The 72,089-nt window shown below is 42.8% G+C and overlaps 1 protein-coding gene and 1 long non-coding RNA gene across 2 annotated transcripts in view; both read right to left on the minus strand.

Moving 5' to 3' along the window:
* Positions 1-4,937, minus strand: part of LOC144464650 (uncharacterized) — a 7,513-nt gene extending 2,576 nt beyond the window's left edge. The window contains exons 1-2 of the long non-coding RNA XR_013492315.1: positions 4,185-4,937; positions 4,022-4,087 (exon numbers count right to left, since the gene is read on the minus strand). This is a non-coding gene — a long non-coding RNA (uncharacterized LOC144464650). The remainder of the gene's footprint in view (positions 1-4,021; positions 4,088-4,184) is intronic.
* Positions 4,938-47,694: 42,757 nt separating this feature from the next.
* On the minus strand, positions 47,695-49,191 carry LOC117260939 (uncharacterized). Its single transcript, XM_078173929.1, has one exon. The coding sequence runs from the start codon at positions 49,189-49,191 to the stop codon at positions 47,695-47,697; it is 1,497 nt and encodes a 498-aa protein (XP_078030055.1).
* Positions 49,192-72,089: the final 22,898 nt, after the last annotated feature.

Raw genomic sequence — 72,089 nt, forward strand, 5'->3', positions numbered from 1 at the left:
ACCTCCCAAGGGAGGCGTCCGGGAGGCATCCTTACCAGATGCCCGAATCACCTAAACTGGCTTCTCTCGATGTGGAGGAGCAGCGGCTCTACTCCGAGTCCCTCCTGGATGTCCGAGCTCCTCACCCTATCTCTAAGGCTGAGCCCAGCCACCCTGCGGAGGAAACTCATTTCGGCCGCTTATACTCGCGATCTCGTTCTTTCGGTCACTACCCAGAGTTCATGACCATAGGTGAGGGTTGGAACATTATGTTATGAACAGAACCGGTGACAAAGGGCAGCCCTGGCGGAGTCCAACCCTCACCGGGAACAGGTCCGACTTACTGCCAGCCACGCGAACCAGACTCGTGCTCCTTCGGTACAGGGACTGGATGGCCCTTAGCAAAGGGCCACCAACCCCATACTCCTGGAGCGCCCCCCACAGGATGCCCCTGGGGACACGGTCGTAAGCCTTCTCCAAATCCACAAAACACATGTGGACTGGTTGGGCGAACTCCCATGCCCCCTCCAGCACCCTGGCGAGAGTAAAGAGCTGGTCCACGGTTCCGCGTCCAGGATGAAAACCACATTGCTCCTCCTCAATCCGAGGTTCAACTATCGACCGGACCCTCTTCTCCAGCACCCTGGCGTAGACCTTACCGGGTAGGCTGAGGAGTGTGATCCCCCTATAGTTGGAACACACCCTCTGGTCCCCTTTCTTGAAGATGGGGACCACCACCCCGGTCTGCCACTCCAGAGGCACTGCCCCCGATGTCCACGCAATGTTGCAGAGGCGTGTCAGCCAGGACAGCCCTACAACATCCAGAGCCTTGAGATATCCAGGGTGAATCTCGTCCACCCCCGGGGCCCCGCCGCGGCGCAGTTCCTTCACTACCTCGGCGACTTCTGCCCCCGAAATTGGACGACCCGCCCCCAAGACCCCCGGCTCTGTTTCCTCACTGGAATACGTGCTGGTGGGATTGAGGAGCTCCTCAAAGTATTCCTTCCACCGCCCGACAATGTCCCCAGTTGACGTCAGCAGCTCCCCGCCCCCACTGTAAACAGTGTGAGCAAGTTGCCGCCTTCCCCCCCTGAGGCGCCGGACGGTTTGCCAGAACCTCTTTGGAGCCGATCGATAGTCTTTCTCCATGGCCTCACCGAACTCCTCCCACGCCCGAATTTTTGCCTCCACAACTGCCGCTGCTGCGCTCCGCTTGGCCCGCCGGTACCCGTCAGCTGCTTCTGGAGACCCACAGACCAACCATGCCCTGTAGGCCTCCTTCTTCAGCCTGACGGCTCCCCTCACCTCTGGTGTCCACCAGCGGGTTCGGGGGTTACCGCCGCGACTGGCCCCCGCGGCCTTGCAGCCACAGCTCACAACAGCCGCCTCAACAATGGCAGAGTGGAACAAGGCCCATTCGGACTCAGTGTCCCCCTCCGCCCTCGGGACGTGGTCGAAGCTCTCCCGGAGGTGGGAGTTGAAGATCATCTTGACAGGTTCTTCCGCCAGGCGTTCCCAGCAGACCCTCACTGCTCGTTTGGGCCTGCCAGGTCTGTGCGGCGTCCTCCCCTTCCACCTGATCCAACTCACCACCAGGTGGTGATCAGTTGACAGCTCTGCTCCTCTCTTCACCCGAGTGTCCAGAACATATGGTCGCAGGTCAAATGACACGACTACAAAGTCAATCATTGACCTGCGACCTAGGCTGTCCTGGTGCCACGTGCACCGATGGACATCCTTATGCTCGAACATGGTGTTAGTTATGGCCAAACTGCGACTCGCACAGAAGTCCAATAACTGCACACCACTCGGGTTCAGATCGGGCAGGCCGTTCCTCCCAATCACGCCCCTCCAGGTCCTGCTGTCATTGCCCACGTGAGCGTTGAAGTCCCCCAGCAGAACAATGGAGTCCCCGGTCGGGGCACTGTCCAGCACCCGTCCCAGGGACTCCAAAAAGGGCGGGTACTCTGAACTGCTGTTCGGCGCATAAGCGCAGACAACAGTCAGGACCCGTTCCCCGACCCGAAGGCGCAGGGACACAACCCTTTCGTCCACTGGAGTAAACTCCAACGTACAGGCAGAGAGTCTGGGGGCTATCAGAAAGCCCACCCCGGCCCTCCGCCTCTCACCCGGAGCAACTCCAGCAAAGGAGAGAGTCCAACCCCTCTCAAGGACTTGGGTTCCAGAGCCGGAACTATGTGTCGAGGTGAGGCCGACTATATCTAGCCAGTAGCGCTCAACCTCTTCCACAAGCTCCAGCTCCTTCCCCGCCAGAGAGGTGACATTCCATGTCCCAAGAGCTGACTCCTGTAGCCGAGGATTGGACCGCCAAGGCCCCCGCCTTGGTCTGCTGCCCAATCCACACTGCACCGAACCCTTCTGGATCCCTCTGCGGGTGGTGGGCCTGCAGGGGGACGAGCCCATGTAGCCGGTTCGGGCTGGGCCTGGCCGGACCCCATGGGCGAAGGCCCGGCCACCAGGTGCTCGCCCACGGGCCCCAACCCCAGGCCTGGCTCCAGGGCGGGGTCCCGGTAACCCTCCGGGCTGGGTACACCAACTCTTGTTATCTTCCATCATGAAGGGTCTTCTGAACTGTTCTTTGTCTGACCCTTCACCCAGAACCAATCTGCCATGGGAAACCCTACCAGGGGCGAAATGCCCCCGACGGCACAGCTCCTAGGGTCATTAGGGCACTCAAACTCCTCCACCACGATAAGGTGATGGTTCTCGGAGGAGTCCTTGGTACACGTTGGAAATAATGTTCACAAATGGTTGAGGCAGCTGTATTTCCTCCAATGCATTCAGCATCACCTTGTGGGACAGTGTACTGAATGCATCTCTGAAGTCCAGGCGATGCATTGTCCACACACACACACACACACACACACACACAGCTGGCGCGGTCACTGTTGAGATTACATTTGTTTTTTATTATTAACAAAATGTTTTTTTATTGACCATATTAATGGTTTCGTTTTCAAATAAATATTTGGAAACGAAAATGTATGCTTTGGTGTACTTTAACAGAGTTTTGCAATATGTATACCTGTATGTATCAAAATGTATAATTTTCAGCCGCTGCCGCGGTCGGAGGTATAAGTGTTCAGATGTATCGTCTCTGTGTGTTTTTACATCTATTGTTGCTTTTAATTTGCAGCTATACTTTTAATGAAGCTGACATGTTAGGACAGTCAATGACGTCATCAAAGCGAAAAAGCAAGTCTGTTGATTTCTGCCACATTGACGAGCGATTGCAACTGAGCGATGAAGCAATATCAAAGGGGCGAACCAAGCGACAGCGAAAAAAATAAAAAGTCCGGTGTGAACACACCTTAAGGGCTAAAGGAATACAAGGCTCAATAGAGCTTTGACTCTCAGTCAGCCTGGCTACAGTGCTGAAAAGAAACCTGGGGTTGTTCTTGTTTTCTTCTATTAATGCTGAGTGATAGTTTGCTCTGGCATTGCGGAGGCCCCTCTTATACGTTTTGAGACTGTCTGCCCAGATTAAACGAGATTCTTCCAGTTTGGTTAATCGCCAATTCCTTTCAAATTGTCGCAATATTTGTTTTAACTTACGGGTTTGAGAGTTACACCAAGGAGCGAACTTTCTTTGCTTTGTTAACTTCTTTTTAAGAGGAGCTACAGAGTCGAGTGTTTTTCGCAGCGAGCCTACAGGGCTATAGATATAGCCTCTTAATTTGGTTCTCATAGTTTAACCAGATTAATGCATTTAACTTTGAAATGTACACTTTTTTCCCCAGGGATCCATGACCCTGGACCCACCTAGAGGGTCCATGGTCCACCCCCCATAGTTTCACAAAATCCTGTGGGAAACACTGTGGTCAGAAAACATCAGATGATTTCTCTGAAGGTTTAGTGACTGATGTAATATCTGCAATAAGAAGCTGAGCATGCAACACAATACAATGATGACTATCATTAGTTACTCTCAGTAACCGGTGGAATTTAATCAACGGCATGCCAAATATGTATCCATATGGCTATCATTAAGTAATAGCACATTTGTCCTTAAAGTGTTTACCTGGTCATTTCCATTTGGAGTGAGGGCTGGGCTGCGCTGCCACTGGGACCTCCATGTCTCTGTTCTCTGCAGGATTGTTTTCAAAAAAATGTATTAATCATCAATAAATCTAGAATTGATAAGTTAATAAAATATGTACATGAATGCAAGTTTAATTCTGAACTTTGTGTTTTGATTTGTGCCATCACTGGATGTGCCTAGTTGTGTCCCAGATGATGTAATCAAGCTTAGCAGGTGCTGGGCAGACTGCACAATATCAGCAGGACTACCCTGTCATCATGAATACTGCATAAACAATAAGAATATTACAGATCAGTAGCACAAACATTACATTTCAAACAGCTACATGTTACTAAACTTAAATTAGCATAAACAGTTTCATTACAGTTACATTATTGGCTGCTCATTCGTTCGTTTTTAAAAGTGAGACCGCTCTCACTACCATCACACCTGTTAGATCAAGGAGCTCCTCAAAAAGCAATGCGTTTTTAAAGCCGTGTTGCCACCAGACATGACCAAAACAGATACTTTTCTGCTGCTCTCCCCCTCATTGAAATGACTGGAGGCGAGTTACTGTGCGGTTTCAACAGGTCAAAATCACTGCCCCAGAACTGTAACCTTTGGGCAATAATGTCTGTGATGAAACAATTAAAACTGTCATCTCATATGAGACATTGCTGACCCCGGAGATTTTTAACAGATGACGTCCTGATGCTAATGGTTAGCTAGCATTACTAACACAGTTTTACCAAACGCCACCTCGTTCAGCACATGTATTGTCCGATAAATTCTGTTAGTTATTATTATTATAATTGTTATTGTCTAATACTGAATCTTATACAACTACAGAAATGACAAGTGAGAGTTAATAAACTCACTGAAGCATTCTGGTTTGCGTTAGAACTTTAACCTTTTCTTCTTTGGTGTCACATGACAAATGGAGCGTAACATGATTGGCTGGATGTAGGTTGGACTCGATTGCTCTTCCTTGGATAGCAGATTTGTAGAGAAATTATTTACAACGGATTTTGCATCTGAATTTGAGTACATTGAATTTGAGCAGTTTGAAAATATATTATTTGAATTTTTTCAGACTTGAATTTTTTTATTCTGAATTTGTGAACATTGAAAAACAAAAGTAAAAAAAAAATCAGGTACAAAATTTTAGTGCAAAAGAAATCTGATACATTAATTCAATGTAAACAAAAATCAGTGTTATAAATTCAATGCAACAAAAAATTCAGTGTTATAAATTCAATGCAAAAAAAATTCAGTGTTATAAATTCAATACAAAAAAAATTCAGTGTTATAAATTCAATTTCAACTGATGATGAAACTGTTATGCTTCCATACAGTTCAGTGAGGCTGAGCTGCAGCTCTGCAAAGGTCAGCTGTTAACTCCCTAACCCTCCAGCCTTTTCCTCTGGTCATGGTCAAGAAGCCACCTGAAGTATCTACCCAGTCCCAGTTCAGCCCTTGATTACTCCCCAGTCCTTTCTGCAATAAGGTATGAATCTCCTGGTGCAGTAATGTTATGCTACAATGTGGCAGTTAGCTGGATGAACTCTCCATCAACCCTGTGTGTGTGTGTGTGTGTGTGTGTGTGTGTGTGTGTGTGTGTGCGCACGCCTACGTGCCTACCTTCCTGGGGTGCTTTTAAGGGTGTCTACCTGTCTTTGCCTCATCTCTGTCTCTTGCTCTGAGGAGACTTTGAATTAGTCTAATTATCATTGCTTGTGTCACAGAAACATGAGGATGAAGGTGTTGTCCCCAAGAGGCCTTCTTAGATTTAACGCTGTGTGTGTGTGTGTGTGTGTGTGTGTGTGTGTGTGTACTAAGAATTGCCACAGCTGTGTTAGACAGCTGCTAGAGGGGCTGTATTCAGCGAGGTTGCCTCCCCTTTTGTTACTGCTGAAAACATACCCCCTCTTCCCATACACAATTATGGGCACAGTCTATCGCACACACTCTGGGCTTCACATAATTACAGAGTTCAGCGCTTACATTTAAAAATATATGCAAATTCATTCTGATCACCCTTGAGAACAGTCTGAGAGGATGATGGCAACCTGCATTTGAGCACATTGAAGTTTGTGTGTGTGTTTGTTTTCTCATTATTGGTTGATGTTATGAAGACCATTTCATCTTTAGCCTTGGGACATGGTTCTGACAGACACCATAGAGTGCACAGTGGTGAAAAATCCTTCTTCCCTTGTAGCAGTTGTGTGACATTAGCTGTGGGCAATGGTGGCTGCTGTGCATGAACACCAAAGAAATTTTTCTCTCCCTGCTGTGATGTGCGTGTTGCAGACTCAGCAGATTTTTCTGTATTCTTGTGGCCAGTGAAAAGTTCATAATGTTCACAGTGCACAATACCCCAGCTGCTCAAACTGGACCCCAAGGATAAAGGAGATAAATTCTCTACCTGTGGTGGAGTTTTGTAGCACTGTGTTGGTGTTGAAGGGCTTGGCTGGCAGCTACATTAAAGCTCCATTTGTGGCCCCGGGATTTGGAAGAGACTAATGAAAAGGGCTTTTCATGTTAATGTGTGATTCAGCACTTTTGCTGTTCACTTTTGCTAAGTTTATAGTTTATCTCAAAGTTTATCTTATCGTAGGAGATAAACTTTTAGGCTGCATTTAGCTGTTTTAAATGTGAGAAAGCTGTGCAGAATGAAATGCTAAATACAAAGTACAAAGACCATTGAAGGTTCAGTGAGATGCAGCATAAACAAAAAGCTTTTACTAATTAGTTAACTAACTACAAATGTCTGCTGTTAGACATAATGGAACTGTGCAGTGGTGCCGGCAGGATTCTATTTCATATGCACAACAACTGTCTGCCACATTATCTACTGTAGGTTCCTGTACTGGCACATACCCATTTCCACATTGTTCCATAATATGATGATACTCTGATGAAATTGTTCTGCGTAATAGGTCAGGGTACCTTCAGGCAGTTCGTTCTTTCGTTTTAAACCAAAAACGAAAAAACGGAAATACCATGGTTTTCCCGTTTTTTCCTTTTTTGTTTAAAACAAAAAAACGAAAAAATGGAGCCATTTTTCCGTTTTTGTTGTCAGAATCAAAAAACGAAAAACGACAAAACCAAATTCAAATAACAGCCCGATTTTGTTTTTTTGCAGATTCATTTTTTCATTTATTGTTTTGGACAAAAAGTAGAACTGCGGTGACATCAGAGGCAGAAATAACTTCAAAATAAAAGACAGGAAGATAAGCTTGCCTAAAACTTATAAATATCCTATAAAACTTTCCCATGTATCTTTTATTTCCACTTACACCTGATGTTTTGCGCATTTTGAAAAGCTGCCTGCCATTGCTGTGAGGAACTTTTTATTCATAAAAATAGAAATAAAATGTTATGATAGCAAATTTTATGGCTACAGTAAAACTTGTTGTTCAGCCATAACGTTGCTGTTCAGAGACTAATAAGGGAAATCGTCATGCTTATTGTTCCCATGAAGGACGTATAGGGATTCCCTCAAAGGTTGTGTTTTAATATTCATTCGCCGAATTGTTTGCAATAAAGTAATCGAGGATATAATAAATTATTGTCAATCAATCAATCAATCAATTTTATTTATAAAGCCCAATATCACAAATCACAATTTGCCTCACAGGGCTTTACAGCATACAACATCCCCCTGTCCTTATGACCCTCGCAGCGGATAAGGAAAAACTCCCCAAAAAAAACCCTTTAACGGGGAAAAAAAACGGTAGAAACCTCAGGAAGAGCAACTGAGGAGGGATCCCTCTTCCAGGACGGACAGACGAGCAATAGATGTCGTACAGAACAGATCAACATAATAAATTAACAGTAAACCGTATGACACAATGAGACAGAGAGAGAGAGAGAGAGAGAGAGAGAGAGAGAGAGATGCAGGACAGACGGTAATGACAGTAGCTTACAACAACATTAATGAAAGTAATAATATTATAATTAATAATAATATATTAATATCTGATAGTATACATGTGTGATAATAATCATATGTGTATAATAACAGTAGAAGTATGACTAATGACAACAGCAGCACCAGGGGGCATCTGGCAGGACCACGGCAGCAGCACAACCACACACATCACACTATCCAGGCACCACTGCAATATGAGTTAACCTGAGAGACAGTGGAGCACAAAGACTCCGGAGAAGAAGCTGAGTTAGTGACATCCAGAATGGCCGAGTTAGCAAGATGCAGTAATAGGACACGAGAGAGAGAGAGAGAGAGAGAGACAAGGAGAGAAGGTGCCCGGTGTATTATAGGGGGGTCCTCCGGCAGACTAGGCCTAAGTCAGCCTAACTAAGGGCTGGTACAAGGCAAGCCTGAGCCAGCCCTGACTATAAGCTTTATCAAAGAGGAAAGTCTTAAGTCTAGTCTTAAATGTGGAGACGGTGTCTGCCTCCCGGACCGCAACAGGAAGATGATTCCACAGGAGAGGAGCCTGATAGCTGAAGGCTCTGGCTCCTGATCTACTTTTGGAGACTTTAGGGACCACGAGTAACCCTGCATTCTCAGAGCGCAGAGTTCTGGTGGGACTATATGGCACTGTGAGCTCTCTAAGATATGATGGAGCTTGACCATTTAGAGCTTTATAAGTTAACAGTAGGATTTTAAATTCAATTCTGGATTTTACAGGGAGCCAGTGCAGAGAAGCTAAAACAGGAGAAATATGGTCTTGTTTCTTAGTTCCTGTTAGTACACGTGCTGCTGCATTCTGAATTAGCTGGAGAGTTTTTAAGGACTTACTAGAGCTACCAGATGATAGAGAGTTACAGTAATCCAGCCTTGAGGTAACAAAAGCGTGGACCAATTTTTCTGCATCTTATCGGGTCACGATAGTTCAAATAAACACAAGAAATTCGTGCTCTTGAGAAAGGATCAACACTCAGTGAATTACCTAAGCCCTACGATAAGCTAATATGGCAAGGCTTAACTATACAAACCAGTGAGCAGTGATAACTATCATGTCTCTGGGGTCATTGGGTGGGAACCTCCTTTCATCAGTGTTTCGTCTAGTTGGTCCCACAACACCTCCAGGAGGCTAGACAGTGATCTCTGGCATCCCAGAGACGCTCCCCTAATGCCAGGTATCACTGCTCCCCTCCCCGCACCAACCCAATAACCTCCTTTACCTTACCTACACATGGCTTTCTCAGCCACTCTACCGTTTTTTTGGTTTCTACCGTTTTTTTCCCCGTGAAAGGGTTTTTTTGGGGAGTTTTTCCTTATCCGCTGCGAGGGTCATAAGGACAGAGGGATGTCGTATGCTGTAAAGCCCTGTGAGACAGATTGTGATTTGTGATATTGGGCTTTATAAATAAAACTGATTGATTGATTGATTGATTGATTGATTGATTGACTAATTGATTGACTCACCTTGCTGCATGGCCTCAAACAAAATGGATTCAAATAGGCCACTCCCACACTTAAATAACCTTCCTCTTCCTGGACTTCCTCCTTACTTACACATGGCTTTTTCAGCCCAAACAGCACTGCCATCTTTAACCAAATCCAGGCTCCGTTCATGCGAGCTCCAGGTAGAAACAGGGCTGATACTACTTTTCTTAGCATATTCACCATACTCTCTTTCACACACTACATAACATAACTACAATATAAGCTAAAGTTAAAGGAGCTAAATGAACTTACAGGATCAGCAAGCACACTCACCTTGCAGCATGGCCTCAAACAGAAATGGATTCAAATAGGCCACTCCCACACTTAAATACTTCCTCTTCCTGGATTTCCTCCTGAGAGGAAGTGGATCTCTCCACCTGATCTCAAGGAGTTATGTGCCCTGTTTAGTAGTTCCCCCCTGCTGGCCCCCAACTGACATTATTTCTTCTCTTATAGATCCACTGGCTACATTTACTTGCTTCATCTGACATTTCCTTCACTGTCTCCTCAAACTCTATCCCTGCACTCCGAGTTCCCCCAGGAGCGAGACAGCTGATCTTGCTATGAATCCCCTACACCCCACTTCCACTGGACAAATCCTAGTCTTCCATCCTCGCTGCTCAGCTTCTGCTCCTAAGTCTGCATATCTAAGCTTTTGTCTTTCATAGGCTTCTTCCACTGAGTCTTCCCAAGGAACTATCAGCTCAATGAAATAAACTATCTGTTGACTCACTGACCACAACACTAAGTCAGGCCTCTGCTTGGTACAAACTATTTCCTGGGGAACAACAAGCTTTCCCCCTAAATCTACTTGCATTTCCCAATCACAAGCACCTTCTAGACGGCCACACCCTTGCCTCCTCACTTATCCCTTCTGTATTTCTCTCCCTCACGGACAAACTGAATTACTAAACTCCTATCCTTAACACCTTCTGAATTCACCTGTCTTCATTTCCCTTCGATGCCTGCAGCTAACCATTTCAACACTTGGTTATGTCACCATGTATATCGGCCTTGTGACAAGCTAACTTTACAGCCTGACAAAATATGCTTTAAGGTTGCAGTACGTGAACACAATGGGCATGATGGGTCCTCATTTACCCACAGTTTTAGGTTCTGGGGGGTTGGTAACACATCGTATGTAGCCCCTACCAGGAATCTAATACGATTCTCCTCCATACTCCACAGGTCCCTCCAACTAAGCTTCCTCTTCTCTACACTTTCCCAATTCAACCACTGTCCCTGTTTAGCCTGGGCCACTACCTTTGCACCCCTTAACATCTCCTCCTGTCTACGTATCTGTTCTACAACCAGCTTTCTTTTATCTTTGAGACCTGCTTTATTCCATACCAGTTTGTCTGAGCCAAGCCCCAGGCCTCCCCGGCCAAACTGAACATTACCTACAATCTCTGCATGCCTAAGAGCTGCCTCTGCCTCCTGAACTGCCGATCTTGGGTTCCACTTCCTCCCCTTGGTTGGATTTGGAACCACACTCCTAACTACCACGTCCTTACTCCCAGATAACAAGAGCTCTGTCCTGACCTTGGTACATTTAAATTCCTCTGTTAAACTAGATACTGGCAGCTGAAGTATCCCTTTTCCATACAATGCAACACTACTTAGGCACCTAGGAGCACCCAACCACTTCCTAATATAGGAGCTAACCGACCTTTCAATTCTCTCCACTACGGATATTTCATAAATTGACAATGGCCACATTAACCTAGGATATAGCCCAAATTGCAAACACCACAACTTCAACTTTCCTGGAAGTTCGGATTTATCTATTCTATCTAATCCTTCAGCCACATCTTTCCTAAATTTCACCACCTGTTCCTCATCATTCAACTCCACATTATACCACCTACCTAAGCTCTTTACTGACTTTTCCCTAATTGTTGGGATTTCCTCATCATCTATGACAAACTTCCTATCACTTAACTTCCCTGTACGTATCGAAATGCTTCTAGATTTATTAGGCTTGATCTTCATGCTGGCCCACTTAAGGTTCTTATTTACCTTCTCTAGTAGCCCCATTTTACATGGCATTGTTGTGGTCACCAGTGTCATGTCATCCATGTAAGCCCTAACTGGTGGAAAATGCAACCCGTTCTGTCATCTCTCCCCACCTACCACCCACTTAGAAGCCCTGATGATTACTTCCATTGCCATAGTAAATGCTAATGGAGAAATTGTACACCCTGCCATGATGCCTATTTCTAGCCTCTGCCAACCTGCTGTGAAACCAGCTGTACTTAGACACAACCTAATATCCTGAAAATATGCTTTCACTAAGTTTACAACTACCTGTGGCACTCTGAAGTAATCAAACGCACTCCTAATGAGGCTATGCGGTACTGAACCATACACATTTGCAAGATCTAAAAATACTACATGCAGGTCCCTTTTCTTAATCTTCGCTGCCTATATAGGTAAGCCAAATTTTCGCAATATTACGCAGATGAAAAAATGCAGTCCATGAGGTTTGTTTTAAATGAGAATTAAAAGACAAATCTTGATCAAATGTTATTCCAAGGTTTCTTACAGTAGTGCTAGAGGCCAGAGCAATGCCATCTAGAGAAACTATGTCATCAGATAAAGAGTCTCTGAGTTGTTTGGGGCCAAGAACAATAACTTCAGTTTTGTCTGAATTTAACATCAGGAAATTGGTGCTCATCCAGGTTTTTATGTCTTTAAGGCAATTATGATACGGACAATTCAGATTATATGCAGCATATATTTACTTGTATTCTTTTATATTGTTGTATCACACAGGCCTATGCATTGTTGGCAGTAGAGGGTGACACGGGAGTGGATTTTCAGTCCCGTCCCATCTCACTCCCACAGAAATAATCCCATCCCGTCCCAACCCCATGAAAAAGGAAAAAAAAAATCCTGTCCTGTCCCAATCCCACAAGAATGACTCCCGTCCCATCCCGCTCCCATGTTGTGTTTCAGTTACAGTAAAAAAAAAAAATATATATATATCTATAGTACATGGATCACACAATGCCTACCTTAGTTGAATATAAACCCAAATATGACATCTAATGTTGTGTTTTGATGTTTATTGCCTAATTATTTTTACATTCACTCTACCTTGATGCTGTTCAGAATGACAAACACATTTGATTTCTGATGTGGTCAGACAACATGTTATAAGAACCAGTTCTGAGAGAGAAAAATGTAGTTAAAGTATTGCAGTTAAAGTAGTGTTTAGTTCCTCTGACTGATAATATTATTTATGGCATCATTAGATTATTAATACTAAAGCATCAGTGTTAGAGCAGCATGTTACTGTTGTAGCAGGTGTGCAGTTAAGTTGGTCGTATTCGCTTTTTGTTGAGATGGTTTTTCAGGGCTCGACAGTGCGAGCGTTTCACTCGCATTTGCGACTAAAAATAGGTGTGTGAAATATTTAGGGGCACATGCGTGCATAAAAAATCAGCCGAAGCAGCCTATATTTCTGTTAATAAAAAAATGTGATAATCTAACCGCAAATGTTGAACTCCAGCCGCCTTCCCTCTTCCCCCGTGTGACACACACTTAAGACAAAAGGTAACATTTATTCATGCTTAACTTGCACAAATGAAAACTGAATTCTCAGTGACTTCAAGAATAATAGATTCAAGTTATCAAAAAATAAATTAAAAGTGCTGCTTAGGGTTGGGCATTGAGAATCGAATTGAACCTGTTCTAATATTTCAATTTCATCAGAATCATTAAGAAGTTTTAATTTCGATTCCCCTAAACAGTTTGTAAACAATTTTCATCTGTGCTTTGTCTTTGGTTTGCAGTCCGTCGACCACCAGTAAAACAAGGAAGAAGCAGCCACTGAAAAACAACGAAGAAGCCGCCAAAAAACAACGAAGAAGCCGTCGAAAAACAACGAAGAAGCCACTAAGTAGCTAAAGTGTTTGTATTCATGTATTTATTAGTTTATTTGTGAGGGACATTGCAAGAAACACTAACAGGTTAAAATAATATGAATCAGATGTGTTGCATACAGTTAGGGCTGCCACTAACTTATATATTTTTAAAAAATAATCAAATAATCATTGATTATTTTATTCGATTAATCAGATTTTGAAAAAAGGCACCGGATGTATTTTTGTATGACATTTCTATTGTCACAGTAGGTGATAAAACATTTTAAGAATTAGCAGCACTCAGGGCAAGGTGACCGCATCTGTAGAGGGCAAAAGTAGCATAGTTGAGAACAAGATGCTTCAGGTTTGTCCTTGCGGCTGGCAGAAAGTAACATCAGTGAAAGGCCTCAGAACTCATCAGGGAAAGAAGAAGTGTGTGGCAAAGAAAGGGCAGAGTAGCCGCATTGATCAGTACTTCCTAAGAAGTCAGTCGAGTCAGTCGGATGAAGTCCAGCGGCAGGTAGAAAACCACAGTTCGCAGGATATCAGTAACGCTGCCACTGAGGAGGAGGGGGTAGTAAGAGAGGATGCAGGTGACACTGAGGCCAGTATGCTAGCCAGAGAAAGAACCATGGAGCAAAAGGTTAGAGTTAGATGGCCTAGAGCAAATGACAGTAAAGAATGGGAGATAGTTAATAGAGATTTGTCAGTAATCTTGAGTAGGCTTAGAGGAAATGCAATAGAAAGGTTAGAAAAGATGGGAGATATAATGTATTCATATGGTGTAGAGAGGTTTGGGGTGCATGAGAGAAAGAGGAGTGAGAGGGTACAGTCAGGTAAGTCTAGGCGGCAGAGAGAAATAGAGAAGTTAGTCAAGGAAAGGAGACAGTTAAGAAAGCAGTGGAAAAAGGCTACAGAAGAAGAAAGGGAGGGAATTAAGGTGTTGCAAGAGGAGTTGAGAAACAGGCTAGCAGTTCTTAGAAGGGCAGAGCATCTCAGGAAAAAGAGGAGGAAGAAGGAATATGCTAGGACAGGTTTTTTCAGGGACCCTTTTAAGTTTGTTAAAGGATTGTTCAGCCAGGAAAAGGGAGGGCAGCTTAAAGCAGAAAGGTTAGAGGTTGAAGAATATTTGAGAAACACGTATTCAGATTTGGAGAAGAATAGGATAGTAGGTTTCCCACCTGATATTCCTCCATTAGGAGGGATAGAGCATGAGATGGATGTCAGGCCACCTAGGTGGAAGGAAGTTCAGGAGGTGGTCAGGCGTGCAAAGGCTTCTTCGGCCCCAGGGCCTAATGGAGTCCCCTACCGGGTTTATAAAAGTGCGCCTGATACCCTTAAATTTTTGTGGAAACAGCTAAGAATAGTTTGGGAAAAACAAATTATACCAAGAGCATGGCGTAGGGCAGGGGGTGTCCTCATTCATTCTTGTTATCTGGGAGTAAGGATGTGGTAGTTAGGAGTGTGGTTCCAAATCCAACCAAGGGGAGGAAGTGGAACCCAAGATCGGCAGTTCAGGAGGCAGAGGCAGCTCTTAGACATGCAGAGATTGTAGGTAATGTTCAGTTTGGCCGGGGAGGCCTGGGGCTTGGCTCAGGTAAACCGGTATGGAATACAGCAGGCCTCAAAGATAAAAGAAAGCTGGTTGTAGAACAGATACGCAGACAGGAAGAGATAGTAAGGGGTGCAAAGGTAGTGGCCCAGGCTAAACAGGGACAGTGGTTGAATTGGGAAAGTGTAGAGAAGAGGAAGCTTAGTTGGAGGGACCTGTGGAGTATGGAGGAGAATCGTATTAGATTCCTGGTAGGGGCTACATACGATGTGTTACCAACCCCCCAGAACCTAAAACTGTGGGTAAATGAGGACCCATCATGCCCACTGTGTTCACGTACCGCAACTTTAAAGCATATTTTGTCAGGCTGTAAAGTTAGCTTGTCACAAGGCCGATATACATGGCGACATAATCAGGTGTTGAAATGTTTAGCTGCAGGCATCGAAGGGAAACGAAGACAGGTGAATTCAGAAGGTGTTAAGGATAGGGGCTTAGTAATTCAGTTTGTCCGTGAGGGAGAGAAATACAGAAGGGATAAGTTAGTGAGGAGGCAAGGGTGTGGCCGCCTAGAAGGTGCTTGTGATTGGGAAATGCAAGTAGATTTAGGGGGAAAGCTTGTGGTTCCTCAGGAAATAGTCTGTACCAGGCAGAGGCCTGACTTAGTGTTGTGGTCAGTGAGTCAACAGATAGTTTATTTCATTGAGCTGATAGTTCCTTGGGAAGACTCAGTGGAAGAAGCCTATGAAAGACAAAAGCTTAGATATGCAGACTTAGGAGCAGAAGCTGAGCAGCGAGGATGGAAGACTAGGATTTGTCCAGTGGAAGTGGGGTGTAGGGGATTCATAGCAAGATCAACTGTCTCACTCCTGGGGGAACTCGGAGTGCGGGGACAGAATTTGAGGAAGACAGTGAGGGAAATGTCAGATGAAGCAATTAAATGCAGCCAGTTTATCTATTACAGAAGAAATAATGTCAGCTGGGGGCCAGCAGGGGGAACTACTAAGCAGGGCACATAACTCCTTGAGATCAGGTGGAGAGATCCACTTCCTGTCAGGAGAAATCCAGGAAGAGGAAGTATTTAAGTGTGGGAGTGGCCTACTGGAATCCATTTTGTTTGAGGCCATGCGGCAAGGTGAGTGTGCTTGCTGATCCTGTAAGTCCAGTTAGCTCCTTTAACTGTAGCTTATATTGTAGTTATGCTATGTAGTGTGTGAAATAGAGTATGGTGAATGTGACAGGAAAGCTAGTATCAGCATTGCTTCTGCCTGGAGCTCGCATGTATGGAGCCTGGGTTTGGTTGAAGATGGCAGTGCTGTTTGGGCTGAAAAAGCCATGTATAAGTAAGAAGGAAATCCAGGAAGAGGAAGGTTATTTAAGTGTGGGAGTGGCCTATTTGAATCCATTTTGTTTGAGACCATGCTGCAAAGTGAGTGTGTTTGCTGATCCTGTGAGTTCATTTATCTCCTTTAACTTTAGCTCACATTGTAGTTATGCTATGTAGCGTGTGAAATAGAGTATGGTGAATGTGCTAGTAAAGGTAGTATCAGCATTGCTTCTGCCTGGAGCTCGCATAAACGGAGCCTGGGCTTGGTTGAAGGTGGCAGTGCTGTTTGGGCTGAGATCACTGTCCAGCCTCCTGGAGGTGTCATTGTTGTGAGGGCTCGTCCTGGGGAGGTAGACTGTACAGCCTAACCCGGCGGGGGAGTGTGATAGCCTAACAAGGCTTCCTTCCCTGGGTCTACCTCCTCTGTGGTAGTATAGGTAAGGTAAAGGAGGTTGTTCGGTTAGTATGGGGAGCAGTGAGACCTGGCATTAGGGGAGTGTCTCTGGGACGCCAGAGATCACTGTCTAGCCTCCTGGAGGTGTCGTGGGACTAACTAGACGAAACACCGGTGAAAGGAGGTTCCCACCCGATGACCCCAAAGACATGTTAGTTATCACTGCTCACGGATCTGTATAGTTAAGCCTTGCCATAATAGCTTATCGTAGGGCTTAGGAGGATTATTCACTGAGTGCTGATCCCTTTTTTTTTTTTTTTTATTAGAGCACAAACTTCTTGTGTTTATTTGAAAAGAAAAATGTAATTAAAATGCTGCCCATCTCAGCCAACAATGCATAGGCCTATGTGATACAACAATATAAAAGAATACAAGTAAATATATGCTGCATATAATTTGAATTGTCCATATCAATAACCTGAAGAATTGCAGGTCTGTATAATCCAACAGAAACTAAGAGAAAACCAGGCATTCTATGACAGCAAATAAATCCATAGGCCTACTGCCATCTGCTGGTAAAAAGGACAAACATCAGCTTGACACTTCACTGACACAACGATGCGTTATGGAGAAAACCCGTGTTAACAGTAACAACGCAGCACACACAATAATTTATTATATCCTCGATTACTTTATTGCAAACAATTCGGCGAATGAATATTAAAACACAACCTTTGAGGGAATCCCTATACGTCCTTCATGGGAACAATAAGCATGACGATTTCCCTTATTAGTCTCTGAACAGCAACGTTATGGCTGAACAACAAGTTTTACTGTAGCCATAAAATTTGCTATCATAACATTTTATTTCTATTTTTATGAATAAAAAGTTCCTCACAGCAATGGCAGGCAGCTTTTCAAAATGCGCAAAACATCAGGTGTAAGTGGAAATAAAAGATACATGGGAAAGTTTTATAGGATATTTATAAGCTTTAGGCAAGCTTATCTTCCTGTCTTTTATTTTGAAGTTATTTCTGCCTCTGATGTCACCGCAGTTCTACTTTTTGTCCAAAACAATAAATGAAAAAATGAATCTGCAAAAAAACAAAATCGGGCTGTTATTTGAATTTGGTTTTGGCGTTTTTCGTTTTTTGATTCTGATAACAAAAAACGGAAAAACGGCTCCATTGTTTCGTTTTAAACAAAAAAGGAAAAAACGGGAAAACCATGGTATTTCCGTTTTTTCCTTTTTGGTATAAAACGAAAAAACGAACTGCCTGAAGGTACCCTGACCATAATAATTAGCCATGTGCTTCTGTTTAGGATTGTGTGTAGTGGAAAATGTTTAGTTTCAGGCTAATATTAAAGTGTTAAGAAGTAAAAACATAAATCGCACACAAAACTCTTTACAATTTATTTTTAAAAAGTAAAAGAAAAAATATTGATAAAGAAAGTTATGTTGAGTATAAAACCTCTTTTTCATGCATTTTCAGTCATACTATTTAAATCTGCATGCAAGTGTTGTGTTTATTGATTCACTGGAGTTTATTTGCTCAAGTTTCTAAGAACATTTCTGTAGTTCTCTTACTCAATTCTGCAGCTGTTCTGTAAATATTAAAAAAAAAACAAAAAAAACACAGTAACTTCTGATAAACCAACCCAGTCTCACTCACAACTTGTCAAATACCAGTCATTGGACTGTCAGCTAAAGGCACCCTTTAGCGGTGGTATGACACGACCTGAGTGGAGACAATTGTTGACGCTTAGGGAAACTAACAAAGAGTGAGAAAGTCCAAATAGGTGCGTGGTAGTGGAGGTGGATGGGTCAAATAAACTCTGGACTTTCACCCAAGATCCCGCTATATGTGTCTAGTGTGAATCCAAAAGTCAATCGAATTGTTTTAATAATGACAACGTTATATTACAGTACACTATTAACAAACATACTTATTTTAAGCCTAACCGTGATATTTTTTTCTACACCTTACCATGTTCTTTGTTGCCTAAACCAAAGGAAATAAACCTAAAAAGATGTTGTTGTTTTTTTACCTACATTCTAAGTTTATTTTGAAAAAGACTGTATGCATATAACAAATAGAAACTGTGCATTCCTTGTGAAAACAAAAGTTCAGTCAGAGAGATGGTAAATACAGTAAAGATAATTGTTTAATACAGATTGCAGAAGTACAGACTAACAGATAATGTGATGATTCAGATTTGACACAAAGTCTCTGGCATTTGGACTCCAGAAGGAGATTTATAGCTGCAGCAAGATGAGTCTCCCATGGAGTCCAGACAATGGTGGTGGTGGTGGCGGTGGTGGCTGATGAACCTGCGATGACCAGGTGGTAATGGTGAGGTGGAGGTTGTACTCAAATGCTGCATGAAAGAACTACAAATAGAAAGAGAACCACATTTAAACCAAGAAGTACTAAGATGACAGAACAGCTGTCACGTGTGCGCACTTGCGCGCGAGACCAGCGAAAGCACGTGAACACACATGTACGCGGTGCCCATGTTTCACAGTCTCGTGCAAGCGCACACACATGAACACAGTGTACAGAGAGGCAGTTAGAGCTACAGGCTACAATGAGGCTAAAATCAGAGTCCAAATGACATTTTTCCAAACAGCTTTTTATGTCGGGGCTTCAGGACACTTGGATCACTACGGACGAGCAGTATGGAGATATTTTGTGGTTTCAATTCTGTGTTTTTGGATGTTTGAATCTGGGGCGCCATAAGCCTCCATTAGATAGAGTTGTGTTGCTACCCCCTCTCCCCTGGGATCTCTGTGTTGTGAGGACTCTAAAACTTCACCTGAGCCTCCATCGGCATATGAGTGAGTAGATAATGGATGAATTTTCATTTTTGGGTGCACTATCCCTTTAACTGACAGCCCCTGACAATGACAACAAGATTATGAGTGACCATTCAGATTCAGATTCAGATTCAGAACACTTTATTAATCCCCGGGGGGAAATTGTTTTTGTTCCAATGCTCCGTGCAAAGTAGAAATAGAAATACAGCATGAATGGAAACAAGAGATAAAGATGAAGATATAAATAAAATACTAAAATAGACAATGAAATAAATAAAATATTAAAGTAGACATTAAAATAAAATAAAATAAAATATTAAAGTAGACAATAAAATAAATAATAAAATAGTAAAGTAGACAATCTGAAATATATACAATATACAATGAAATGGTTGTAGCGTTATAAATGAAATAAGAATGAGTAATTATATTGTGTGTTTTGTTTTATAAATAGCCAAATGAGTCCGATCATCAGAGGGAGGAGTTGTACAGTTTAATGGCCACAGGTAAGAATGACCTCCTGTGGTGCTCAGTGGTGCATTTAGGAGCAATCAGTCTCTGGCTGAAGGTGCTCCTCTGTTCGACCAGAACGTTGTGGAGAGGGTGAGAGCCATGCTGAAATATCGCCCGCACCTTCGACAGCATCCTCCTGTCTGACACCTGTCAAAGGGTCCAGCTCCACCCCCACAACGTCACTGGCCTTTCTGATCAGCTTGTTGAGTCTGTTGGCATCGGCTACTCTCAGTCTGCTGCCCCAGCACACCACAGCAAACAGAATAGCACTGGCCACCACAGACTCATAAAACATCCTCAGCATAGTCCGGCAGATGTTAAAGGAGCGGAGCCTCCTCAGAAAATAGAGGCGGCTCTGTCCCTTCTTGTAAAGGACTTCAGTGTTGTTAGTCCAGTCCAGTCAATGAACACACCCAGATACTTGTAGTGCTCTATGATGTCCACGTTATGCCCCAGGATGGAAACTGGGGTCACTGGTGTCCTCGTTCTCCTCAGATCCACCACCAGCTCTTTTGTCTTTGTTGTGTTGAGCTGCAGGTGGTTCAGCTCACACCATGAGACAAAGTTATTCACCACAGCCCTGTATTCAGCCTCCTCATCCTTGCTGATACATCCAACTATAGCAGAGTCATCAGAAAACTTCTGAAGATGACAAGACTCTGTCTGGTAGCTGAAGTCCGTGGTGTAAAGGGTGAAGAGGAAAGGAGAGAGGACAGTACCTTGTGGGGCCCCGGTATTGCTGACCACTGTGTCTGACACACAGTGCCGCAAGTGATTCACCAGCATCGCCGTCAGCTTGTCACCCAGTAGAGCAGGCTTGATGGTATTGAAAGCACTGGAGAAGTCAAAGAACGTGACCCTCACAGTGCTCCCCGGCTTGTCCAGGTGGGCGTAGACGCGGTTCAGCAGGTAAATGAGGGCATCCTCAACTCCAGTCCGGGGCTGGTAGGCGAACTGGAGGGGATCCAGGTGCGGCCTGACCATAGGCCTGAGCTGCTCCAGGACAAGTCTCTCCAGGGTCTTCATGATATGTGACGTCAGTGCCACCGGTCGGTAGTCCGAGAGACTGCAGGGCTGCGGGTGTCTTTGGCACTGGAACGAGGCAGGACGTCTTCCATATCGCAGGGACCCTCTGGAAGCACAGGCTCATGTTGAAGACACGATGAAGCACTCCACAGAGCTGTTCGGCGCAGGCTCTGAGAACCCGTGGGCTGACACCATCAGGGCCTGCAGCCTTACCAGCGGGGAGTTTGCTCAGCTGTCTCCTAACATATAGAGGTGTAAAGAGTGCAGGTTGAGGAGGGGGAGAGTTGGAGTCCAAAGTGAGAGAAGGGCAGGTAGCATGGGAGCCAGAGGAGGTGTGAGGAGTGGGGGATGGGTATGAGGGGCTCACCAAGTTGGATGAGGTGTTATCAGGAGGAGGGGGGGGGGGGGTCAGAAGTGGTGGTGGCTGGAGACAGTCAGCAGGAGAGCCAACAGGGGCCGGGGCAGCAGTGTCAAACCTATTGAAGAACAGATTTAACTCATTGGCCCTTGCCACACTACCATCAGCTCCACTGCTAGTTGGTCTGTAACCGGTGATGGTCACTGGTCTGTATAGTTAATCCTTGCCATAATAGCTTATCATAGGGCTTAGGAGGTTTTTGTGCTAATCCTTTCTCAAGAGCACAAACTTCTTGTGTTTATTTGAATTAGGAGGAGGAGCTTGTCAACGGCTTAGGAGAAAGAAAAAGCAGCAAGAGTTTTAGGAGGAAGAGCAGGGGCCTCATGTACAAAGACTTGCGTGGATTTCCTACTGAAACATGGCGTACGCTGAAATCCAGAAAACGCTGTACACACAAAAACATCCAGATGTATGAATCTGTGCCTATGCCTGAATCCAAGTACATTTCTTTTGTACATCCCAGTCAACGTGAAATTGAGCGCACATGTTGGTGTACCTGACCCCTCCCTGTCCACGCCCCCATTTAAATATGCAAATCATATTGAAATGAATCCTGCACCTGAGATTCCACTCTCTGCATGATCAGAAACTAAAACAAAAGAATGAGTAAGACGGGAAAAAAAGAAAAACTTCACAGAATGCAAATTTTAGAAGCTACTCACTGAAGTGGAGGCGCGCAAAAATGTACTTTTTGGCACACTGTGCTCCAGCATCAATACAAAATGCAAGAGGAATGAGTGGGAGAGTGTGTGTGAGGCTGTCAATGCTGTTGGGTCAGAAAAGCGGACACACGCAAAATGAAAAAAGAAGTGGTCCGACATTAAGGTGACATGAAGCGGAGGACGGCGACGAAGACTTCTTGGACCTGGAGCCGGGCTTGTCGGTCGCCGGTAAGCCGTTATCATGCGCCGCCGTATTTGACAGGAATACGTATTTCTGTCTGTGTCTGTGACCCCGCGTTCAACCCACAACCGGCAGGATTCGCCTTTAGTTTCTGCTGCGGCTTGGCTGCTCCCTGGTTTATCCAACCAGCATTAGCTTCTGTTCCTCAGCTCCACCAGTCAAGCTGGCACTGATGTTTACATCCATTATCGTTGTCAGTAATGCCTGCTACGAGCATGCCGCCGTCTCTCACGTTGTTTTCGAGATGCAAACTGTTAAAGTCAGTCAACCGACTGCTAGTCTCGCAATACCCGAATCCATGACTCTACAATCGATTCATCTAAGGATTCATGGCTCGATTCGTATCGATTGAGGAGGCTGCTACCGACGTAGCTGTATCTCTCGCTTGTCAAACCGGATATCTGGTCGTATCGGTTAATCGTTCCCAACCCTAATGTATATATATAAATATATATATATACACATACATACATACTGAAGCTGCAATAAATATTAGAATTGTGAGTTTTCTGACATTGTATGGTTTTTGATAAAACGCTGTGATTGTTTTTTGTTTCTTCATTACTGCTACCTGCACAAAATCAGCTAGCTCCTGGCGTGCAGGCCAAGAGGACAATGTTAACATTTTAAATCTTATAATTTCAGTTAACAGTTGCTGCTAACCATAATAACATTATACATAAAAATAACATTAAAGATATTCACCTACAGCCTAGAATGCTGTTATTTTACATTTAGCCTACTTCAGGTAAGTCCAAATGCCTTCTTATTATTGTCAGACTAGCTACTCAACATTACAAAACAAATATTTGCCACATCTGGGAGAGTCAACAGGCATAGGATATTTACATCTTTTGGTTCTTGAAAAAAACGCTGTGATTATTTTTCTTTCTTCTCTGGCTTCATGTGGCAGAAAAATCACTAGCTCAGTCATTAGTGATTGTATATGATCACTATGGTTACCTCTACAGGCACAGGCACAGCTACCAGCTCCTCTTAGGACCCCGGGGTCGAGAATCGTGCCTTATGGTGCGTTAAATTTACATTGGAAGTCGGAACTCGGAGCCCCAAACAACGTCACCTCCGAACTGAGCGTTTCCCAGTTTAAAAACTGGGACATGGAACATGGAATTCGAAAAGAAATGGACGGTTAATGAAATGAAATGAAAACCCCAACATTTATGCTTGTAGATGCTAGATTTCAGTGCTTTTGCGATGGATCAGCTGTGCAGTGTTATTAACCAAGAATTACATGGAAAATTGAACTCCTTGCTTTCCCAACTCAGCAAGGATCTGCTCCAGCCTTTCCCCTTCTTGAATCAGTGTAATGTGGATTTATCACTGACAAAGCTACTGCCACTGCCATTTCAACTTTGTGCTGCAATGTAAGTTAGCCTAACTAACGGAACATTGATCCTCTTTTTTACCTATGTGTAGGGGGGACAGTGGGCCATAAATAACTATAAACCCGTCCCCAGTGCCATCTGCGCGCATGCTTACATGGATCACACACTATTGTTGTAAATCAATTCATCAATCAATTTTATTTATAAAGCCTAATATCACAAATCACAATTTGCCTCACAGGGCTTTACAGCATATGACATCCCTCTGTCCTTAGGACCCTCGCAGCGGATAAGGAAAAACTAAAAAAACCCTTTAAAGAAGCAACAGACAGCATTTTTGCCTATATATATCATTATGAAAATAATGTGGGTTGCACAGGGTAGTATACACGGTAAAATCAGACTATCAGCGTTTACATAGGTTACATAATGGCTTTGCAATCTTTGCAATAAGCTTCTGCCACCGAGGACAAATTTTCGTGGAAAAAATCTGCTTTACGGCAGGAAATGCATCATGTATTGCCAAACTGGTCGGTCAGCCAATCAGGGACTGGAGCTGGTCCTTATGAGGAGCTGGCCCGGGGCATGAGATAGTTCAGTCAGGAGCATAATGGCAGATGGACAAAGTTTGGGGATAAGTGACAAATGGCCTCCCAAAAGAAGATGAGCTAATCTGTCTGAGGAGTCGAGGATGCACAAAAAGGAGAGTGATAAAAGAAGAGGAAAAACAAGAGTAAACCTCAGTCAGGCGTTCAAGAGATGGAGGGAGCTCCATGACCAAAGAGGCTTCAAAACCCATGTCCAACTAGCTTTCTTTCTAATGGATCAGTAAGTAGCACGGCTAAATGTTAGCTAGACGAGAGACGACTGTACTGTATTGGCTGCTAGTTCATTCCTAGCTCCATCGCAAATCGCCGTAACCAGGGACCGGGTAGCGAGTGTTGGTCGGCTGACATCCTCGTTGCCATTTTACGGCAGCCCTCGGACAGTGATTACCCCCACCCCCCCGCCGCTGCCGCTGCCGCCACCGCCGCAGCTACTGGGCACCCAGCCTCTCCGACCGGGAGAAGTGGAGTAAAATCCTCTCCTCCGCTCCTGTTTGTCTGGTGAATGCCTCTCCTCTGTCAATACACTCTGCTAGCAGTTTAATAATATTGATGGCAATTGTAACATTTGAATATTTTAGTAGTAAGTCATGTTCTCAGCGGGATAAAGTATAGTAAGCCAGTGACAGTTGAAAAATAACTCCCCTGCACGTCAGGGTTATGAAGTGAGTACGAAAGTATATATTAATATCTGATAGTATACATATGTGACAATAATCATAGATGTATAATAACAGTAGAAGTATGACTAATGATAACAGCAGCAGCAGAAGGCATCTGGCAGGACCATGGCAGCAGCACAACCATACACGTCACACTATCCAAGCACCGCTGCAATATAAGTTAACGAGAGAGAGAGAGACAGACAGAGAGAGAGAGAGAGACAAAGAGAAACAGAGAGAGACAGACCGGTGTATTATAGGAGGTCCCCCGGCATACTAGGCCTAAATCAGCCTAACTAGGGCTGGTACAAGACAAGTCTGAGCCAAGAGGAAAGTGTTAAGTCTACTGTTAAATGTGGAGATGGTCCCTGCGTTCCAATACCCATACTACCATACTATTTAGTATGCCAGAAAAAGAATTAGTGTGTCCCAATACATAGTATGTCAGATGCAGTATGCCAAAAGTACCAGAATGTTCTACTACATCCGGTCATATTTCGCAGTATGCATGTCAGCATGCTTCTTTGGCCATTCTGACCCACAATCCTTTGCGCAGCGGAAGTAACGTCGCACTGACTGAGCTGCGTGTACAACCAACGCCCACACTTCCTTTCATACATAGTTTATTTAAGTTGAGATACTAAGACACTACATATTAGGACTGCAATGATCTGATTATATACTGTCACATATCATACAGTTTTGCAAGAACACCGTTACAACATTCAACTTTATTGTGATTATAGTATAATCAATGTAAGGGTTCAACTATGACTACAATATAGAAGATTCTACCAGTATAGGCAGTGGGGTAAGTGTGCTATAAATAATGAATGCATATGACTAAATATGAATACACTATGGGCCAGGTATGAGCAGTATAGACTAGTAAATATATAAATAGTAAAAGTCAAATACATATTAAGTAATGTAGTAAGAATGTGCAAGTATGTTACACTACAAATAAAAGTAATATGAATGTAAGGCTGCTTCACGTGCAGACAGAATATAGTGCCAGCAGCTGCATAGCTGTAAATACATTTAACAACAAACATCTGCCAGCAACAGAGAACTATGTGTGAAGGGGGTTGATATGCCTACTGGTGACTAGTTCAATAGACAGGTCACTAATAATAGACTTGGAACTGTTTACGTGAACACGTCAGTTTATTAGAAACAACAACATACATTACAACATAACAGCAACAGAGCTCTCCGGCACCTCCGACGGTATGCACGACTCTGGCGAGCTCGACGAGAGGAGATTTGCTGCATCTCCGAAGAACAACAAAATAAATTAAAGCTGCAAGCAGCGTTTGGCGGGACCTCGCACTCGCGCCCGTTTCGGCCCCCAGCATATGTCGTCACTGTGAACTATGTAGAAATATCAAACATATTGCCACAAACATCAGAAAATCCTTACAGAGCTGAACGTTTTGATGTTTGAATGCTTTCTGTAGCTGTAGGTATGTAGAAGTGATGTCACAATATGCAAATTAGATGAGCAAATTTACTCCCATCACATTTCCCTCTCTTTTTTTTGAGGATGAGATGACAGAAACAGCACTAAACAAAATAAATCTACTGTGTAAATATGTTCAAAATGCTTATTTACTGATATTTATTAAATCCAATATGGCCGCCGCCTAATGACGCCACAATATGCAAATTAGATGAGTTAATTTACTCCCATCAGATTCCCCTCCCTCTTGTTTGAGGATGAGATGACAAAAACAACACAAAACAAAACTACTGTGTAAATATGTTCAAAATGTTGTCATACTGAGATTTATGAAATCCAATATGGCCACCGCCTAGTGACACCACAATATGCAAATTAGATGAGTTAATTTACTCCCATGACAAACTTTGGGTCATGATGAATAATTTTCTGATTTACAGTATGCCTTTATCTCTCACCACTTTCAAGCCACAGTCTTTTGAAATGTTGAAATGAAAATGGAATATTTTCCTCAATAAACTCTGGCACCTAAAGGGTTAAAATGGAGTTTGTGTGTGACAGCGGTTGCCATGTGCACCTGGCAGAAGAGCAGAGACAGACAGAGACAGAACACAGAGAAGAGACCTGTTTTAGTGGAGATTTAACTCCTCGAGCAAGTTCTTCTCATTCCCAAACCGTTGATAAAGTTATACAGAAGATCTGTTTGGCAGCAGTTGAGGTGGCATGTGTGCGTCTTTAAAGCCGATACAATAAACAGTGTAGGAGAAGATGTTTTTTTAGGACGAGCATGTTTGAGGTGAAATCTTACTTTGAAAGGGCAAATAGCTCACTTCCTGTTGGAATTAGGTCATGGGTGTCAGCGCGTGATTTGTATGTCGAACAAGCCAGTTTTGGTTTGATATTTCTACGACATTCCTACGGGTCACTGTGGCCATTTTAGTGCACCTAGGTGGCGCTAGAGAGGCCATTTTGGCAATCTAGGGGTTAACGATGTGTATTTGCTGTTTCAAATGAAGATTCTGCTGCTGTAATCTGTCCTTTAAAGATTGTGAGACACACAGACAGAGCTGTGTGGCTGTGTCTGTGTGTGGAGCCGTTGTCATGGCGATTAATGACTTGTCTGCACGTGAGGGGCACACACAGAGCTCATGAGAGCAGGTCAGCAAAGGCTGTTTATGATGGGTTTGAACTCCTCGAACAAGTCCTTCCCATACCCAAACCGTTGGTCCAATCAAGAAAATGAAGTGATTGTGAGAGACAGCCACGTCTCGTGAACGCACGTGTCGTGTTTTATATTTCTAAAGTCAAAAATGTGGTCAGAGGAGCGAGTTTGAAATGTGTTGCACCCCAGCTGTTTCCAGAAATTTCTCCTCTGAGTTTACATGGGAGTGAATGAGAAAAAAATCGGCGCTCCCTTCGCTTTGGAGCCACTCAGCAAAAATGTGTACGTGTGAGAGATTCCATGTCAACATATCTGTGAGCAGGACAAATTTTCCTACGTTTTGTGGTATAAATTGTGTCTGTACAGTGAAAATTGTGGCCATGGCAGCGAGTTAAAGACAAAAGTTTTAGACGATTTTTAGAGCCCTCTCCACTCTAGCTCACAGCATTCCGTGCAATACACACCCATTATAAACTGACAATTTCTCCACTTTTGCTCATGGTACTTTGAGAGGCACAGATTAAAAACGGTAAAAGATATGAAAAAGATGAAAACATGAGTGAATAGATGAGACCTGTGGCAACATTTAATAGTTGGAATGGAGTCTGTAGCACAAAGTATGGAGACGCTGTAAAGGCTAGAAAAAGCCCTAAGATTGGTCTCTTTCTCCCCCCTGCTGCCATTCATTTCCTATGGGACAGCTTTCGAAGATCGTCAGGCCGTTTTTCTGACATCTCACCTTTAGGAGGCCATAAAATCCAAACTAATCGAGTAATGAAAAAGTTATAAATAAGATCTGATTAGAAGGAGTTGATCTGTCATCTGTGCAAGTTTGAAGCCGATAGGATAAACAGTGTATGACAAGAAGATTTTTTAGGAAAGGCAGTTTTAAGGCAAAATCTTACTTTGAAAGGGCAAATAGCTCACTTCCTGTTGGATTTAGGTCAGGGGTGTCAGTGCGTGATTTTTAGGTCTTCATGAGACGAACACGGCAGTTTTGGTTTCATGTTTCTACGACGTTCCTACAGGCCGTAGCGGCCATTTTTGTGTGCCTAGGTGGCGCTAGAGAGCCCATTTTGGCACTTTAGGGGTTAATGTCATGATTTTCTAAAATTTTTCACCAGTTCTGATGTGCGTGCCAATTTTGGTTAGTTTTTGAGCATGTTTAGGGGGTCAAATTCCAGTTCAAAGAGGCGGCGGGAGAAAGAATAAAGAATAAAGAATAAAGAATAACTTAGGGCTCGGTCCCTAATAATAATTAAAGCTGCAAGCAGCGTTTGGCGGGACCTCGCACTGGCGCCCGTTTCGGGCCCCAGCTTATGTCATCACTGTGAATTATTTAGAAATATCAAACATGTTGCCACAAACATCAGAAAATCCTTACAGAGCTGAACGTTTTGATGTTTGAATGCTTTCTGTAGCTGTAGGTATGGATAAGTGATGTCACGATATGCAAATAGATGAGTGAATTTATTCCCATCAGATTCCTCGTCCTTTATTTTGAGGAAGAGACAACAAAAACAACACAAAACAAAATAAATTTACTATGTAAATATGTTCAAAATGTTGTTTTACTGAGATGTATGAAATCCAATATGGCTGCTCCCTAGTGACGTCACAATATGCAAATTAGATAAGTTAATTTACTCCCATGACAAACTTTGGGTCATGATGAATAGTTTTCTCATTTACAGTATGCCTTTATCTCTCACCACTTTCAAGCCACAGCCTTTTGAAATGTTGAAATGAAAATGGAATATTTTCCTCAATAAACTCTGGCACCTAAAGGGTTAAAATGGAGATTGTGCCCCTGTCATGTCTGCATGTAAGATTTAGACACACACACACACATCATGTTTCTGTGAGTTTGTGTGTGACAGCGGTTGCCATGGTGATGAAGTAAATGCACCTGGCAGAAGAGCAGAGAGAGAGAGTGACAGAACACAGAGAGACCTATTTTAGTGGAGATTTAACTCTTCGAAGAAGTTCTTCCCATTCCCAAACCGCTGGTCCAATCATCAAAATAATGTGATCATGAGAGAGATAAAGTTATACAGAAGATCTGTTTAGCAGCAGTTGAACTGGTATGTGTGCGTCTTTAAAGCCGACACAATAAACGGTGTAGGAGGAGATGTGTTTTTTTTTAAGAGCACGTTTGAGGGGAAATCTTACTTTGAAAGGGCAAATAGCTCACTTCCTGTTGGATTTAGGTCATGGGTGTTAGCGTGTTATTTGTAGGTCGAACACTCCAGTTTTGGTTTGATCTTGATACGACATTCCTACGGGCTGCAGTGGCCAGTTTAGTGCACCTATGTGGCGCTAGAGAGCCCATTTTGGCACTGTAGGGGTTAATAATGTGTGTATTCTGTTTCAAATGAAGTTTCTGCTGCTGTAATCTGTCCTTTAAAGATTGTGAGACACACAGACCAGAGAACCCTGTGGCTGTGTCTGTGTGTGCAGCCGTTGTCATGGCGATTAATGACTTGCCCGCACCTGTGGCAGACACAGACACGTCAGGAAAGCAGATCACCAAAGGCTGTTTATAAAGGGATTTAACTCCTCGAACAAATGCTTCGCATACCCAAACCGTTGGTCCGAGCAAGAAAATAAAGTGATTTTGAGAGACAGCCACGTCTCGTGAACGCACGTGTCGCGTTTTATATTTCTTGAGTCAAAAATGTGGTCAGGGGAGCGAGTTTAAAATGTGTTGCACCCCAGCTGTTTCCAGAAATTTCTCCTCAGAGTTTCCATGGGAGTGAATGAGAAAAAAATCAGCGCTCCCTTCGCTTTGGAGCCACTCAACAAAAATGTGTACATGTGAGAGATTCCATGTCAACATATCTGTGAGCAGGACAAATTTTCCTACGTTTTGTGGTATAAATTGTGTGTGTACAGTGAAAATTGTGGCCATGGCAGCGAGTTAAAGACAAAAGTTTTAGACGATTTTTAGAGCCCTCTCCACTCTAGCTCACAGCATTCCGTGCAATACACACCCATTGTAAACTGAGAATTTCTCCACTTTTGCTCATGGTACTTTGAGAGGCACAGATGAAAAACGGTAAAAGATATGAAAAAGATGAAAACATGAGTGAATAGATGAGACCTGTGGCAACATTTGAGAGTTGGAATGGAGTCTGTAGCACAAAGTATGGAGACGCTGTAAATGCTAGAAAAAGCCCTAAGATTGGTCTCTTTCTCCCCCCTGCTGCCATTCATTTCCTATGGGACAGCTTTTGAAGATCACCAGGACGTTTTTCTGACATCTCACCTTATGGAGCCCATAAAATCCAAACTAAGCGAGTAATGAAAAAGTTACGAATAACTTTTGATTAGAACAAGTTAATCTGTCATCTGTGCAAGTTTGAAGCGGATTGGATAAGCGGTGTATGAGAAGAAGATTTTTTAGGAAAGGCAGTTTTAAGGCAAAATCTTACTTTGAAAGGACAAATATCTCACTTCCTGTTGGATTTAGGTCAGGGGTGTCAGCGCGTGATTTTTAGGCCTTCATGAGACGAACACGCCACTTTTGGTTTCATGTTTCTACGACGTTCCTACAGGCCGTGGCGGCCATTTTTGTGTGCCTAGGTGGCGCTAGAGAGCCCATTTTGGCACTTTAGGGGTTAAATGGAGTGAAAACAATAGGGCAAGGACTGCTCTGTGAGCAGTCCTCTGCCTTAGGGCTCGGTCCCTATTAATAAACGGAGCAAAAACAAAAGAGAATAAATGTGAGAATAAATGCAGCAAAAAGTATAGGGAGGGCCCTCGCCGTAGTAGTCCACTACTGTTGGAGTTGGTCCACACAGTCGGTGAGGACTGCTCCTTGAGCAGTCCTCTGCCTCTAGGCTCGGTCCCTAATAAACGCAGCAAAAACAATAGTGTCCTCGCCTTCGGCGAGGACTGGTCTGTGAGAATGAACGCAGCAAAAAGTATAGGGAGGGTCCTCGCCATAGGCGAGGACTGCTCTGTGAACAGTCCTCTGCCTTAGGGCTCAGTCCCTAATAATAATAAAGAATAAACGGAGCAAAAACAATAGTGTCCTCGCCTTCGGTGAGGACTGGTCTGTAGGAATAAACGCAGCAAAAACGATAGGGAGGGTCCTCGCCTTTGGCGAGGACTGCTTTGTGAGTAGTCCACTGCTGTTGGGCCCGGTCACTAATAAACGCACGCAGCAAAAACAAGAGGGTCCACGCCTTCGGCGAGGACTGCTCCTTTAGCAGTCCTCTGCCTCTAGGCTCGGTCCCTAATAAACGCACCAAAAACAATTCGGCGAGGACTGCTCACAGAGCAGTCCTCTGCCTCTAGGCTCGGTCCCTAAATATTCAAATGTGGCGCTACGGACGGCAGCGGAAGTGAGGGTCAGAGTTCAGGGAGCGATGTGATGGCGGATGTAGTCTGGGCCAATAGTATGCATACTGCGATTTGGAACGCAGGCGGTGTCTGCCTCCAGGACCGCAACAGGAAGATGATTCCACAGGAGAGGAGCATGATAGCTGAAGGCTCTGGCTCCTGATCTACTTTTGGAGACTTTAGGGACCACGAGTAACCCTGCATTCTGAGAGTGCAGTGTACTGCATTCTGAATTAGCTGGAGAGTTTTTAAAGACTTATTAGAGCTACCTGATAATAGGGAGTTACAGTAATCCAGCCTAGAGGTAACAAAAGCGTGGACCAATTTTTCTGCATCTTTTTCAGGATAGGCCTAATTTTCGCAATATTATGCAGATGAAAAAATGCAGTCCGTGAGGTTTGTTTTAAATGAGAATTAAAAGACAAAACTTGGTCAAATATTACTCCGAGGTTTCTTAGGGTAGTGCTAGAGGCCAGAGCAATGCCATCTGGAGAAACTATGTCATCAGATAAAGAGTCTCTGAGTTGTTTGGGGCCAAGAACAATAACTTCAGTTTTGTCTGAATTTAACATCAGGAAATTGGTGCTCATGAATGCAGAAGTACGCTAAGGAAAAGGTATGGCTGATTAAGCAATGTCACACTTTACACACAGGTTTATTGACATAAGTACTTTACACACAGAGACAATCAGGGGCTTGTTAGAAAGCTCTGAAGCTGTAGTTTAACCAGTGAAAAACAGCAAGTTATGGCGTTATATTACGTAGCTTCACCTGAGCTCTGTCATCAACACATTAATACTGATAATAGTAATAATAGTAGTAATCAATTTAAAAGTCCATTCTCATTGAGGCGAATATCCGCGCGGATTATTTTCGCGGAAAAATATAAAAGTTGATTTCATGGGTTCTTATGGAAGTTTGCACACCGGGGCGGAACTTTCGTGTGGTGAAAACTGTTTCCGCCCAGACTTTGACCCCCGCGCAATTCACCGGCGGAACTACACAGCTGGGCCAATGAAATTGTTTGTTTTGTTGCGCAGACCGGGAGAGTCCGAAATCCAGTCAGGCGGGACAGTATGGGAGAAAGGTTGATAATTTCACAGCACCACGTCCTTTTTGATAAAAAGGGATGATTTTATGAACAGTGAATTAAAGGACAGCGTCTGGCACTCCATCGTCCAGCTTGGTGGCTTATTATTACTATTACTATTATTATCAGTATTAATGTGTTGATGACAGAGCTCAGGTGTAGCTACGTGCAGCAGAGCAGGCGGGCTACTAGCCACTAGCTGTCCCGGATGTTAGCGAGTGCTAGCACGTCTCTCTCACAGCAGCAGAACCGCAAAGTAAAAGAAATACAGTCCGAGTGAAGCGCTTGAGCCGCGGGCGGATACTCGGCCGTCACCGACAACTAAAGCCTCGACTGGTAACAAGTATGAGGGCCGTTGTGGTGAGCTAGCTCGATGCTAACTTCGGCTAGCGGTAGCGGTTAGCATCCGCCGCTAACACCCGCTTCCCAGCTCACCACAACGGCCCTCCTGCCCGTTGCAACAAAACGCTGGAGGCTCCTGTTGCCGGTGACAGCTGGGTATCGGCCCGTGGCTCCAGCACTTCACTCGGGCTGTAATTCCTTTCCTTTACGGTCCTGACAACTGCTATTGCTGCTGTCTGGGGCAGGATGCTACACAGTTGAGCCAGAGAAGAGGGGCCCAGTTTGAATGTTTTGTTTACAAACTGCAACGAACAAAACTCCAGACTCTACCTTTAATAGATGAGAACTAATAAATCACTTTGATGGTGCATCACTCTAGCCCGTATTTCCCATGGAAGTATGTAGCCTATTGCAGTTCCCCAACCCATAGCAAGTTCCATGTGTGTTTTTCTCCCTCATAGTCAGCGTGTACTTCTTCTTCTTCTTCTTCTTCGGATTTTACGGCGGTTGGCATCCATCACTTTGGTGCATTACCGCCCCCTATCATTACGGATTTTTGGCTCTGCTCAACCCATATACAAGCATACACACCTATACAACAAACCTACTTCACTGACTCTCACTCCTCATCCTGACTCCTCAAATCCTATTAAACAACCCCGTACTCCTTAAAAATTCTAATAGCATCCTTTGCTGAGACCTGTCACTCATGTCCAACAATCCTTTTAGTGATATTTCCTTTACTCCTGCATCCACCAGCCCCCTCCTCATCATCTCCCTCTGTTTCATACCTCCTGCACCTCAGAATTACATGCTCTACTGATTCCTCCTCCTGACACTCCTCACACAAACCAGAGTTATATTTCCCTATTAATTTTAACGTTTTGTTTAAGGCACTGTGTCCAATCCTTAGTCTTGTTATCACAATCTCCTCTCTCCTGCCTTTGCCAGCAATCCTTGAAGGTCTAACACTTTGTTGGATTTGATACAGGTGTCTTCCTCTGCTCTCTCTGTCCCACATGCTCTGCCATTTCTGATTAATTTTTCCCTTAATTACACTTTTCATTTCTGCCTTACTAATGCTTACTTGCATTTCAACCCTATTTGCTCTCAGTGCCCTTTTTGCCAACTTGTCTGCCTTCTCATTCCCTTGCAGCCCTACATGTGCTGGCACCCAAAAAAATGTTACCTGCCTCCCCTTTCTGTGTATTCTTGTGACTGTGTGCAGAACCTGATATAGAATGTCCTGCCTGCTGTTGGAGTGAAATGATGTGATACTTTCAAGAACTGATGCAGAATCTGAGCATATTACCGTATTCTTTTGTGCTGTTATTTCCACCCATTTTAATACCACCAACACCGCCACCATCTCTGCTGTGGACACCCCTAGTCCATCACCTGTTCTTCTATAAATACCCACTCCTTTTCCTGGTACCGCCACCCCGAATCCTGTTACACCTGTGTCTGGATTTTTCGCCCCGTCCGTGTACACCTGCACAAAGTCTTGATATTCTTGATTTATCAAGTGGCTAAATGCACTCAGTAAATCAACTGTTTTCTTCCCTGTCCTTTTAATTTCCAGCAGAGACATGTCAGCTCTCGGGCACACTAGTCTCCATGGAGCCTCTACTGGGTAGACCACTGGTGGGCTTATCTGTAGTCCTTCAATAGACAGTTCTTTCGCTATTTTATTACCAACTTTTGCAAAATACTCCCTGGTGCTCTTCTCATTCTCCCAGCTGTCCTGTAGTACCTCTCTTGTTGGGTGATTAGCTCTATGCCCTTTCAAATTCACCCAGTAATTGGCCATCAGCTGTTTTCTCCTTAACTACAGAGGCACTTCACCCATCTCTACTTGTATGGCAGGAATTTGTGATGTCTTAAAAGCTCCGCAACAGATGCATAAAGCTTGTGCCTGTATGACATCTAGCTCTTTCAAATGGCTCTTAGCTGCTGACCCATATGCCACACAACCATAATCCAGCACGGATCGTATTAATGCAACATACAACCTGTGGAGTGCTCTGCAACTTGCTCCCCATTCTCTTCCAGCCACACAACGCATCACATTTATGACTTTTTTACACTTTTCCTCTATCCTGGTGACATGGCCTGACCATGTCAGGCGTTCATCAAACACTACACCAAGGAATTTAAATTGTGGCACCCTTTCCAACTCTTCCCCATACATTTTTAACCTGACATCCTCTCTGATTCTCTTCCTGGTAAAGAACACAGTTTGGGTTTTTTCAGTTGAAAACTTGCATCCCCAGTCATATCCCCAATCAGTCACTTGATTGATTGCTCCTTGAAGTTTTCCAATGACATGCTCAATATTTCTGCCTCTTTTCCACAGAGCTCCATCATCGGCAAACAGAGACCTGCCTACGTCTACAGGAAGTTTTGAGAACACATCATTAATGCTTAAACTGAACAGTAATGGACTGATCACACTCACCTGAGGCGTTCCATTCCCCACCACATACTGTGTTGACATGACTCTCCCGATTCTCACTTGAATTTTCCTTCCAAACAGGAAATCTTTAATCCAGTTAAAGGCTATCCCTCCAACTCCAATCTTAGATAGTTTTATCAGCAGGCCTTCCTTCCACATCATATCATATGCCTTTTCAATATCGAAAAACACTGCAATAACTGATTCTTTGTTTGCTTGGGCCTTTCTTATTTCTGTTTCTAGTCTTATCACTGGATCCATAGTATTCCTCCCTCTTCTAAGGCCACTTTGATAGTTGGCTATCTTACCTGCCTTCTCCACCTTTCTGTAATCATTCTCTCCATTACTTTGCATATATTTGAAGTCAGAGCTATTGGCCTGTAGCTAGATGGTTTTATTGGGTCTTTCCCTGGTTTCCTTATTGGGATTACCACTGCTTCCTTCCACACTGCTGGTAGCTGGCCCTTTTCCTACACTTTGTTATAGAGCTTTAACAGTTCCTTGAGCGTTTTCTTTCCTAAGTGCTTCAGCATACTATAGCTTACTTGATCTTTCCCTGGAGAAGTTGGTTTAGATTTGTTTATTGCCCTCAGCATCTCTTCCAGTGTAAATGGTTCATCCAAACTGCTATTGGCCTCTTCCCTCCTGTCCAATATTTCTGGGTGTTGGCTTAATGTCTTTCTTCTTCTTCTGTTACCTTCTTCTGACAAGTTTTGTGAGCTGTGTACTTTTGCAAATGCCTTAACCATTATTTCTGCTTTTTCTTTATCTGTCACTGCTGTTTTTCCATCATCTATCATGACTGGATACTCCCACTCTCTCCTGTCCCCTCCCATTCTCCTTATCATTCCCCACACCTCTCCTACTGGTGTTGTTCTTCCAATTGAGCTGCAAAAGTTCCTCCAGCTTTCTCTCTTGGCTTGCCTCACCGTTCTCCTCACCACTGCCTGCGCCTTTTTATACTGAATTAGGTCTTGCATGTTATGGGTTCTTTTGAGCAATCTTAATTCCCTGTTCCTTTGCCTTACAGCCTGACGGCACTCCTCTGTCCACCATGGTACCAGCTTCCTCTCACTCCTTCCTTTACTTTTGGGTATGGCTTTTTCTGCTGCAGCAATAATTATAGATGTTATGTGATTATTAAGCTCATCCACATCATCTGACCTGCCAGTTATCAGTATTTTCTCCTCACTCAGTCTTTGAAACTCACCCCAGTTAGCCTTTTCAAATCTCCATTTTTTAATTCCACTAGCTTGTCTTCCTTCCACTTTCTCTCCCACATAACAGGCCACTGGATAATGATCACTGCCCAGTGTTGTTTTCAAAACTTTCCAGGAGCTGACTCCAGCTAAAGAGTTAGATACAAGTGTGATATCTAATGCTGACACTGCACCTGTTGCTGTGTTGATCCTAGTGCCCTTTCCGTCATTTATACAAACTAGATCGTTATTATCCATCAGTTCTTCAATTATTCTGCCATTTAAGTCTGTCTGTAACGCTCCCCAAGTGGTGTTATGGGCATTAAAATCTGCACACCAGACCTTTCTAGCTTTGTTCTGACTTTGTATTTCCAGCAACTTATCCAAGTTTAACTTTTTACATGGGTTGTAGTAATTGATTACCACTAGTGCTTCTCCTTTATTCCAAATTTCCACGGCTATATACTCCAACTCATCTCCTTTCTCTAGCACTCGACAAGGTAATCCATGTTTTACAAGCGTCCTCCTCCCCCAAGGCTTCTATCTTGTCGATGTGTTACATAGCCATGCACAACAAAATCCAAGCTAGGTTTTAACCATGATTCCTGGATGCACACAATGTCAGGTTTTTCTTTCAATTCTTGCATGAAATGCTTAAACTCTTGGCCATTAGCCAGCAAGCTCCATGCATTCCACTGCAGAAGAAAGACCATAAGCACTATTAACCAATACATGGTGTTTCCTGGCTCAATTAATTAGTGAGGTTTTCCCTCACCTCTTCCCATGTCAGTCCTACAAGACCCAAATGATTCACCGCTGCTTTGACTATCAGCTGAATTTTCACATTTTTTGACTTAACTTCAGCAGTGTTGTTTATCACTCCTGCTATGAAAGTTACAAGTGCTTTTTTGTCAACATACAGCTCATGGTTGGCTTTCTTTTGTGGCACTCTGCTCCCTGCTCCTTCTTCTCTCTTTTCACTCGTTACTCTTGCTGCCTCAGCATAAGAGAGCTTCCTCTCCACCCTTACTTTCTGAATTTCATTTTCTCTTTTCATGAATTCACATCCTCCATAAGCCACACTATGAGCCCCACCACAGTTACAGCACCTTGGTTGCACTCCATCTCCACACTTCCCGTACTCATGGTCTCCCCCACAGCGAGCACATCTCCTCTGCTCTTTACAAACCTTAGCTGTGTGTCCGAATCATTGACATTTAAAGCACCTTAGTGGCTTCGGCACATACACCCTTACTGGATAACTCATGAAGCCCAGGAACACTTTATTTGGCACAAAATTACCTTCAAACTCAATCAGTACTGTTTCACTATCCTTCTTTGTACCATCCCTTGTTGTTTTCATTCTCAACACACTTTTCACTTTAGCTCCTTTGATATTTTTCTTAAGTTCCCCCATATTTACTGCCAACGGCACACCTGTTATTACCCCTTTGCACCCTCCTTCTCTTTGTGCTCCAACCCTCCTTGTGCTCTCTACCTTAGCTTTTCCTATCTCCTTTAAACTAAGAGCTTTCTCAAGCTGCTCTTCATCCACACATCTTACCAGAAGATTTCCATCATTAAGGACTTTGGCGTACAATATCTCTCCAATCTTGTTAGCCAGAGTTGTAGTTAGCATGAATGAATTGATTTTCTTCATCATTTCCTGTCCCTTTTCATTGAATCTTATAATGACACATTTATCTGACTTATTCTTCTGCCGTTCATAGCCCTCTTCCTCACTGTCAGATCGGTCACTGTTGGCTTTTCTGATCCTTTTTGTCCCCTTTCCTTGGTGTTCAACAACCCAGCTCTGCACTCCGCTCTCACGTGCTTCTCCTTTTCCCTCTTCTAAGTCCATGTCTAGCAAACTTTGTACATCTGATCCCAAAGAATCCTCATAACCCACCTCCTCTCCTAACTCTGGCAATTCTGCTCGGGTAGACCTTCCTGGTTTCCCCTGTTTTAATTGCCCTGATGACGTTTCCGCCATCTCCTCTCCACCTCCCAACAGCTGTTTGGCTAGCTATAAGGCGCAGCGCACAAATCTCGTTTTACCGGGCCTATACAGGCCGTCAGCCGAAACCTATGCAAACCACTCCTTACAACCTACCTTTTACCAAAACCAAAGTCCGTAATCCTAGATCAGAGCCAAATAAACCGTAAATTGTTCCTACCAGATGTGCCGATACCAATTCAAATTTTTTCCGCCAACAACAAACTCCACTCCCTTCCGCCGCCCAGGTTACCGATGTCCTGCTCCAAAGGGTAGTCAGCGTGTAGCTTCTCACCAGGCTAGTTAGCTAAATAAACCAAAAAAACCCACTGAGCTTCCTGTCTGTGACGGAAGCTGTCATCAGCAGAAAACCGAAAAGGCACCAATGTGGGGAGCTGGAAAATGACCAATCATAAGAGGGCCGGGGTCAGCCTTGGTCTCCGCCCCCAAAGTGTCAAAAGTCCTTGCTTCGAGCGAGCAGAACTCCACCGCGAGCGAGCACAGGGGAGAGAGAGAGCGAGAGCAGGAGCGAGCCAGCGCGCGCAAAGCAACTGCACAGTGGTGTTGTGTGTGTCGCTGCTGTTTTTTACTCGCTCGCACCTGCCTCTGCTTCACTCTGTTGCTGAATATGTGCGCGAAGATCAAACAAGTGCGCGCGGCAGTTGAAATCTGCGCGCGTGACACGAAATAATTTACACGAGAGAGAGATCTGCACGCGTGCAGATGTGTTATCCGCTCGCGCGACATGTGACACAAATATAACGCCATACAATGTTGATTAATTGCATTTGTGCATCACTTATGATCTGTACATTGATCGAATGAAAATGCTTCCTGTTGACATAAACAAATTCATCCTGTGATGGCACTTTTATAGCAATGTGTGTGCAGTGATCACTCTGATAACATTAGGAAAAAAGGCTCTCGCTGCAAATTGCACTTTAATATACATGTCAGCCAGGTATATCAATTCCCATACAATGAAAAATATTAATTGCACTTTAATATTTTTCATTGTATGGGAATTTGATATACCTGGCTGACATGCGGAGCATTCCGTCCCACACAGCTGGCATGGCTCAGCTCAGGGTCAACTGGCACAGTCCCGATCGGTCTGCCAGCTCCCTCTGGAATGCCCCTGTTGCTAGGAACCCCAGTGTCAGCCCCCGTATGGATACAGGCAGCGCATGGCTCCTGTTCCAGGAGGATTGCCCTCTGGAACCTAAAGCAGCTGATGAGCCAGTTGTCTTCTAATACTGCTAAAGCACCTGTTGTTGTTAACGGTATTTTCTGCACCACTTTGCGCATGCTTTTATATCCACTCATCTAATTGCAGACACGTGGGTGTGTTAATTGTTCATCAGTGTTAACTGTTCATGTGTCTCTGATGTGCACATCACTCTGAGGACTAATTGTTTTCACATTTATTTATTATAACAGTTTCCCAGCATCACCTCTAAGTGTCGCCAAAGGATCAACAGCTGTAGAAATGTGCGTACGCCAGCCATGAAGTTGGCGTGAGGCACTGCACATTTCCACGGTCATTTGTTTGAAAAACAAAGAACACATGGTTGCAGCCACCATCTTAGATGGCAAAAATCCAGAGAAGAAGCCTTTACATGTCCAGTTTAGATTTTAACAAATGATAAATCATCTGTGGTCCAGTGAATCCCAACACCCAAGCTTCAGATAACAAATCAATTATGAATCATTCATTTGAGCTCTGACAGACAGAGAAAGAGTGAGTTACAGCATCCGGCATACCAACGCAATATCACTTTATCCTGGTAAAACAATGCTCACAACGTGGATTGATTTTTATGAAAAACCCTTTTGATTCTTTTAATCTGAGGACCCTTCTGAACTAAAGGAATTTGAATGACTCACAGGGTATGAGGAATGGACACATAATTTGAGGTAGCCAATAACCCGCTTTTATACATCTGAAGATCTTCTATTTTAAAAAAAAATTCACTAGCAAGGACCACACCACAATGATATGCAGTTTAGAGATTTAATAAGGATGTGATTGTCAGAAAATGGTTATGAATGGGGTGGTGATGAATGGGGGAGTGCAGATTGCAGGTGAATGAACGGGATGGAGATGACGTCATCGGAGGGTCGGACTGGGTGAGGTGTAGATGTGGGCGGAGAGACTCAGTGTGGGGGTTCCGTCTCGAGTTCTGATGAGCCCATGCTGTTTAGGAAGCCCCCAGTCGATGCCTAGAATGAGATGAGGAGAGGTATGCAGCAGATTGACAAGAGAGAGGAACAGAAGGGGAGGGAGGGTGGGTTCGAGAGATCTGAGAGGCCTGTGGTAGAGCTGTGCTGGTATATATATGTTAGTCAGGTGATTAGAGGAGTGGTTGAGGCGTGGTCCTGCTCCTGAACTTAGGTTAAACAATTAACTCCATGTCACTAGCAAGGACCACACCACAATGATATGCAGTTTAGAGATTTAAATATAGCCGCGAGCGGCAATCTGCGGGTTCTAACCTGTTCCGCCCCAAACCAGCCACCGTGACCCTCACCACCCACCGTGACCCTCATCTGCTGTAGTGCAAGACGTTCCCCACTCTGTCCCTGAAAGCTCCAAGCAATACATACTCTTTCCAAGTCACACATTTCTTGAAATCGGGTTTTCAGCTAGCCTACATGCTAATAACATTTGTGGTATACTTTCACATAGAGATTCCATTTGAACATCAAAACATAAATTGAAATTTTACCTATTGATGCGTATTTCAAAGTTTCAATAGGTATTTTAATGTTTACCTTAAGTATACCTCAAAGCCACTTCTCTGTTTTCCCACTATCCTCTTGCTCCACCCTTCTTCACATATTTCAACAAGTGTTTATCTTCCTTAACCCCACCTGAACAACCACTAGTCTATAAAAATGTTATGTAATGTTTTATGTTTCCAAATCAAATGAAATCAAAATGATAGTAGGCCTGTTTACCATATTGTTCAACCAGGTGAAGTTCCAAAAACATAGGCTAATCTGTGGCATTTTACTAAATCTAAAATAGGCCTACATGTGCCGCCCTCTTCAAGGGTAAAAAATGTCCTGACATCATGTTTGTTTCACTTATGTTGTAGGATGGGAAGTCATCAAATATTAGCAAAACTCACAGAGTGAGAGAGACCTGCAATGTCTGTTTGTCAGTCTGTCCTGGCCATAATAGTATTAAACTTAAAATCTGCACCATATCATTAATGATTAACAAGACTGAGTAACTACATTGGAGTTGGAACCCAGGATCAACTGTATGAACATACAAGGAGTTATACATGTAAGCAGAAAGGAGAGTGGAGAGAAACATGATGTAAAGAGAAAGCTTGGGTAAATGACATGCAGTAATCATTTCGTCCATCGCTGCTTACTTGGGTGACATGCATAAGATTTGTCTACTTCTCATGAGAATTGTGTCATATAACACACACGGCCTGCGTCTAGGACACAATGCAGCGGATAAGGCACGGCAACTTGTTGTTGACAAACTCCTTGAGGAAACTGACATTCTTTGTCTACAAGAAACTTTTCTTGCTAAACAGGACCTGGACAAGCTTAACTCTGTTCATAGTAACTTTCATGGGGTGGGGGAGTCAACCACAGATTTGAGCTTGGGGTTGGTTCAAGGCAGAATACCTGGAGGTGTGGCCATTATGTGGCATAAAAAATATGACCCTCTGATCAGTGTGATTAGATTGAGAGTAGACTGGTGTGTTGCAATAAAAGTTTCTTATAATGGTAATGTTCTTATCATTTTGAATGTTTACACACCTTATGAATGTTCCAGTAACGAGGACGAATATCTTCAAAAGCTTGCTTTTATTGGCTCTTTTATTGAGGAAAATGAATGTACCCGTATTTATGTAATGGGTGATTTGAATGCAGATATCTCTGATAGGAAGTCTGTGTTTGGCCGATACCTAGTTGAATTTTGTCATGATAATAAGTTCTTGTTAACAAGTAAGATCCATTTGCCAACAGATAGCTATACATATGTCAGTGAGGCTTGGAATACAACATCCTGGCTAGATCATTGTGTAAGCACAGCTGATGCCCATGAATGTGTGGATAAAGTTGAGATTTTGTATGGGTTTGCAACAATGGACCACATGCCTGTCTCCATTATGCTCAATGTAGAAAACCTACCTACAATGACCACGGATGATAATCAGGTTAATCATGGTGGGAAAATTGAGTGGGCTAAACTCTCAGAGAACGACCTGCTACATTATCATGACTTGACTGAGAAGACCATAGGTAACATTGAAATTCCATATGATGCTATAATGTGTGATAATTTCAACTGTGGTATGCCAAATCACAAAGAAGAGCTATGTGTACTATATGACAGAATTGTGCAGGGTCTGAATGAGGCTAGTAAACCACTCATTCAGAGAAAAGCAAAGAAGTACAGCTTCAGGCCAGGCTGGAATGAGTATGTGGATGAACTCCACCAGCAAGCCAGAGAAGCTTTTAAAAATTGGGTTATCGCTGGTAAATCAAGGCATGGACCTGAGAGTGAAATTAAAAAGAAAGCTGTTGCTAGGTTCAAATATGCAATTGGGAAATTGGCTTTAAACAAATCCTGTGGCCTTCATCTGATCTCTGCAGAGCATTTGAAATTTTCATGAATGAAATTTTCGTTTTCAAGAATGAATGAATGAATGAGTGAATGAATGAACTAGAAAATTTCACATGAAATTTTGAGTGTGCCTGATGCTCGCTGCCAACTAGTATCCCCATAGCAATATGCTAATTATTAAGAGCAGTAAATGTATCACTGTGTGTCTGTGTGTGTGTGCATGCCTGAATGTGTGTATGTTCACGTGCTGTCGCGCGTTTGTGTATGTGTGAGTCTGTTTGTCTGTCTGTGTGTATGTCCACTTACAGATAGAAAAAACAGCTTAACTTAACAGCTAAAAAAGACTGCAGTCTAAAATGTCCAAGATGGACACAGAAAGACAGAGACAGACAGACCCAGACAGGCAGACTGACACATATGTAATTACCTCTGTATGATGAGGCTTTAACTGCAAAGAAGTCAGGTTGCTGAAATATTCAAATTTGACTGTGCTGTGACACACAGACGATTGGCCGAACGGCTGGAGTTGATTCAGCCAATCACCAGTTGGCAATGGCACAGTCAAATTTAAATACACCAAGAAAAGGCAGAAACTGAGCCAAAAGTTCCTCTCAAACTCCAACTGTTTAATGAAAAACCGTAAGTGCTACAGCTACAAAAAGCACACCGTGAGTGAGAGGACAGGATGCGGATCACAAAGGTGTAAATTTCATTTCTGTGGTGTGAAAAATGAGGCCAGAGCCATGATGGACATAAGTGGAATGGTCTGCTTTCTTCCAGAAATTTGGGCTCTCACTTAACATGGGAGTGAATGGGGCAGTTGGTTGGACTTGTTGTCCTTTTAGACCACCTGCAGTCAAAACCCTAAATCCATTTTCTTCAGCGGTCGCACCTCTGCGACCGGAACGGCTTTTCCTACAATTTGGTGTACAATTTGTGTATGTAGAGTGAACGATGTGGCTGCACCAGCGAGTTTAAGAGAAAATTTCTTGATGATTTCAGAGGTGCTGTGCACTCTAGCAATGACATCACCCACTCTAACTCTCAACATTCCACGCAATACACACCCATTATAAATTCTGAGAAGGGCTGAAAATTTCATGATTTTTAAACAGCTGGTGTAGAAAAACTAAAAGAGATATGGAAAATATGAATCAGTCACTGGAAGTTGATGGCAATGTCAACATTTCAGAGTTGGAATGGAGTTTCTACGTGAATGTATGAGTTCGTGAAGTGTGGGTGAAGATGAGTGAGGTTGAAGGATTTTCTCATTGACTTCCATTATAACCAAGTTTCAGAAAACGCTGAATATTTTGGAAAGTTTGAATGGGATTGAAAAGTTGAATCATATGTAAAAAGCCAAGGAATTGCTGAATATTTTCCAGTTTGAATGGAGTTTCTAGCTGAAAGTATGAATCGGTAGTTACCGTTTGAAATTTTGTGATTTTTGAAGATTCCGTAATTCATTTTCAATGGAGAAAACAGTGGCGCCCCCTATGTGCCAATCTCAAAATCTTTTTTTGGGTGTGTTCTTGGTCCCCTTCTGATGATATTTACCCAGTTTTGTGACGATCGGAAAAACGCTTAACATTTTACAGCCGATATTCGCTAAGCCCCGCCCTTTCCAGGGACACTTTGCTTGACGGCAGCCGTGTTTTTCGTCCGATCTTGCTCATTTATAATAGAAATGAGTGTCTCAGTCCCCCGATGCCTCATACCAAGTTTGGTGTTGATAGCACAAATATTTCAAAAGCTTATTCATTTTACTGTTTTTAACATTATTAAAATTAGCAAAAATTCTGTAAGGGTGGCATTCAGGGTGCAAGAGGCTTTTTTGTAGAGGACTATCAGGAGGATGTGTGTGTAAAATTTCAAGTCAATAGCACTTGTGGTGCGGCGGGCAGAGCCTTTCAAGCTTTACACTCTATGTTATAGTGCCCCCATAAGGCCGATTGGGACCAAATTTTTTGAGCAGTATTTGGATGTCATTTATAGTCCATGTACCACGTTTCATGTCCCTAGGTCCTTCCAGCTGGTCATAAATTAATAAAACGCAAATTATGACGGTTAATGACGAATAGGCCACGCCCACTTTCACCTATCAACATGGCACTCAAGATATGAGTTAATAGCCACCCCTAGAGCATGCATACCAAATTTGGTGAAATTCCATCCAATGGTCTTTGAGATACAGATGTGTGGCATTTATAGCGCCCCCTATAGGCTGAGCTCAAAATGCTTTGGTAGGCAGCTTCCAAGTCTCATTGTGGACCTACCCACCAAGTTTGGTGATGATAGGTCAAAGGGTGTGGGAGTTATGGCCAATCAATTCTAAGCTCCGCCCACAGCAAAGATTCATTGGTCCGTGGCGGCCATGTTTTTTGACCAATCTGGCTCATTTATAAAAGAAATGTGTCTTGTCATCCCCCAAAGCCGTGTACCAAATTTGGTGTTGATGGAGTCAAAATTGTAAAAGTTTATGTCACTTTACTGTTTTTCAAATTATGCAAATTAGCAAAAAATCTAGTCAGACGGAGCTTAGTGGTCCCAGAGGCTTTTTTGTAGAGCACATTGAGCTGGACCTGTGTGTCAAATTTCAAGTCAATCAGACTTATGGTGTGAGGGGCGTGGCCTCCCAAAAAAGTCATTTTTAAGCCTTAATTACAGCGCCACCATGTGGCCAAATGGGCTCATATTTTAATAAAAGTTGATGCACATCATTTCCAATCAAGTGGGCCAAGTTTCAGGTTTCTGGCTTATTCCAGCTCACGGGAATTTGAGCTCAAGCGGCAGACAACAAAAAATAATAATAATAATAATAATAATAATAATAATAATAAACCGGTACAATCTTAGAAGGGCTCTACCCCTTCGGGGTTAGAACCCTAATAATAATAATAATAATAATAATAATAATAATAAACCGGTACAATCTTAAAAGGGTTCTACCCCTTCGGGGTTAGAACCCTAATAAGGATGTGATTGTCAGAAAATGGTTATGAATGGGGTGGTGATGAATGGGGGAGTGCAGATTGCAGGTGAATGAACGGGATGGAGATGACGTCATCGGAGGGTCGGACTGGGTGAGGTGTAGATGTGGGCGGAGAGACTCAGTGTGGGGGTTCCGTCTCGAGTTCTGATGAGCCCATGCTGTTTAGGAAGCCCCCAGTCGATGCCTAGAATGAGATGAGGAGTCTGATTAAGTGAGGCTTAGTCTGTCGTGCGCTAGACGGAGATCATTGAGGTTATTGTGGATGTAGGTTTGATATGCTTGTGAGGACCAGCGCCCGAGGACCTGAATGACTTGGTCTGAAATACCTGATCTGGCGGCTGAGGAGGCGGCGCCGATGCGGAAGGAATGGCAAGAGTAATGATCAGATGAAATTCCGGAGAGACGGAGGATGTTACGGAAGTGTTTCTGGAACCAGAAACGGGTGGCCATCCTCCCTGTTTCAGTGAGGAAGAGGGGATCTTGTGGTGAAGCGCGGGCGGAATACCGGGCGTGGATGTATCTGGTCAGTGGCTCGTGAGGGCTGAGAAAGGAGTTGAGGCGGAAGATGTAGATGGGAAAGGTTACTCCTAACTGATCAGTTTTACTCCTGCGGAGCGTGAATATGAGCGAGTCTGAAGTGTGGGTGGTGATGTCGGATAGACTGGGATGACGGGAAGGATCGTAGACAGATGATGTTGGAGCGAATTCAGAGCACCTCAGGAATCCGAAGAAAGCGAGTAGAAACATTGATTCCAGTGTTAAGTCAACTGTGGGAGAGATGTAACCGGAGCGCAGAGTGCGTATGCAGCAGCTGAGCAGATCGGAGGTGAGAGGGAGGCGTCTGGCTGTCAGCGCTGGTTCGTGCTTTCGTAAGCCTTTGATTAGCATGGTGACGTGAGCGTGCGAGATTGATTGACAAGGGAGGCCGGTGGATAATTTATGAAATAAGTTGATACCAGCTAGATATGTTTGTATGCTGGAGGCCCGGATCTTTGTTGCGGTGACAGTGTGAGATGAAGTTGCATATGGACATGGCGTCCAGAGAGGGAAACGGTAGATGATAAGTGGCGTGGTAATTCTTGAAAGAATTCCAGCCGGTGAGGTAGGCAGATAGCGTGCTTGGTGCTAAACTGTTAAGGATGGTTTCTTGGGAGATGTGAGTGAGATTTGCCAGACGAGGATTTAGCTGAATATGGTTGCTGAAAACGGTGGGATTGGTGTGGGATGGACATCCAAGTCTGGAGCCAAGCATCTGAATTTCTGGAAAGAGAAGCGGGAGAGTGAGTCAGCGATGGCATTGTGGTGACCGGGAATGTGAGATGCGCGGAGGATGAATTGATACTGAGCGGAGATGAGAGTGAGTCTGCGGGTGAATGGCATGATGGCTGGGGAACGGGAACGGCCTTTATTGATTATATCTACTACTGCTGTGTTGTCATAGTGAATATTAATGCATTTTTTTGACCATTCGTGCCCCCAGATTAGAGTGGCGACGATCACGGGGTACAGCTCGTACAGAGCAGACGAGGGAGAGCGTGACTCTGTGTCGAGGGACTCGAACTCGGAGGGCCAAGCGGCAGCAAACCACCTCCCCCCGTAAAACCCGCCGAAACCCACGGAGGGAGCCGCGTCTGTGTAGAGTTGAATGTCCTCGGGATGGGTGATGAAGTCGTCATAGAAGAATGAGATGCCGTTCCAGGATGACAGAAATTGCTGCCACATGCGCATTTCTGTTTTACAAGTGTCGTCCAGAACCACGTGGTCGTGGAGAGAGGGAATGGATGCAGCTTTGGTCAGCAGTTGAGAAAGAAAAGATTTTGCCTGTGGAATTATGCGGATGGCATAATTGAGGTGCCCGAGGAGAGCGAGCAGCTGGCGTTTGGTGCACCTGTCTGTCAGAAGATAATTAGACAAGAGCAGCGAGATGCGCTGCACTTTCTCCAAGGGCAGTGAAGCCTGGAATGACATTGAGTCCAGAGTGATGCCCAGAAACTCGATGGATGTGCCAGGTCCTGAAGTTTTTTCTTCGGACAGAGGGACACCAAGGTCGGAAAATGCAGACGTAAGTGTAGTGAGACCGTGGCGAGGAGGTGAGGACGGTGGAGTCACGACAAGAAAATCGTCAAGGAGATGAAGGACGTAGGGGAGCCTGTAATTGTTGGAGAGGATCCAGCATAGAGCCTCGGATAAAGAGTCAAAGATTTTGGGACTGCTCTTGCAGCCGAAAGTGAGACGCACGGAGAAGTAGTAAGCCCCCTTCCAGCAGACACCGAAATAACACCAGAAGTCGGGGTGAATGGGCAAGACCTTGAATGCGCTAGTGATATCAGCCTTAGACAGCCATGCTCCGTGTCCCGCCAGACGAATCAGTGCCATGGCGTGGTCAATGGTGGCGTACTGCATGGAGAAATCCGGGCTAGGAATAAGGCTGTTGATGCTCGGGATGTCGGAGCCGTGTGGGGACGACAGATCAATGATCAGCCTCTTTTTCCCCGAGTATTTGCGTGTGGCAACACCGATGGGACTGATACGGAATACGGGGAAAGGAGGATGATCGAAAGGGCCTATCATAAATCCTTCCATGACTTCTTTTGCCAGTAATGTGTCAACAGTGTCGGGCTCCGTGAGAGTGGATTGAAGATTGTGACATGTGTGGGAAGAATCAGGAAGCACCTCCATGCCGGGGTGAAAACCGTGAGTGAAGCCAGAGATGAGAAAATCGACAAACTGCTTATCAGGGTGGTCACTGAGAGCAGCAGCGAGTGCACGTACCTTTATGGGCGTGCTGAGGTGACGTTCTAGTCATGCTGCTGTGTTGGTGGGATTGTGGGGGCAGGTGGTCCTGGCGTAAGTGCCCCCGCAGAAGGAGCAGACGTGCAGGAGACGGCAGCCGGACGAGTTGCAACCCCACTGATTGAAATTATTGCACACCATCCTGCCGCCTTGATAGAGGATCGGCCATCCTCGCTTGTCGACGCCCTTTGGCACCGGCACGTTGACAGTGGGACGTGCGTCCTTGGCTCTGGGGATGACAGGAGGGGGGGGTGCAGCGGAAGACAGACGGTCGAAGATCGGGGCATTGCGTGGAGTGGTGGGGCGGGAGTGCGGTGGAGGAGCCATGATAGTGCATGCAGAGGCCGGATGAGAAGGGGCGCCACATAAGTCGCAGGAGAGGGAGGAACGAGCTGCGAAAATGCGGCAGTATATTTCTGAATCGAGGGCCCCCCAGTATGTCCCCTGGTTTAGCTGCTGCAACCAGCCGGCTGCTTGTGCGGCAAATTGGACATGGTAGGTATAAAATCCCGTCCCCCCGAAACGCAAAGCCATGTCCAACACGATGGACAGATAGTCGTCCAGCTCTGATCGACGGTGAGGAAAAGCAGAGCAGATGACGTCGCGAAATAGGGAGAAAGCTAGAGCAAACTCGACAGGAGTCAAGTCTTTGGACCTGGTTGGCAGTGACTGCTTTAACAGAACTGGACCGAGGACGGTCTGCAGTTCCCTGGGTTGACAACTGTCAAAAAAAGATGGCTGAATGAGCTGGGCTAGGTCTACATAATTACCGGACAGTATTTGCTGGCGCAGTGAGTGCGAGACGAGTGAGGGGCGGTGAATGGCAGAGGCTGGCAGAGCTGGTGGTGTGGCTGTGGCTAGAGTGTAGACGGCAGCAGAGGAAAAAACATTAGGGTGTTGGGGAAGGGAGGGGGTGGGGGGGGTAGGGGAGGGGTAAGGAGAGACACGTCGGAAAGAGAGTGGAAGGCAGTGAAACACCCGCCGAAGGAGCCTGTTGTGCTGCAGGACGGGGCTCCTGGGCTGCGATGCCAGCCGGAACGGAATAGTTGGAAGGAAGGGTAGAGGAAAGGGATGTGGGGATGGAGGATGTGTGTGCACGGGGTGAGAGTGGAGGCCTGCGAGACAGGGAGGAGAAGAAGGCAGATACTGCGCGTGACATATCTGCGACTGAGGGAGCAGGCACAGGGGGTGATACGACCTGACCCCCAGCTGGGGGAATGAATGAGAGAGGCTGCTCCGGCTGGAGTGGTGGAGGTGCCGTGACATCACCGACGGTGACGCTGGTGGGAGTAGGCCCCGGAGGGCGACCTGGAAGTGCGGCCGGCTTGGGAGAAGGAGCTGTGGCCTCGGGAGCCCGGACGGCGGCTGAATAGAGCTGGAACAGCCTGGACTTGTTGTCGCTGCGGTGGAAAGGGATGTTTTTTGCCCTCAGGAACCGCTGGAGCCGGGCGATGGTCCAATCTCTGATGTCGGGCTCTTGCTGTGGACGTGGACATGGTGGAGATGGCCGAGTGGAGCGTGACGGAGCGCCGCGGGAGCGGCGAGGTCGACTAGACGCTGCACCGCTTCGGGAAGGAGGAGGAGAAGACCGCCGCTGGCTCCCACGGTTGTGGACGCGGCGTTGATTTCCCACCCGCGAGGACGGAGAAGAGGAGGCCTGAGATCCACGAGGAGTTGGGGCGATCTCGTTGATGGAGCCCGACGGAGAACCACGGCGAGACGGAGGGATGTGGACCACAGAGCGCAGCCGGCTCCCCTGGGAGTTTCGGCTACCGGCAGACTGCTGAGACAGGGTCAGAGGATCACCTGGCTCGAGCAGAGAGTCGTACAAGTCGTCGGAGTCAGACTCGGACAGGTTGACTTTGCAACACGTGATCCATCGGTGAGTACGCACAAAAACACACTTGCTGAGATAACCTACGTAGGGTCGCCAATGTTCGAGAGATCTGAGAGGCCTATGGTAGAGCTGTGCTGGTATATATATGTTAGTCAGGTGATTAGAGGAGTGGTTGAGGCGTGGTCCTGCTCCTGAACCTAGGTTAAACAATTAACTCCATTAAAATGAACCACTTGGCAACCAGACCTAGCCACTAATTGAGACAGGTGTTTATTCGTCAAAATGTGTAGCCACACAGGGCTAGTAAAAGAGACTGGGTGTTAAATTGAAGTTGTACGCTTTAATCAATGCCCAGAGGGGCACTTTAAGTAGCTTTTGACTTAACAAAAATAACCTAAAAGTGTTGTGTCAAATGTTTCATGCACAGTTTAAATGATCTGTATATTAAGGTAATCAAAGTCAAGGTCAGGAAGTGGTATCACGTTTTTAAATTTGTACTGATACTACAACAGACAATGTTCATCATGTCCATCTCCATACTATAATGGTTGGATTTCTGATGAATCCACTTCCTCTGCTACTCCTGCCTTTGCAGTTTAGGCACACAAGCCAACTCTAACAACTCAGAGTTGGCTTGTGTGCCTAAACTTAGGCTCACTTTTTGACCTTACCCAACTGCAACTGGCTACTCTGGTCTACTTTCAAGACAAGCCACAGCTCATCTGAAATAAGCCTATTGACTTTTGGTTTTGCACCTTCAACACCTCCACCCACCCACCCATCATTTAATTGCTGATCTACATAAATTGTTTAGCCATTGTGAATCTTGTGTGGACTTCCTCCTTGACATGTTCCTTGAGCCAGTTTGTGACAATATCATCAATTTGTGTATATATCTATATCCCATCGGCATGTGATCACATTCTGTTGCCATCTCCTCTTTTCCTTTGAGAATTAATTAATATTTTACTAAGCTTCCTACATCATTCTTCAACATTGTTGACCTTGTTGACGATGAAGGATCTTTTAACTTGTTTTGATGGTTTGCTCTGACAGTGTAGATGCGGAGATGCCTCTGATTTTAATGGGCATGAGTTTAACCCCATTTTGAATTCATCCTTAAACCTTGCAAGAGGCTTTTTATTTAACAACAGGCTGCTATTGTAGTGATGGTTGTCATGTTATTTAAACATGCCCTGGTGGGTGGGAGGTGTATGCCTCCCTACTGCCTTTCTCCACCCACAACCCATTTTGATGCCCTAATGATTTCCTCCATTGCAATAGTGAATGCTAGAGGGGAAATGTGCACCCTGCCATGATACCAATTTACAGGTGCTGCCATGCTGTGCTGAATTACATAGCTGTGAAGCATATCTGTATGTTCTGGAAATAGACTTTAACTAGATTTTTACTCGAAGGGAATCCATTGCGGGTCATTAGATAGTGTGGACCAACATGTTTTCCTAGTCCAGATTCTAATCTCTTTTCTGTTTCCTCTGCTGAATTTGTCTGTTTTAAGCACACAGAGAAGACTGGTTATCCTGCTTTTTCAGTATTGTGCCAATTATTTAGTAGTAGTTAATACAACTGCTGTCATCATGTTCAACTGTCAGGTTGTTTGTGTCTCACGTATTTCTTTCATTCAATTCAATTTTAATTCAATTTTATTTATAAAGCCAAATATCACAAATCACAATTTGCCTCAGAGGGCATTACAGCATATGGCATCCCTCTGTCCTTTGGACCCTCACAGCGGATAAGGAAAATGTCCCCCAAAAAAAAAAAACCTTTAATGGGTGAAAAAAATGGTCGAAACCTCAGGAGCTTCTATAAAATGTCTGGTGTATTTGTGTACCTGAGAGAGAACTTCACGCCCCAAGGCTGACAGTGCACTAACACAGTTTTTGCTCCAACCCATTTTTGAGCATTGGTTCTGTGACATGTCTTACAGAAGTCATATGTATCTGTATCTTTCACTGTCTGTATATCTTTCTTCTGCTCCTTTTTCTTGTAATGTACAGTAGCACTTGTACTTAGTGAAGAATAATTTGACATGCTTGTAAAAATCTTTGCTTCGACTATGATTTTTCTGTTCTACCTGAGGTTTTCTGTCCTCCGCAGATAATTCTAAAATGTACCTCTGGTACTGTGACACCTACCTCTCACCTTCATCTCCTTTTATAAGCTGCCTTGATTAGCTGCACTGTTACCCTCAAAGTGTAAATGCAACTGTAAGTATTAATTACAGCCTTTGTTTAAATTGTGAATATCAACAAGTACGACTTTATTGCTAAAAGGTTGTTTATCAGTTTGAGCCATGGGAGTGGTATAAAAATGAATCATGTTAACATTTTCAGTTTTGCCATTTGCCAGGTTTGGGCAACAAAATCTACTCGGTGAAGGTTAAAGAGTAATTATGGTCTTGATTAATCTTAGATAGGGAAAGATAACTGCCATGGTTCGATTAAAAACCAAGATGTGCTGTTGGCAGGAGATGGGTGTAAACAGAAGTTTGTGGTGTCACATTCTTTGCACACCCAACCATCCACCTTTACCATGCGGTATGTCTCCACCCTAAATCTATCTTTGCTACGTAGAGACAGGCATTATTAGGGGTTCAAGCCCGAAGGGCTGAGGCCCTTTTGTTTTTGTCCTGTTTTATTATTATTATTCTTATTATTACCATTATTATCATTATTATTATCAATATCATTAATATTATCATTATTGTGATTATTATTATTATCATTATTCAGAAATGTTTCCACAAATTCCTGAGAGATGGTACATTGTACAAACATGAAATTTTCACCAATGATTGGAAGTTGTGTGCAAATGCTGCTCAAGATATATAATGCCAATAAGCCAGATGGGGGCGCTATAATTAAGGTCAAGCAAAATTTGGTTTTGAAAGGCTATCACCCTCGCACCGTATATCAGATTGACTTGAAACACGACACACATGGTCAAGTGAAAGGGTTCTACGAAAGCTCTCAAGGTCCGTTCTATAGATCATCACGGGATAAAGCTTTTTGAAAGACTTTTTAATGTCATTGCATTTTGATGATCAAGCAAAAAGTTGATATGTCGTAATTTGTACAAAACTTGGTTTGCATCATCTAGGGTCATGTCTCAGTTGATGCACAAAATTTGAAAATGACTGCTTAAAGTAAGTATTACATTAAATCTAAATTTCAAGACATTTTACATTCCATACTTCATAATAAAAATCATAATAAATCACCAGTGTGTCTTACAGAGTGGAAATGTTTCCACCACAAAATTTGGTTTTGAAAGGCTATCACCCTCGCACCGTATATCAGATTGACTTGAAACACGACACACATGGTCAAGTGAAAGGGTTCTACGAAAGCTCTCAAGGTCCGTTCTATAGATCATCACGGGATAAAGCTTTTTGAAAGACTTTTTAATGTCATTGCATTTTGATGATCAAGCAAAAAGTTGATATGTCGTAATTTGTACAAAACTTGGTTTGCATCATCTAGGGTCATGTCTCAGTTGATGCACAAAATTTGAAAATGACTGCTTAAAGTAAGTATTACATTAAATCTAAATTTCAAGACATTTCACATTCCATACTTCATAATAAAAATCATAATAAATCACCAGTGGGTCTTACAGAGTGGAAATGTTTTCACCACATCCACTACATTGTGACAAAACATTGCCGTGCTGCGACCTATAGTCAATTCAGAAGTCCGTCACTCAAAATTTTTAAGAATATGTAAAAATTACTTAACATCTATATCTCCAAAAGTCTTCATCTAAATGCAACCACCATTGCCACAAACATTCTTTGCATACTAGATGTCACATGCTTCAAATGGTGTTCAGATCAGTTTAATGGTTAGCTCACAGTGATATTCATGATCTTGATGTAATTTGTACTGTATGCACAACATTTTCTGTTTCATCTAATTTTTAACCAAATGTCACCAAAATATTTGACAATATACCTGAAATCAGCAGAATGGTGTGAGAATTTTCAGAATTTTATTACCAATGCTTTAACTGTTATTGATATCTCATTGCTTTTTGAAGATATTGACCAATGAACTTTAGAGGGGGTGTGGCTCAGCAAATGACTCCATAACGTTTGGGCCAAGCATCACAAACCTTACAAGCAATGTCTCAACAGGGACCAGTTTCATTTATGTTGACCACTAGGGGACACCAAAAATACAAAAAATGGGCATGCAATTACACAAATCAGATTTTGAACTAGAAACTGATTGTTCAATCATTACAAAACTTGCAGGGTGTGTTGAATAATAATGATGAACCACGTGTATTAAATTATTTTTAAATAGGTCAATAGGGGGTACCACAAGTTCAAAACAAGTGCAATGGCTTTTCACAAAATTTGTGAATCAATGAGAATGTTTTCAAACATCACCAAACTGTACTTTTTTTTTAACCAAGCCATTTAAGCATGTCCCCAGAATGTGTCTGCAGTTGACCAACAGACCAACATAAAACTGTCAAAGGTCTTGATTCTACCCAGCTTTCAAGTTTTAAATGTACATGCTGGCTTGAACCCTGGAATTGCCGCTTGCAGCTATATTTAGGGACCGAGCCCGTAGGCAGAGGACTCGTCACGGAGGAGTCTTCACCAAAGGCGAGGACCCTATTGTTTTTGCCGCGTTTATGCGGCCTCTTTGAGGCCAAATTTGACCCCCTAAACATGCTCAAAAACTCACCAAAATTGGCCCGCATCTCAGACCTGGCAAAAATTTTATAAAATCAGTCCCTCCAGAAAATCACGATCTTGCAATCACAATAATTATCGCAAATTCAACAAAAGTCCACAATATTTGCGGGGGCTTGCAATTTTTCAAAAGTCCTGCAACTTTTCCGCATTTTCCGGCCGACCAGAAGTTGTCGCGCATGTGACATCATTTGAAATGTCATCAGACGCATCATCAAATGCGCTAATGGCATGCGGCCCATAGGAATGTCGTAGAAAGATCAAAACCAAAACTGGCTTGTTCATCTCATCAAGACCTACAAATCACACACTGACACTCCTGACCTAAATCCAACAGGAAGTGAACTATTTTCCCTTTCAAAGGGAGATTTCGGCTCCAAAAGTAGCTTTTTCAAAAGCTATCTCCTCCGAGGCCATTTATCGTATCAGCTTCAACCTCGCATCAGGACAGCTCACACCCTGCTGAACAAAACTTCTGTATAACTTTGTCATTACTCAAACGGCTTAGATTTTATAAGCTCTCAAATTTGACGTGCCAGAAAACATCGTGACAATCTTCGAAACCTCTCCCATAGGAAATGAATGGGAGCAGGTGGAGAAAGGGACCAATCATTGGTCTTTTTCTCACCTCTACAGCTTCTCCATACTTTCTGCTACAGACTCCATTCCAGCTTTCAAATGTTGCCACAGGTCTCATTTATTCAGCCACATCTCCATCTTTCTCACATCTTTTACTATTTTTTAAATCAGTGCCTCTTAAAGTACCATGGGCAAATTTGGAGAAATCTGGAGTTTATACTGGGTGTCTATGACACGGAATGTTGTGAGCTAGAGTGGAGAGGGGCTCTAAAATCGTCTAAAAGATTTGTCTTAAACTTGTTGCCATTGCCACAATTTTCACTCTACATACACAATTAGACCTCAAAACGCAGGAAAATTTATCCTGGTCACAAAAATGTCCCCATGGAATCTCTCACACTTACACATTTGGCTCAGTGGGCTCCAAAGTGAAGGGAGCAGCGGCTTTTTTCTCATTCACTCCTATGTAAACTGAGAGGAGAAATTTCTAGAAAAGAGCTGAGGGGCAACACATTTTAAACTTGTGAGCATGATCACATTTTTGACACCACAAGGATCACAAACATATGTTGTGTTTGGGACAAGTGTATCTCTCTGCTGGTATGTTCATATTGACGATTGGACTCGCGGTTTGGGAACGGGAGGGACTAGTTTGAGAAATTTTAAACCCATGTAAAAGTGCGTGGTCTCTCATCTGCTCTCTCCCTCTCTCTGCCCCTGTCTGTCCCTGGCTGCTGCAGCTGCCGCTCATTAATCACCATGACAATGGCTACACTTACACATGATTTGATAGGTTATATATCAGTTACTGATTCATGACTACATGGGTTGTATACAGATTACTGACTCATGACTCATGACTTCATGATTACATGGGTTATATATGAATAACTGACTCATGATTGGGTGGGTTGTAAATGAAAAACTGACTCATGACTATGTGGGTCATATACAAATTACTGAGTCTTGTTTGTGTGGGCTATATAGAAACTAGAGGCTGACATTTTTTGGGGAGTCCCACAGGTCACGTGATTTCCGTAGGACAAGAGCGTTCACTGCTGTGCATCATCTGGCAGCCAGGTGAGTTGGCTCATTAGCGTAATGAACGGAGGGAAAGCTCTTGTCATTGAGCATCTTTGTCTCTGTGGGCGAGGCGGGGCTATGGGCTACACACAAACACACACACACACACACAGAGTGCGATTTTCATGAGGAGGAGACAAGGCGGAGAAAAAAACAAAACAAAACAGTTGAGCGTAAGAGAAAGACATGGAACTTGTTCCTAAACCAAATGCCACGGCCCCTGTGTGGGAGTGTTTTGGATTTAAACCAAATGACAGAGGGGAGCCCAGTAATTTGGACAAGCCAGTGTGCCGGTTTTGTTCTAAAACCATCTCAACAAAAACAGCGAATACGACCAACTTAACTGCACACTTGAAAGTGAGAAGGCCCGTTTCCACTGAAGAAGTTCCTGGTACTATCTGGGGGGGCAGGAACTTTACAGGAACGTCCTCTCGCTCTGCCCTCTCAACCGCCGTGTCTCCACTGAGAGGGTGGAGTAGGAGGAAGGTTCCTGTAAAGTTACCGGGCTCTGGATGTGACGTAATCATTGCGCGACCATTTTGACCATGGCGACGCAACAAAGAAACAAACAAAAATGCCGGCTATTTTGTCGCGTCCCGTTGATGTCACATCCCGCCTTGAGTATATCCAATCAGCACCAAGTAAACCCCAAGCCCCACCCAGGAGTACCTACTCTGAGGCAGGGACTTGTTTAGCCCCTGTAAAAGTTCCAGAACTCTGTCCTTCTGGGGTGGTTCCTGCGGTGGAGACACGCACCAACAGCCCTGGCCTCGTAAAATTACCCAGAAGTTCCTGCGGTGGAAACAGGCCTAGAGACTGACAGTCTATTCTTTTGTATTTATTTATTTATTTTGGATATTTAAATTTTCTTTCTTGCATTCCTAAATATTCTTGTTAAATAAATGTTTATTACTCTTTAAAAGGGTGTACTTACATCATTATGCCTTTATTATCTTAATATATATGTTTAACAAATGGTCTAAAAACAACAAAATTACAACAATAATAAAAATGGTCTTAGAAACGCACAATATTACGCAATATTATCACATACTGCAATAATTTCTGACGCAATTAATCGCCCAGCAAAATTTGTCATCGTGACAGGCCTAATCATAATAACAATAGTCAAGTTTTTATAAAGTAGTTGAAACTAGCTCCACCTCCAGCAGCTACAACAGTAACATGCTGCTCTAACACTGTGCTTCAGTATTAATAATCTAATGATGCCATATATAATAATATCAGTCTGAGGAACTAAACACTACTTTTACTGCAATACTTTAACTACATTTTTCTCTCTCAGAACTGGTTCTTATGTGTTGTCTGACCACAACAGAAATCAAACGTATTTGTCATTCTGAACAGCTTCAAGGTAGAGTGAATGTAAAAATAATCAGGCAATAAACATCAAAACACAACATTAAATGTCATATTTGGGTTTATATTCAACTAAGGTAGGCATTGTGTGACCCATGTACTGTATTTTTTTTATTTTTTTACTGTAACTGAAACAGCACGGGAGCGGGATGGGACAGGAGTCATTCTTGTGGGATTGGGACAGTATGGGATTTCTTTTTCTTTTTCATGGGATTGGGACGGGATGGGATTATTTTTGTGGGAGTGGGATGGGACAGGACTGAAAATCCACTCTTGTGTCACCCTCTAATACAAACTACAGACTCATAATCACACGGGTTATATACAAATTACTGACTCATGATTATGCGGGTCAAATATGAATTACTGACTCATGATCATGATTTTATACAAATTACTGACTCATGATTAAGTGGTTTATACTGTATATGAATTACTGAGTCATAGTTACGTGGGTAATTTACAAATGACTGAATAATGATTATGTGGATAATGTACGAATTACTGACTCATGATTAGGTGGGTTATATATGAATTACTGACTAATCATCGTGTGTTAATACAGACTTATGATTATGTGGGTTATGAATTAATGATTCATTATTAGGTGGGTTATATATGAATTACTGACACATGATTACATGGGTTATATACAAATTACTTGTGATTTTGTGGGTTATATATAAATTACTGACTAATGAATCCATGAGTTATACAATTTACTGACACATGATTACATGGGTTATGTATGAAGTCTGGGCATTACTTGTTGTAGATATACAACAGTGTGTGACGACAGCTTGACTAATCACACAGTCACATCTCATTTCAACACAAAATCAGTAATTATTAAGTGCATATCTCCAGTGCTATGGTCCTAACATTAATCTGTTTGCATTTGTCTCAACTGTCCAGTAATGATATGAATTCGAAAACATTTTGTATAAAAGACAAACAGCAGATGTTACTTATATGAGCCAATGAAGAAAAATGTTATTTCTGTCTCAAGAGAAGAAAAAACTGAAAAGAAAGTAATGAGTAGAAAGGTTTATATATATATATATATATATATATATGTGTATATATATATATATATATATAAAAACGACAGCTGAAAACAAAATTGGGTAGGGTTGAAAGATGTAAGATTCATTTTATAAGGAGACTTTCGTCAATGCTTACTTACAGCAATATGATTTTTAACAAACTTTATTTTATTTTATTTATTTATTTATTTTTTTAACCAAGAATGATTAGAAAGATCAACTTCAAGCATTTCAAGAATAGATATCCCCCAGCGGGGACTCAAATAAGCTCCCAGTCCCAGTCCCACAGTATAATGCAGTAAGAAACACAAGCTGGCTGGCACAGAGCAGCTGCAGCACTGTTTTAATCTCAGATGCCTAATAGAAATGCTGATCAGCAATTCACACAAACTGTGATTCTACAGATCAATTGATGTAACAGCAAACTGAATGACACTCATAAACACACATACACTAAGGACTAATATGACACAGTCAGAGGGTAATTCATTGTACTGTAATAGAATAATACAATAATAAAATAATTCTACAATGCATCTGTATATAAGTAAAAAGGTTCATACCAATTACAATGGACAGTTTACATTTTAAGCCGGTCATACCAATCAGACTCTACGCAATATATAATGGACAAACAATAAATGATGCAATGTGTTAAAGGGTAACGTCAGTATTTTCCCACCAAGACCCCATTTCCCCATATTTTTCTGTCAATGTGGCTGATGGGAACAATGTTTTTAAAAAGAATTGATCTAGTATTGAGAGAGATAAATGAAGCTCAGCGTAAGTTCAGTCAGGAAGACTTTTCTGTGATCAGTCATTCACAATTCTCCCTCTCCCACTCCACTGCTTCCTCCAATCAGCTGTCTTTGGGCGTTCACACTTCTAGCTAACCAAATAAACTTTGCCACAACCTCCATCAGTCAATAAGATAAGATAAGATAAGATAAGATAAGAGAGAAGAAATAAAATGTAAAAATTATAAGATAAGATAATAATAAATAAAAGATAAAATAAAATTGCTACATTAAAGCAGCTGTGCGGAACTTTTTACCATTCATAAAACTGTCCCTAATTCGTATCACCCCCCCTTGAAGATCTGCATATTTATTTGAACCCAACAGACAAAAAAGCCTTTCTCTATATGGCTATTTTTGTGTAGCCTGGCTCAGGTCGGACACAGCGGAAGTCAGCAAACCAGAATCCGGCACCTGGAGGCGGAAGTAAGTCTGTACGCCCGCAGCGGCCCGCAGCCATTAAACAACAGAAGAAGAAGGAGCCGTGTTTACGAGTAGGATTTAAGAAACAGGCTAAATGACATGTAGTAGGGAGTAGTGAATGATTCCGGATACATTGCACACTCTTGTACAGTAGGTGGTAGTATGCACCTGGAAGTTGTTTGCGATCCGCCAATAAATTGAGAGAAGAAGAAGAGCTGTGTTTACAGAGAGTGTTCTTCGAGTAAGCGGTACGCAACGGGCATTGCTGAACACATAACAGTTTTACCAGATGTGTCTATAAAGACTTGGTTGTACTTTCGATGCCATGACGGATTAAGAAGGAGCACCATCTAAAAGAAAAAGAACAGAAGAACAGAAGAAGGCTAAATGGGACAGTGATAGGGCTCGAGCCCAAATGTGTGTAAACCTCAGTCGGGCATTCACCAAGTGGAGAGAGCTGAGAGATTTGAAAGGTTTTAAAAGTGATCCCGAGTTGGCCCTTTTCCTAATCGACAGGTATATAATTTTTATTTTTATTTAGAGAATATACCGCAACTTGTTAGACGTTGTTTCACTTCAATATATGATGACATGGAAGTTATAAGCAAGCTAAATGTAACGTTAGCTGATGTGAACAACTTTTGTCTAGTAACGTTACAACAAACGCCACAAAATTATCTGTGACTGTGACCATGAACACAAATAGACAGCAGGCAGTTGTCCTCAGTTTATAAGAAAGGGGTTGGGGCAGTGGTGACACTAGCTGCAATGTAGGCTAATTCCTGCAGGCAACTGTGCACCGTCAATGAACATCCACAAAAAGTTCTTGTTTTTACCTCTGACAGGCTCAGATTGTTATTCTAGTGTCTGACAACATTATGGAAAGGATCCCTACAGAGACAGACCTTTTTTTATTAAAGAGTAAGATCCTTTTTGTTTAATCAGTTTTGGAGCTTCAAACAGCTGTATTTATTCAAGTTTCTTACCAAAAGCTACATATTACAAAATTACAGGGAACACATCGTGAGAATGTTATAATTAACCTTCGCCCAATACTCATTTTTACTGAATACAGCTTGAACGCTTCACAAAGTAAATCAATGCAACCTCCGTGAGCTGTTTGTTGTGGCCACGGGCTGCTTAGAGGTAACAATAACTAGCTCCCCCCCTGCCGATTTCAACATGGCTTTGTTGTTTTGTTTTTTTATTTCATGTTCTGTCTCTCCACATCCACTCCACTTAGTGGTGTAGTTGTAGTTGAGTGGGCACCATAGAGCTTTTGTCGGGTAACTCACCCGTCTCCCCCAAAAAGCAGGTAAAGTGTAGTGAGCTGGGGAGGGGGGGCTGGGGAGGCAGCAAGAACCCAGAAAAAAAGGTCTCTCTATTATTTACTGGGCTTTGCTATGTAGTTATGTTTTTGTGGCCTTAGATAATATTTCAAAATAATAGTAGTCACAGTATTAGTAAAAAATAGTAAAAGATAATTATTTTGAACTTTTTCTTGTCCCATTTGTGGCACCCCCTATGGATGATGCCGCCCTTTGCATTCACCTGTATTGCTTTTGCCACGGCTAGCACTGATAGAAATAATATTGACACATGTAAACAAATAGATCTGGGCTGCATAACTGGGCCTTTCTCACAGTTTTTGTGTCTCAGCCATGCAGCCAACCTTACACCAAAGTTACCATTTAAGGTGTTGTTGCAGTGCAGTTATTAAGTACTATATTTTATAGTCTAATAGTCAAACCTAACAGATGGAATGAGTCCAAACTGCAGACAACACTTCCTTTAGCAGGTCATTTTGTCCCACATTCTGTAATCATGAATTTGTTTTTCTTAATGCAAGAAAGAAATCTGCCAGTGGGGTAATTAGATAAATATCGTGCCTCCTTCATGTAATGCTTTCACGGTGGGAAAATTAATTTTTGTGAACAGAGATCCTGTTTGCATTTATAGACACCCTATTAATTTCACAATATTCCAGTGCGCCAGGCTATATGATGGTAATACAGAATATTTCAGAACAAAAGTATCAAGTTTAATGTATTCGACATTTACTGAGTCTTATATGCTGCCACACCACCTGATGTACCTTTATGTCTGACATTTTCATGTTCTGTCACCCTGGCTGCTGGTGACAGGTGGGAGGGGAATTGGGAAAACTCAGACAGGAGGTGAGATGAGATCTAGAAGCTGCATGTCCATGTTGACTGTGCGCTCTTTTCTCTCTGGTCTCACACTGTCTATTGTTTGAGTGGCAATATACTCAATTTGGTCCACTTTACTTATGTTTCACACAGACATACACACAGACGCCACTCCCACCCACGCGCTGACGCTGGCACACACACATACAGATGAGGCTGAGTCTCCTTTCCCTGCCTGCTCTCAGAGCCCTTGGCGCTGCTTGTTTACCCTTCACTGTGACAGCTGTGTCTGTGTGTATGTGTGTGTGTGTGCGTGTGTGTGTGTTTGTGTGTATGTGTTGATCTGAGGAAGGAGATATTGCGTGTCAAGTGCTCTCCAGGGCTAAGCTATCATTTCTGAGTGTTATCACACCATCCTACTTCCCAGGGGCTGGCTGTCTTTCTCTGTCTCTCTGTCTCTATAACACACACACACACACACACACACACACACACACACACACACACTCTCTCTCTCTCTCTCTCTCTCTCTCTCTCTCTCTCTCTCTGTCTCTTTCTCTCTCTCTCTCTCTCTCTCTCTCTCTCTCTCTCTCTCCCTCACACACACACACACACACACACACACACACATGCACAAGAGGAGCTCCAGACAGTGTTAGCCCAGTGAGGCGTGCAGTCAGAGAGGAGAGAGGAGACTGGAGTAACTTGACCAGTTGGTGAGCACACACACACTTTTCAGACTGGAAAATCAGTCATGCAATGGTCCCATTCAGACACGCAGTGCTGCAAGACCTTTCTGACCTGCAACTAACACACAGAGTACAAGATCAACTGTCAGACCACAGAGTACAAATTCAACTGTCAGACCACTGAAGTCTATGGACCACTAATGTACAGTATTCACTGCAGACATATAAATAGTTCCACCAGAGTTCATATTCCAGTGCATCTCAGAGAACTCTTGTTCTGAACAAAGTTCTGAACAAAGTTCTGAACACAGTGCACATCAGCTTTGCATTAAAGAGAATCCTAGTAAGAATGACCACATCAGGTATTTAAGCATATTTCAGCAAATATTCCCCAAAAAACATTTTTTTATATTCAATTGGCAAGGATTTATGAGCATCAGGAGAAAAGGAATTGTGCAGTGTTGTTTCAGAGCCATACATTTGGTCCGTTCATTTATTACCATACCCATGATAGTGAAGTAATTTTAACCTAAACCATGATGCTTTGCTAAAGCTAGCCAAGTAGTTTTTGGTCCAAAATCTAACAAATGGAGGTGGGGGACTAGAGTCGCATGATTTAACTTGAGGCTGACTCAAGTTGCAAATTTGAGGACTTGAGACTTGCTTGAGTAACACTGATGAAAGACTTGACTGACTTGGTGACTTGTGTCGAAGAAAGACTCTATGACTCAAGGTCAGTGACATTTATTGAATACACAACATACAACTTCAAATGCCGCAACAATGAGACAGCCCCGTAGAACAGTTCACTGAACATTCTTATACTCCTCCTCAGACAAATATCATACCGAACTTGCGCTTGTCTTCATCTTAATACTTGCCGTTTTACCAGAACTTGCTCTGCCAAGGACATCTATTTCCCCATCACAATGTTTCACCATCACAATGTTTGCCAGGTCAACTTGCTCTTAGACTTCTCCCCAGTGTCAGACCATTCAAGGTTACTCAATTTTAGTAAACATATTTTGCTTCCAACCCAATCTTAAGGGTCAAATATTTTTAGGCTTTTTCGCCACCACACTTGTAACTTGACTTTGACTTGACTTTGTTAATTTAACATCTGTATTACTGACTGATATTCGTGCCCACACTACCACAGCTCTGTTCTCCTCCAAAGGAGAAATGGCAGTACGTACAGCTGCATCATGAGCTTCACTGTGTGCTTTTATTCAGTTATATTTGCGTGATACCTATGAGTTAAGTTTTCAATAGCTCATGCAGTATGGAATATGCTTTGCAATCAGCAACACACTGTCAGCTCTGGGCCGTTACGCACACACAGTCACCACGGTGAGAGCAGATACACGCACTGCTAGCTTTATATGGTCAGACTCCTTTTATTTCTACGAGGTTATGATACTGCCAGAGTGCGTAATGACTGTTCCTGCCTGCTGTTCCAAAATAAGTTCACAATCGGAGAGTGTGTGTACATGTGCTTGCCGTGCACATCCACAAGTCATGAGATAGTTTTCCCGGTGATGTTTTTTTCGACCTCACATTCCTGCTCAGCTCATATTTGGGGATTTTAAAAAGGTGTTATTATCATCGGCTTTCTCATAGCAGCAGGTATGCTATGTGAGCTGAGTCTTTCACCCTGACTTGGAGCAGGAGCAGAAGTATTAAACTCCTTTACTCTAGTAAATATAATTAATACCACCTTGTAAAGATACTCTGTTACATGTCAAATTCCTGCATTTAAAATGTTATATAAGTAAAAGTTTGTAAGTATAATCAGGAAAACGTACTTAAAGTACCAGTAAAGTACTGTAAAAATGTCCCCTGTGACTGTTGTAGTCTACTGCTATATATGATCTCTAGATTATTATGACTGATGCTGTCATGTAAAAGCAGGATTTTACTGCTGTAGTTGATTGAGGTGGAGCTGATTTTGAATAATTAATGATTATTTTCATTATGGGTTATGGGATTATTTTCTCCATTAATTGACTGATTGTTTGGTTTGTAAAAAATCTAGAAATAGTCACACATATTCAGAACCCAAAGTGACATCATCACAATGTTTGTTTTGTCTAACCAACAGTTCCAACCTCAACATAAAAATGATTAAATAATGAAAAGCAAAAGTGGCAAAAAAGAAATAAAATAAAATAAAATAAAATAAAATTAAATTAAATTAAATTAAATTAAATTAAATTAAATAATCCTCACGTTTATGAAGCTGGAACCATTAAAAGTTTTTTTTTTTTCATTTAAAAACAAGTTAGATGATTATCAAAATAGTGGCAAATTTATTTTTTGTGAAATCAATATTTGACTCCAGCTGTACTTGTACATTTTCATATGTTTGGAGTGCAAAATCTTAATTTGTAAAGTAGTAACTAAAGCCATCAGATAAATGTAGTGTGGTAGAGGTAGGTAGATTTTATTTTTGAAAAGCAAATATTTAATGATTTTGGAGGGCCCTGTCAAATTATGTTGTCCTGTCTGTAGTGGTGTTAGATCTTAAAATGCTTGTGTCAGGCACAGATAAGCGACATGTTTTGTTGTTACCAGAGTTGGGTATAACGTGTTACAAAGTAACGCGCTAGATTACTTTTTGCAGTAACAATTAACCTAACGTGTTAGTTTGCTGTTTGAGTAATCAAATACTTAAGTACATTTTCAAACAAGACATCAGTTACTTCTGTTACTTTTAGAACGCTGGTCCTTCAGCTCTGAAACAGCAACGGCTGTCGTTTGGTTCTAATAACGGCGATAACGTTAAACCTATCAGTCTGAAAGAAGCCACGGAGCTTGTGGTTCGCTACGTGGTCAGAGAAATGCTGCCGTTGTCTACGGTGGAGTCTAAATCGGTGGAGTAGGACTCGCTGACAGACATATTTCAGACTCAGGATTTGCATTATGCCTGGTACACGCTACACGCTGGTACTCACCAATTATCCCCGGTCGTTTTTCACGGCATGTGTGATGTCATCGGGTTATTCTTGTCATTCTGTCATTGTGAACTGACTCTCTACAATGACAGCATCATGAATAGCTGGATTGATGATGTTAGACAGTGGCCTCCGGTAACTGATGAAGGTATCTTAAATGAGTACCGATATTAATATAGAAATTAATCATTTGTTTGAGCGATAAGCAGGAAAGATTAGAGTAATAGGGAGATAATAGACAGTATCATTAAACACTGTGTAATATAACGTTAGCATACGTTACGTGTGCTGACGTTAGCAAGCTAGCAGCGTGACATTTAATCATTATGGACAGGCTACGTGACCATCACATCATACTGAAGGCGATCAATATTGATCGCCTTCAATATGATGTGATGGTCGTCTAAAAGGCGGTGTAAAATTTGCCTGACCCATCCGGAGCTCAGGTAATTTTGACCCTCAATCAGAGACCTGTAATTGCCGTTTTTCTGGTCATCGGAGGCCAGGCGATCAATAAAATATTCTTGAATACCTAAAACAAAACACAAACACGTGTTGTTGTTGTTTTTAGTCACGTAGCCTGTCCATAATGATTAAATGTCACGCTGCTAGCTTGCTAACGTCAGCACACGTAACGTATGCTAACTTCATATTACACAGTGTTTAATGATAGTCTATTATCACCCTATTACTCTAATCTTTCCTGCTTATTGCTCAAACAAATGATTAATTTCTATATTAATATCGGTACTCATTTAAGATACCTTCATCAGTTACCAGAGGCCACTGTCTAACATCATCAATCCAGCTATTCATGATGCTGTCATTGTAGAGAGTCAGTTCACAATGACAGCATAATGAATTGACAACCTGATCTCACAGAAATACGTGAAATGACCACGACCTCTTAACACCGCATTCCGTGGTGGCCACACGTAATGGGTTGAAATTACATGCTGCCACCACGAAAACAATGCCAATGTAAAGTCAATTAGGATCCTCTCCCGTGGTGGACACACGGATTCCCTGATTCAATCACGTCACGTCAACCTCGTTTTCCTCAATGATATCTTTAACATTCCTGTACACACACAAAAACACGGAAGTGTCCTTGATAACTCAACAATATGACTGGTTAATGTCAAGGCCATAAAATAAAATAAATGTATTTTGCCAGCTTTTGAGCGTAGGGCTTTAAGAGCATTGTGCTGTGGGCGGATGGGGCGCGTTCCACTACTGTTTTGTAGCTGCTGTCTGCCGTCTGTGGGCTTCATTCCATTTCAGATTGCCATCCGTCTGCCGTAACTGAATCCAAACGCCACTAATAAATAAATAAATAAGAAGATAAAAATAAGGCTGAGCACGGAAGAACCAGAGAGGAAACACCATCACATGGAGCCGTCTGCCCCTGGCAACCCGGCCACCCTCCACTCCACCAGGGGAGAGTGGACCCCAAGCCAGCGCGGCTGCCCCACTGGTTATACCTCCGACCGTTGCAGCTGTCACACAAACCGCTGCTGAAAATCATACATTTTGATACAGGTAGGCTATATACATATTGCAAAACTCTGTAAAAGTACACCAAAGCATATTTTCGTTTCCAAATATTTATTTGAAAACGAAACCATTCATACGGTCAATATAAAACATTTTGTTAGTAATAAAAAACAAATGTAATCTCAATGTGACCACGCCAGCTGGCGGGACTGTGGCTGAACCACTTCCAATGTACATTCATTCATTCATTCATTCATTCATCCATTCATTCATTCAATCGCGTGTTCAATGTGTGTGTGTGTGTGTGTGTGTGTGTGTGTGTATGTGTCAGACAGGAGTATCAATTAAAAAAAAAAAAGTAATTATTTCGGTGTTCATTTCTTTTATTCTTCCGTTTTTTTTAATTAAAATGCGTAATATAGCCAACAATATTATAGACCAAATGTTAATCTAATTATTATTGTAGAATGTATTTAGCAAATCACCACTCTCAACTGGAGAAGACAGCAGCAAAAAAAAAAAAAAAAAAGGCATTATAAAAAGCCGACAAATAGTGTTAATTAATTGACGTGAGACATTGAAGAGGTTGTCTCCTATAGTCTGTAATTTTTTTTTTTTTTTATCATAACTTCTCGGAAATTACTCAAAAGTAGAACATGCTAAAAGTAAATACAATAATAGGCTAAATAGTATCTAAGCAATAATAAAGTGTCTAAACAATAATAAATATTATCTAAGTTATCTATTAGGCAACCATTCCACTAAATAGATTTTAAAATTTCAATATGATTTTAATATTATTTTTGCTTATTTCATTATTGATTTTACTTTTTAGTAGTATTGTATTGTCTGAGGATGACTCATTTTAGTAACTATCTACAGTAAAAAAGAAAAAAACAAGCAAAGAAACAAACAAAACTCATTTTATACACGGGGCCTTCAAAGTGCTCTCTGAAACTACACCTGGCATGGCTTATGTTCAAAAAATAAAAAAATCTAAACTTTGTCGTAGAGCTAAACCAAATACATCATTGGAAAGGTCTCAACCTGGAGAGTAACATATGTCAGTATGACGATTCTACATGGCTCCTGCTTTCAGCCATTGACCTTTGAACCTTGACCTCAGTGCATGTTTGAGGGCTTATAACTCAGCAACTAAAGGGGGTACAGACATAGGACCAACTGTTATAGAGAGCTCTTGGCCTCAACTATCATGTGAGTGTAGTCAACAACTGTGGGTGCTGTCAGATATGGATAAAATATGGATAAAATTAATTTTCACCCATTTAGAAATTAGATATTTAAAATCTGATTTCACAAATGTGTTTACCATCCCCTTAAAGTCCACAGTGTACTCTCAATTCAGTATTTACAACTTCCAAATCTGGGAAAAACACTTAGATTTTTTAAAAAAAACTACAATTCCCTGGGACCACGCCATGCAGTTTGATACATATCAGCAACATAGTTGTAGTTCTTCTGACTTGCAAAGTAGGGTTCTAAATAGGGTTGTAAAAAGATATATCTACTGAATATATCTAATATCAAGTAAAGCCGAACTAGTTATTACACTCCACCTAGATGAACTATGGTAAGAAAAAGTAAAGATGTCTGCTAATTTTCGATATTTTAGCTAATACACTAGAAACAGCGTTTTTGGGACAGTAGGTTCGTTTGCGGCTTGTAAAATAGGGTTGTAAAAAGATAGATCTACTGAATAAATCTAATATCTAGTAAAGCTGAAATAGTTATTACACTGCACCTAGATGGACTATGTTAAGAAAAAAAGCAAGGATGTTGGCTAATTGTAGTTATTTTAGATAGTACTCTAAAAACGGCGTTTTTGGGACGGTAGGTTTTTTTGCGGCTTGTTGTAAAACAGGGTCGTAAAAAGATACATCTACTGAATATATCAAATGTCTAGTAAAGCTGAACTAGTAATGACACTGCACCTAGATGAAATATATTAAGAAAAAGTAGGCATGATGGTTCATTTCAGATATTTTAGCAAGTTCTCTAGAAACTGCGTTTTTGGGATTGAATATTTGAATAGGCTATAACAAATATCTAGAACAGCTGAACTATCATGTTATTATCATTATTATTATTATTATTGGTGGGAAATTATAACAGAGGAATATATTTGCCTTTTTAATATCAAGAACACTTCCGCGTTTTTGTGTGTATACAGGAATGTTAAAGATATCATTGAGGAAAACGAGGTTGACTTGACGTGATTGAATCAGGGAATCCGTGTGTTCACCACGGGAGAGGATCCTAATTGACTTTACATTGGCATTGTTTTCATGGTGGCAGCACGTAATTTCAACCCATTACGTGCTGCCACCACGGAATGCGGTGTTAAGAGGTTGTGGTCATTTCACGTATTTCTGTGAGATCAGGTTGTGAATTGATGACTGACACATGTCGCAAGATGGCGGCATACACAAATCACTCGCCGAATTCGTCTATAAACACACAGAGGGATTAATAAATAACGGACCGTCTATAATGTAGCCTGTTTCAAATGAAGCTGGTAGCCTCTGCAGTTGTGGTGAGTAAAAGCCCCGCCGCTATTTGTTAATGTTATTACTTTATGTCTGACCGTGAGGATGTACCATTGTTTGCTAGCTTGATGCTAATGACAGTAACGTTAACTCAGCGGGCTGACAAAGTGCCTCTGCTGTTTCACACTATCATTTCCCCCTTTTACTCTGTGTGGTAACATCCCTAGACTAGAAGAAATAATAAAAACGTGGGGTGTTGTTGTCTACGTCCCTATGTGTTTAATAGAGTGGTCAATAGAAGTCAAATTTTGCAATGTAGTGGTGGGTGGGTGGTTTCGCTATACTCTCTTTAGCATATAGTGAATTAAAGCTAGGGTACACTGTGTTATTTAGGTGTCATTGGGTGATAATTCACCCAATAAACTCTGAGCATATTGTAAGTGGTCTGAGACAACACTAGAGAGAACACACCTCTTGGCTCTTTTTTCAGGCAGGTCATTTCAGAGAGAGGGCATTCCTGTTAGCTGTTCTACAAATGCAGATCCATGTCCAAGATGGTGAATCCTGATTCAATGGCGAAGAATCCTGCAGAGAAAATGTTGCTGTACAAGCACTGGCAACAACTGCCTACACTGTAAAGCAACCCCCAAAAATAGGACGGACCTACCAAACACAGAGTCTAAAAGAGAGCCTGACAATAAAGCCAAAACACGTATCAATATCAGCAAAGCGTTCCAGAAAGACTAGTGATTGTCCTCCAAAATAGGACCACGTTATTTTTACAAGCAGCTGCCAATATCTGTTTATTTTTAGGTGGTGACCTCGAGTGGATGTAGTAACTCAGACCGATCTCACAAATTTTACTATCCTTTCGTACTCAAAGCAGTGCACCCAAATGTGTACATATATCCCCCATATTTCGAAAGGCTGTGATCACATCACCAATGGGCTGGACAAAAAAACACACAGACTTTTGCCCAGGACTTTCCCCTGGAGTTATGTGTTCGGATCTGTGTGAACTTTGAGTAAACTTTCAGTCATTTTAAGGTACGTCCTCACCATATTTCTTTCCTAAACCTAACCTCAGTAACTTTTATTGCCTAAACCTAACCT

Source organism: Epinephelus lanceolatus, chromosome 1 (assembly GCF_041903045.1).
Source record: "Epinephelus lanceolatus isolate andai-2023 chromosome 1, ASM4190304v1, whole genome shotgun sequence".
Classification (NCBI taxonomy): domain Eukaryota; kingdom Metazoa; phylum Chordata; class Actinopteri; order Perciformes; family Serranidae; genus Epinephelus; species Epinephelus lanceolatus.

What these genes read in the sequence shown, in the direction of transcription:
- LOC117260939 (XM_078173929.1), bottom strand. Translation starts at nt 49,191, where the DNA reads ATGGAGGTGCTTCCTGATTCTTCCCACACATGTCACAATCTTCAATCC.